Source organism: Nelumbo nucifera, chromosome 3 (genome assembly GCF_055504915.1).
Source record: "Nelumbo nucifera cultivar China Antique chromosome 3, China Antique-T2T, whole genome shotgun sequence".
Lineage (NCBI taxonomy): Eukaryota > Viridiplantae > Streptophyta > Magnoliopsida > Proteales > Nelumbonaceae > Nelumbo > Nelumbo nucifera.
This window is the reverse complement of record NC_142651.1, coordinates 75,103,012-75,175,100: the sequence shown is the minus strand read 5'-3', so window position 1 is coordinate 75,175,100 and position 72,089 is coordinate 75,103,012. Positions and strand designations below refer to the sequence as shown.

Below are 72,089 nucleotides of genomic sequence, written 5' to 3'. Positions count from 1 at the left end.
TCTCCGCTTCCAGGGTGAGACCTAAGGTACATATAGTATGGGTTTTCTTGAAACTCTAAACCGGACCAGAATTCCAGTATTGCCTTGGACCATGGAGATAGATGGGCAAAACTAGAATGTTACACCTGACCCCTAGACTCGATTATGATACTTCACTAGGTATCGGATGAGGCTATGTTTGATATGCCAATCAGTGAGATCCTTAGAGGGGGTCAAAACCTAGGTATGTTGGGACAGTCCGAGAATTCATCTGAGTGGGTGATCATAGTGACAGGATCAACCCCTTTGTCGGACAAAGTGAATGGTCGGGGATGCACTCTCTCTGATGGAAACCAAAACTGTTACCAGTCGATTTCAACCATATCAGCAGATAGGTAGATAGGATAAGGGATTGTCCCTATCCACTCAGAGAGTCCATATCCAAATAAAGATTTGGATCAAGAATCTCCTAATTAGATTAGGAGAGCTGATCTTTATCTGCAGATAAGATAAGGGATTATCCTTATCTCTTAAAGAGAGTCCAGATCCAAATACAAGATTTGAATTAGGAAACTCCTAATGGGATTAGGAGATGCTCTCTTTAAGGCTATAAATAGAGGAGAAGGGCAAACCCCATATCATCCTAAAGTTTTATTGATACAAGAGAGAAGATGGCATACAGTTGGACTGACGCCATCTTTTGCTCTTGCCTTCTCCTGCTATTGCCGCCATTACCAGTTCGATCTCCACCTGTAGGAGCGATCAAAAAGGGTTCTTGATATCACCTTTTGGCAGAAAAGGTGATCTGAAGTCATGCTCACTCACCCTCCATCAAATTCTTGGTGAAGAATCGGGTTCTTTCTAAAGAGCCATCCTACTGATTCTGCTCCACCCTATGCTATGTCATCTTCAGCCAGAGTAGTCTTTGGTAATCTCCTTGGGCGTGAACACCTTCGTTGGGGGTTACTACTACTCCGTATCAGGTATATCCCTCTCCTACCTTTTGGTTTCAGATCTGGTTTGGTTTAGGTTCAAGATTGATCCTTGAAAATGTAGTTTTCTAAAATAGGGAATGTGATTCCCACATAGGAGAGAGAGATTTTTTAAATTTTGCCCAACCTACCTGCAGGGTTCAGCCATCCATATGATGGATCTCTCCTCCCTTCATAAAGAGCTTAGAGCAATAAATGCCAAGATGGATTACCTCATAGTGATGCCACTTATTTATACTTGAGCTTGCTTGGAGTTAGTTAGCAGCGGACGACCAGGATGCGATCCGGCCCGTGCCACATGGCACGATCCTAAGCCTTCCATGTGCACCTACATCATTTGCCCCCCACTCTCGAGGCCTTGGTGGAGGTCTGAGTGGGGACCTCGGCTTCGGCCAAAGAGAGTGCAACATCATTACTAGGAGGCACTAAGTAGTGTGTTCTGACGAGGACCTCGGCTTTGGCTTTGCCGAAGATAGCCTTAACTCAAAAGTGTAAAGGCATTGGCCTCGGTATCGGCTTCTAAGGGCTTCCCTTTGTCATCCATTGGTAGCTGCTTTGGAGTCACCTTTACCTTTTGGGAGTGTGATGGAGGGTCGAGGGCTCCATACCATGCCTTGCCTAGGTACAAAGTGATTGTGCCCCCCAACCATGTGCTTTTCATTCATCGCGGTGGACCCGTGCATAGGATAGGTGTCAACATCAGCTGGTCATTGTCGTGGATGGGACAAGTGTTGGATCGATTTTCCGTAATCGTGTGTGAGATGGGTGTAGGCACCGGCTGGTGTTAACCGTACACGGGACGCGTCTTGGTGTCGATTTGTGGTGACCATACACGAGACGAGCGTCAGGTCGTGACTGTACGGGCAACAGATCCCGACATTGACCAGTTGTGACTATATGCAAGACGGGAGTTGGGTTGTGATCATACTCAAGATGGGCATCGGGTTGGCCAAGTTGAGTTGCTTCTGGTCCAGAGACAACGAGTGAACTAGGTGAGCCACTTGGCGTCGTTTCGTCTTCCCAAGTTGAATGACACATGTCGGACATCAATTCAGACTGTCATGGCGGTTCGGACATTGGATAAGAGATGATCTAAGCCGTCCGTTTTTCTTTCAATAGGGTGTTGGTTAAGGTAGTTGCTACCATTTGCCTTCTTTAGCTTGAACCTTCAGCGACCTCGGCCATCATCTTAGTCCACCCTTTCACCTTCAGAGACCTCATCCGCTAGGTAAAGACCTAAACCTTAGCCATGTCTTACTCTAAGTCCGGTCCTGAGTGCTTTGATTTCCCTGAGGAATTGGGCTCCTTCTCGCCTCGTCCTACCATGTCAGCCAGTAGTAGTGAGAGCTACGGTAGTGAGTCCGAGGACTCCTCTCTGAGGCCCAAAATTTATGTACTGAGGGAGAGAACTGCTCCTAGAGGCGCTGAGTGTAGCCAGCGGGGCAATGAGTCTCCCCATGAGAGTGTCGGGTTGACAAGGCCGAGGGATGGTGAAGGTGCTTTAGGGTCACCCGAGGTGGTGGAGGGTGATGAGGTTCCAGAGCCGAGCCCTAGACTGGTGGTTGAGTACATGGCCTGGGGCATAGAAATAAAGCGTTGTCCTTTGCTCCAATTTGGATGGCATACTTAGCATAGAGCAAGTGAAGGCTCTTGCTAAGAAGTACCACATTCCGAAGGGGTATAGGCTTAGAGTTCCTGACACCAGCAATCGGCCATGGCAGTCAGACGAGGGCGAGGTGTGCATGCACGAGCACTATCTCTAGTTTGGCCTTAGGTTTCCCCTTCCTCCTCTTGTCCCCGAGTTGCTGAGGTGTCACAACTAGGGGTAGATTTGAGCCAAGCTGATTTGAACTAGAAATACAAGCTCGAGTTTGGCTTGATTGAAAAACTATATATTCGAGCTCGATTCAGCTTGAGCTCGATAATGAGCCAAGCTTATTCGAACTCGAGCTTTAATGAATATGTAGAAGGCGTACGGTTCAGGTTCTATTTAAGAAAAAAAAAAGTAATGCCATTACAAAGCTTATACAAACCATACAAAAATTTTATATTGTGGTTCTTGGGCACCAAACAGGTTAAATACCATAAAAACTGAAATATATGCCTAATGAAACCATGAATGATGTTATGATTATTAATTAGAAACAAACAAAAATGTTAGAGTACTCAATATTTATAATAAATAAATAGACTTTTAAGAAGACCATTTGCAGAAACCCCATGATTATTTTTGAAAGCTCAATCTTCTAGCAGTAACTTCACAAAAAAAAAAAAAAAAAAAAAAAAAAATCTAACAAGAAAAGGATTTCAGTCAAGGGACAACCGCAACCCCAACAATTCAAAGCGAGGAGCTTCATGGCTACTACGAGAGTTTTGTTCAGAGACTATATCCTCAACCCTTAATGAAATGGCATTATATATGTTTATAAGAGGATTTCTGTGTGCTGGAAATCATTTAAGTTTTACTAGATGGATCTTTGGTATTTCTCATTATGGCCAAACAAAACCAAACTTCATAGCATTGATATACCCTAAGAAACAATAAGCATTATAATGCATGTTTATGAGTAATGCTCACTTTCCTTTTAGAACTTAAAAGTTGTGTTTGGATTTGAGGATTACAATTCAGATGTAGAGACTCATTTTCCCTTGATGGTATCTAAGTCAAACTTGAATATCAAGTTATGCAAAGCAATCCAAGGCAGCAGCAAAGAGAATAAAGGAAATTAATACCAACAAAAAGAAATCAACGACCAAACGTGCTTTATTAGTAATTTTCAAATAATATTGCTACATCAGAAACTTGGCATCAAATGCTATAGATATTGAGGCAACCAAGGAAGAATGCACAAAACTACAAGAGCAATAACTAACAGAAATGAGGAGAATCAAACATTCAAACATTCCAGACTTATAATGAGCACAAGAGGACTAATGTTTTGGAGCCTTGCTCAATAAATACTTCTTTAGAACATCCATAACTGACCCAAAATCTTCTTTTACATGCACTGTGTGAACTTCAGCCCATGAGCAGTGCTAAACACTGCAATCCAATCAATAAGGCCAATAACCCCACTTTTCCTAAGTTTAATCGATGTTGTCAAAGCAACACCAGTATGCCTTCTTTCCAATTTAGAGAAGGGGAAAAGAAAAGAATAGGTTTAACAAAATTAATCAACTAAAAGAAAAACTGTGTATGATCACATGGGTATAACCAAAGCCCTCCAATCTTCCACAAGTCCCTCATCTCTCACCATGGAAGTAACAAAGATGATATCAAAAATCAAGCAAAGGAACACCGAAAAATCAAAACACAAGTTCTGTAAAGAAAATCATTGGTATTGAGTAAAGTATAATAAGCTTTGTTCAGATGTAAGATGCTAGTGCCATTGAGAGTTAAACAAAACCATCAAATAACATCTCACAAGAACCAAAAAACCATAATAGTTAAACATTGAAAAAAGAAAAATATCCATTCTAAGTTTCTAACCATAACTATAAAGCAACTAGAAAAATCTAGAAGTTAAATATCCTTAACAATTGAATCCATAGCCAACGATTAACATGGTCACATCTCCTGATCCTAGAGCATCCAAACAATTTACCCAAAGTTGAAGGCATCATTAAGAAATGGGTAGAACTATCTCAATAGGTTTCTTGTCCACCTACAAACATGAAAAAGAACCCAAATTTAATAATTAATGAACAATAAATCAAAGCAAAAAAAATAAATAGTGTGCCAATAAGCAATAATAAGTATAAATTAAGTGTAAAATACCTTTTATTTTTTCTTCACCCCATGAAGGACACAAATCCAACCCCCTCCACAAATCAAAGCTTGAATAGTCTATAAAGCGAAAGATGCATGATAAGAATCAATTACCTTACCACCAACACTGAATGTAGCTTCTGAAGCTACTGTGGATATTGGAAAAGCAAGAATCTCAGCTGCCATCTTTGACAATACCCGATATTTCAAATTATTTTTCTTCCACCATTCCAAAGCATTAAACTCATAATGTGACATTTCTTCTTCACAAATATAAACACCCTCCTCAAGGTACATATCCAACTCTGATTTTGGTGAGGGTATGATCTCTACTCTCTTTACATAACTCATCAATTTTGACCATCCTGAATTTGTTGATGAGTGAGAGTTGGAACTAGAACTTGCAGAAGATCCATTGCTACCATTCCCTTTAGTGGAGGATTGGTCACTACTAGAAGAATTATAAGCAGGTATGCATTTCTTCTAGCTTCAGCTTCTGAATATATTTTTGGAAAATGCATCTCAACCAGCCTCAATTTACACCTTGGATCCAAGATGGAAGCCGCTGCCATTAATAGATTACATTCACCCCAATACTTATCAAACTTCTCTTTCATCTTCCCAACCATCCTTCGAATGAAATCATTTTCATCCATTGACTTTAATTTCAAAATTTCTTTTACCCTATAGATGTCACTGAGGTACAAATTAGAATTAGGATAGTCACTACCAGAAATAGTGTTGGTAACTACACTAAACACTTCAAGTACCTCACATACTTTCTCCACTTTTTCCCATTCGTTAGGAATTGGCAAGTAGTCATAATTGGGCTCCCTTTCTTGAAATCTTGACAACACATCTCTGAATTTCAAAGCACATGACAACATCTAAAAGTTGAATTCTAATGGGTAAGACAATCAATAACTAGGGTTGTTCACAAATAAATCCAAACCAACCAACCTGGCCCGACCCAACCCAAGTTGGCCGGTTTTTCTTCACTGTCGATCGGTTTTGGGTTGCAAAAATGAACAAACCGATAATTCGGTTTAGTTGGTTTTGGTTTTCACATATGAAAATCGAAACCAAACCAACTTATGTGAAAATATATATATTCTGAAAAAATATCTGTTAAATATAGATATTTTAGTTTTAAATAATAAATATATATCTAAAAATATATATTCTAAAATATATTAGATATATATTTCCAGAAATTAAAAATATATATTTTGATATATTTGTATATATATTTTGGTTTTAAATATATATTTCTAGAAAATATATTTTAAAATATTATATATAATATTATCACTTTGACTTCATGTGCATTGTGCAAGCTTGGAGTTGGTTGAAACCCAAATCGACCCAAACTGACTCAAACCAACCAGATCAATTTTACTTAATAGAGGGTTGGTTTCGGTTTGGTCTATAGGTAACCCGACCAGGTCGAGTCAATTGAAAAAACACTACTAAACTGACCCAATCCGACCCATGAACAGCCCTATCAATAACCAACTTCTTTGTACCTATTTGTAACTATTGTACAATTTCAAAAAAAGTTTTTTTCCTACCCTCAAACTGGTTAATGTATTTGACACTCTCACACACATTTTCTATGATGTGATCAATTTCACTAAGACCATCTTGAACCAACAAATTCAAAATATGTGCACAACATCGCACATGAAACAATTTTCCATCACAAAGCAATTTCCTATTCCTAAAAAAGATCTCTCAAAAACCTCAAACATGAATCATTATATGATGCATTATCCACAAAAATTGTAAGCACCTTGTTCTCGAGGCCCACTCCTTTAAACACTTGATTGCATTTGCAATATCGACACCTCAACGAGGTGGAGGAACATGAACAAAGTTGAGAACACACTTCTATAACCTCCAATTGGCATCTATGAAGTGACCAATTATCACCATATACTCAATCCTTTTAGTTTTGTGACTTCCAAAGGTCTGTGGTTATGGTAATCTTCGAAATACCCTTTAAAAGACTTTTCAACTTCTTTTAATCCTCATACATAGCTACATAGTCATTCTTTAGTGTCTTCTGAGAAATCTTCTCAAAAGATGGATTACACATCTTCATCATGAAAATAAAATCTTCCTCTTCCACTATAGTAAATGGATGCTCATGCATAAGAACCCAATAAGCAATTGCTTCTCTCATTTTGGAATGGTCATACTTTTTGGAAATAGTAGGATCTAAGAGAGGATGACCCACAATTTCTATATCAACATTGGAATCTATCGGTTGAAAATTCAAGGTCATTTGCTGCTTACGTTGTTTCTCAACTTTTAGAGCCACTTTTCTTGGTATGCATCTTTTCAAATGCCAACCCATATAACTTGTAGCTCTAGTAGATTGTATAGATATTTACTCTTGCAATGGACATACTGCGCCTTCTTTGTTCCATCAGCAATTTTTACCTCTTAGAACTTCAACCATACACCTGAAGTTTTCTATCTTTTTGACTTCGATATTGGACCATCTTCCTCAACTTCAATAGGACTCTGAGATCCAATCTGAGTACCATCTATGTTAGAAGGAGCATTGCAATGGAACTATTTGTATTATTTGCTATCTGACTTGTCTCATTTGATGAGGAATTATCAGTAGTGCCAATCATGGTGATAGGGGATGGACTAGACACAGAATGAGAGAGCGAGGGTCCTATAGAGGTTGAGGGAATATTTGTTGATGAAAGATTGTGATTATGAATGGGGGATGATGGCATTCCTACATTTCAAATTGGTTAGTTACCACTAGATCATTCTAATCCTTAACATAAATCAATCAACATGCTTGGATAAGGAGTAGATTAGGACATATAAGTCATACCTAATTACATAAATCAATCAACAGTTATAAGTTATACTTAATTACATAAATAATTAATAAACTAAAAAAAGCAAGAATAAAAATAATAGGACATATCCTTCCTAGTGAAATCTTATAATGTGTACAAGCCAATAGTTTATTTGCCATCAACTCAGTGCATCATTGAAAAGCCATGAGAAGTTTAATGATAAGTGCAAAGTGTTAACCAAAATGAGCAAAAATAATTTACAAAAATATCTAGTTTATGCCACCTAAAAACAAAAAAAAAAGAAACAAAATATTTCATCAACACAAAATTTTTTTAATGAATTCATTAACACATGTCAATGTATGTTCATTAATAGATACGTTGACATATTGTAACTGAAGCAATCATTGATGTATTTAACTACAAACTTGAGCTACTTCTCCATTTCATTAGCTATGTGAATGTGTGTGTGATCACATGCATGGGCATGCATGTGTCCTGTGTGTATGTCAAACAAAACTTTAGAATCGAAGGTAAGCACATTGAAGACACAAACAGAAGTATTCATGATCATTAAATATGGAATTCACCGTGGACCCAATATTTACCTCTCACCCCTCAAAATGAAAACCCTTAAACTTATCTTCTCTTCAGCTAATGAAGAGTTAGATCAAGGATTTCAGTGCACAGAAAATTCTGATCCTGCAAATGTGACACAAAAAAATATTTTATTCCTAACCGAACCACAAATGACCAAACTTGTCCAAGCCAAGGACAATAATCCCATAAAATAATATATTCACAAAGCAAATACAGTCCTAATCCATTTTCAAAAAAAAAATACAGTCCTCAGTACTCTTAACCGAATCATATATTCCAAACGTAAGGTTAGTGTGTAAGGAGTAGATTAGGACTTGCTTGTTGTCAAATTTGAGAAGAAATAAAAAATTAAAAATTATCCCTAATTTTATAAATTGTAATAATGCTTCAAAGTTCAAGCCAATTTATCCTTTATTGCCTAAGAGAATTCCCCACAAGTGACATAGAATCAAATCAGCAAAACAGTTTAATATATATTTTTTTGGGTCCTCCCAATTAATTTTGGTTCTCCAAATCTAAACAAACACCTCATTTGTCTCCACATATCCAATGAAACTAAACACAAAATAATTAGGTGTCACATTTTTTTATCTAACCCACTAACCCTCCAGACTCCTCAACTTTCTTCCTATCATTTTCCTAGATGCTCCACGCTAACCCAGATAGGAATAGGATCTAATCTAGTTTTTTAGTTTTTTTTACTCTAGTAATAGCATGTAGTGAATTTTTTTTTACTCTAGTAATAGAATCAAAACAATTAAGCCTTTCTCTTTCTACAGTTTTTTTCCTCACAGTTCTTGGTATGCTATAGTAAGAACTAAATTGATCTAGATTTGAATTCACAGAACTGGAAACCATTAGCTACAACCCCACAATTAGTCATGGACATGCCAGCCCCTTGTTAATGTTGGAAGCATCATATGAATATGATATGCCATTTTATTGAGTTCTATGGATTCACAAATACTGCAAGTTAGCATGGACGGTGGTCTTTGTGGTTTTGGGATTGATTTTTACCTTTGAATGTTGGACGGCTGGTTACAGAGTAGTTGATGGGAGTCAATCAGTCCTTCCAACTTTGAACTCTCAAAACTGTAGAAAGGAAAAAGAAAAACCCAAAATCAGGAAGAAGAAGAAGAAGAAGAAGAATCTAAGAGACTGAGACTGTGAGAGGTGAGAGACTGAGAGCTAACAATACCGTCGGGCATTGCCACATCAATCATCGGGCGTCAACTGTGAGAGACTGAGAAGTTGAGAGCTGAAACTTGAGAATACCGCCAGTCTGTCGCTGCAGGCATCGACTCGACTGAGTCTAAGAATGAATGAGCTTGAGGCAAGGTCGTAGGCTCGCACATAGCTCGCAGTCTCGCAGAGGGAGAGGGAGGGTTGAAACTAATAGAGTTTCTTGGCTTCTTCGATTGATTTTTCCCTCTTTCTCTTTGGTTTGCTAATTACTTTCTTAGGTTAGAATAGGATGTGAAATGGAGCCACCATACATCTGTATCCCCACCAATAACATTCTTTCCAGAAGCATAATATGTATAATAAGAGTATTATACACACACACACACAGATATATATATATATATATACACTCTCAATACACATAGGCTCAACTAGGCTCGTGAGCTTAACAAGCTAAGCCATGGAGTATTCGAGTTTGGCTCAAAAAAGATACAAGCCATGTATAGAGCTTGAATTCGGCTCGAAGCTCGACTTGGTCCGAGCTAAGCCGAGCTCAAATAGCTTGTGAAAAGCTCAATTCGTTTCCACCCCTAGTTACAACATTTCATTAAGTCAACTGACCCCTAATGCCTTAATGACCATTATCGTCGTAGTGGTGATGGCTTGGCTCCGAGCTGTCCACTTAACCAAGAAGGTGTTCTGGTGCACGATAACCCTGCATTTTGATGCCTTAAGGGCATCAATTCAGGGGTATTTCCAACCTTAGAGTAGTCAAAGTGTACCATTTTCCCAGTTAAAATCAATTATGTGACCTCTGAGGGTCTCTGTGCAAATTATGTAGAAAACTGGGAAGTTTTCTAGGCTGAAGTGTAGTTTTTGGGAAACTGGTGTGAAGACTAGCTGAGAGAGGGGGTGTTTTTGTAAAGAACTGAGAACAGGAGGGCGCCTCCTATCTTCTAAACCCAGTTGGCGCCCATCCTAATGTATTACCATGCTCCCCTCTCCTTAGCAAACCCTAGGGAGCTTTTTCAACCTAATATTTTCACTCTTAGGAAACCCTAGCCGCCCCTAGGTGTTTAATCTCCACCCTCCACCTCTTTTAATCTCAACCACTCATTTTAGGGCTCTCCTTTATAGCTTTTAAACCCTAGGGCGCCACCTATTCTGCTAATCCTCACCATTCAGCCCCTCACCTCCAAATCTCAACCACTCCCTCCATCTTTTATCCCAACCATTCAATCTAGGGAACTACCTATTCTTTTAATCTTAACCCTTCAACCCTAGATGTTCTAATCTACATCCTCCATTTTTGGGCGCCCAAATCTCAGTCATACATAATATTGGGTGCCCTCTCCTTCCATTTTCAGCTTTAGGGTCGCCCTAGAACCATCCTAACCCTTCATTCTAAACCCTAGGGAACCCATATTTTTGCTAAAACCCAACTGGCACCCCCTCTTTCTCTCTAATTCTAATTATATCCACCATTCTCTATAAAAAGGACCCCAGGGTCCCTGGAGAAGGGGTTGGTCAATTCACCCAGTTAACAAGGCTAAGCTTTCTTGAGGAGTTCAAGGGTTGTAGAAGGGGAGGACGCCCAGATCTTGTCAAGAGGGGTTCCTACAAGCTGTTCAACCAATCTACAACTACCGCCACTAGATCTGATCAACCATTCTTTTCTTTTCTTTATTTTCTTTTCTGTTATTTTTATTTCTACAATCTTTTAGGTTTAATCCTTGTTCGTTTCTCTGTTTTGTAGATTTGAATTCGTTCAGTTCAAGGCTAAGGTGTCTCGAGGGGTTCAAGGGTTGTAGAAAGGATGGATGCTCAGTTCTTGTTAGGAGGGGTTTCTGCAAGTTGTCTAGCTGATCTACAACTACCGCCACTGGATCTGAATTCTGGATCAACTTTGTTTATTTCTTTTATTTATTTTGTTGATTTTTGCACTTTGTTAAATTCTGAATTTTAGTTATTGTTTTGTTTAATTCCGAATCATTTAATTTCAACAATAATAGATTTTATTTTCTTATTTTTTGTAATTCTTGATAATATTCTCTTGTCCGGATCTAAGTACATATTAATTTTTCCCTCGCTTCCCTATGGATATGACCCGTTCTCATCCCTTTACTGCGTTAGTAGGTGTTTGAGAATTGGAAAAATTTTATAAATAATTAAACTAGTGTTCCAGAGTGTTTAACGATGTGCTTCCGGACACACCAGTGCATATTCGTCCTAAGGCAACATCCCTTGGAGGTGGATATATATTACTTACAGGCCCGTCATGGAAGGGTGGTTGACAACCCATCGTCTGTGCATAATTGGAAGAAGTACTTCTTCATGTCCTATCCAGAGGGTTGGTCATTCAGGTCAGATTGGGGGAAGCCGGACCTCATGGCCGAGAGGATAGCGCCTTGGCACAAGGACAAGGAGGCCGAGGTGATAACCCGTATTCAAGTGTCCAAGACCATCAGAGTTGAGCCCTTGGTGTTAGTGGAAGCTTTGGTGTGGGTTGGCCTCAGCCCTGCCCGCCTCAATAGGAGAGCTCCTACTATCGGCTTAATGCATTGGCTTTCATTCTTCACCCCACGTACTAATACATTTGTTGTGCTTTTGCAGAGATGCAAGGGAACACGAACAAGATGCTGCTATAGGTAGCAAAATCGTTGAAGAAGACTTCAAGCGATGGCCCGTCAAAGAAGCCGCCGCTGAAGGGAGGAGCACTAACCGAAAAGATCGGTTGAGGGATATGTGAAACAGTGAGAGAGATCTGAGAGAGCAGTCTAGATTCTAGATAAAAGATCTAAAAGAGAGAAAGAGATCTAAGATTGAGAGAAATCTCATATCTACTTTCATCGTCGTCGTTGTTGCTGTTGTAGTTTGCCATTGCCGTCGTTGTCGCCGTCACTGTTGCCACTGTAAGTCACCGTCGTCGTCGCCCCTGTAGCCTGAAAGTGACCTCCTCCTCCTCCTCCTCTTCCTTCTTCTTCTTCTTCTTCTTCTTCTTCTTCTTCTTCTTCTTCTTCTTCTCTCTCTCTCTCTCTCTCTCCTCTCTCTTCTAAACTCTCTCATCAATAGAGAGCTTCTCACATCTCTCTCATTCTCAAATAGTAAAACATTTTTTCTCTTGTATTTATATGCATCTTACCCTAGTACTTCAATCTAATGGTTAAGATGGCATATCACCAGTTACAATATTTAAACCGTTCAACCTGGATGGTCGAACCGGTGGCCAAAATGGTTTTGTTTCTGTGTCGGTTTTTAAAACATTGATTTATAGAAACTACCATTTTGAATGTTATGGTGCATTGGGTGCTCCAAAATAATAGGGAGCAGCCTTATTCTTCCTCCAAAAATGTTGGGGACTTCCTCATTCATGGAATGAGACACATGCCCCTGTGGTTGAGACTTTTTCTCAACAAATAACTACTCTTAGTGAACAAGTTCAAAAGAGATAAACCAAAAGAAAAAAATCTGTTTTATAATAATAATAATAATAATAATAATAATAATAATAATAATAATAATAATAGTTAATAAAAGAGAATGGTGATAGTATACACATGCTAGTCCACGTAGAGCAAATACTCCATTGACTATGTGGTTATTCCCATTGGCCTATGGATAGTCTTACACATTGAGCGTCAAGAAATGAGAATCTTAGACCAACATTTATTTAACATTGAAGAAAAATAGAAATAGTAACAAAGCTAATTCTAATAACAATTTTCTTATCATCATTTTATTGGCAATTCAACAAAACTAAGTAAATCAGGGATTAATCCCTTGTGTTTTGGATAGAACACAACCATTTTGATCAATGAGTCACAAGTTGATGGCCCAACCATCTAATTCATCAACCATTTTACTAATTAAAAAAAGTAAAAAAGAAAAGGGAAAAGTCCAGATTAGTAACTTGTACTTTAAGGGTAGTCTTAGTCTCATACCCGAACTTCAAAGCATGCCATTGCAATACTTGAACCTTCAAAAATTGTCAGTTTAGTCCCCATTGTTAGCAGTTCATCAATTATTTATATCATGTGATGACATGTGCAACTTAAATCTTTTAAAAGTATCAAAACTATCCTTCAAAAGAAAACATTGTTTATCGTCTTATAACTTGAGATTGAACCAAAATAGACATTTTTCGTCTTCTTCCTTTTTATACCAAGGATGAGGGTCCTCTTGAGACCCATTGTTAAAGGTGCAGAAGGGAAAGCATTAGATGGTGGCCTTGTTGCAAAGGGCGGAGGTTGTGTAAACGGAGGGCCTGAAGGCCATCTAGAAGGAACATTTGGTGCCACACTAACTTACGGAAGGGTAGTTGGAGGAGGCCTAACTCTTGGGAATCCAGCTAGAGGTGGACCACGACGAGAAACCGGAGTAGCTAATAGTGTAGATATAGGAAATGGTGGTCATAAAGGGGGTAGACCAGGTACTAGGGGTGGTCATGGGCCAGGTCAGGCTTTGTCTTTATAACAACGAGCTTAGGCTAGGCCAGGGCCCGACCCTGCCCACATTATGGGCCTAAAAATATAAGCCCGGGCCTAGCTCTACATGGGTCCGGGTAGGACCGGGCCAAGATTTCGGGCCTAATTATTGTATTTCAGTTCCAAAATTAAACAATTGTACTTTTTTTCACTTATTGTCATGGAGACCATAGTCACGTGTAAGAAACTTTAAACTTAATATCAAGATAAAATCTTCTAACATAAAAGAAATTAAATAATTATACCTTGTAATTTATAAGTTTCAATTTATCATTAGTATGCTAAAAATGATAATTTTAACAAACCAATTCTTCTATCAACAAAAAATCAACCTAGAACCTATAATATCTATCAAAAAATAACTATCCATTGTCATGTAATATCCACAAAACAATTTTAAACATCTCTATAAAGGGATCCATCTTCCATTCAACTCCTACAAATAAAAAGTGAAATAAAAAAAGGTATTAGCAAACTAAGAAAAAATATTTCAAATTAATGTAAATAAATAAGTAATAAAATATTGAAAATGATTTCAATTTTACCCAAAACTTGCACTCACTCTAAACTTCAGATTTATCTTCATCAATGGAGTCTTCATCACTAACAGATTCATCTTTTGATGAGAGAGAGATTGGGCACAGCGGTGGTTTTGTGCAATTGGTGAGAGAGAGAAAGAGCCGAGAAAATTAGGATTTAGTAATTTCCATATTTCATTAAATACTTGATTAGAATTTGGTAAGATCTAAGACCATAGGATTAAAATCTTTAATCTCCTACAAATCTCTATTAATCTCTATTTAATATATAAAATTTCAATTATCAAATATTTTTAAATAACATATATACATAAAGATATATATAAATAGATATATATATATTATTTATAAATTTCTGGGCCGGGCCTAAAAAATTAGGCCCAAGGCCAACCTTCAATTTTGCGGGCCTGATGCGGACCTGGGCCTTAACAAGAAACTAGGCCTAAGTCTGGATTTTCCAAATCGGGCTTGGCCAGGCTGGACCGGGCTGAAATGATCACCCCTGGCAGGTACCAAGTGAATTGGGTACTGGAGGTGAGGCATCGGGAAATACACTCGTAGGGGGAGTTAATTAGGTAGGAGCAGGATAAGGTAGCAACTCAAATGAGGCAAGGCGAGGACCAAGCACATTAGGCATTGTAGGTGGATGATTAATTTATTGATTTTATATGTTATCGACTAAAGAATCAAGAGTTCTCTGCACATTGGGATTGAAATTAGGGGGGTGGGTTGCTTGGTTTAGATACCCGAGAGAAGAGGTGCCATGGAGAATCACAATGGACTCAATTAGATCGAATTAGCTTCTTATCGAGGGGATCCAAAATGTCGAAGCAAAGACATGGAGGAACGACCAACGAAAATTTTCAAATGTCGCTTAGTCTACTAGTGGCGGCAATGGTGAACTATGGCGATAACACAGGTGCGAAGAACTTGTACATCATCTCTGTGAATGGTATCTGATGAAGGAAGATTGGGCACACCTCGCAAATCATGGCACGTGGCGAAAAAGGCAAGTAGCTCGGCACTCAAGACAGCATACCGAGGGTACAAACACCAAAGGAAAGGGACCAGCAGGCCCGAACTCCCTACTTAGAGCTCGAACTCCCTAGCAAGAGGCCCGAGCTCCCTACTTAGTGCCCGAACTCCCTACTTGGAGTTCGAACTCCCTAGCAAGAGGCCCGAGCTCCCTGCTTAGTGCCCGAGCTCCCTACTTAGTGATCAGACTCCCTATGAGGGGCCCGAACTCTCCCTTTTGACCTCGCCACACAAAGCAGAGACCCGAACTGGCCCGTCTTATGATAGTTCGGGGCCTCCCCTTATCCGAACTCGAGACTTTGCCTTACGCACCACTCCAGGCACTTCGCTTCCAAAGCATCGAACTGGACGAACCACGCCGTACCTGACACCGAAGGAGTCCGTATCCAGGGGCGGCGCACCTGACTAACTTGGGATATGACGCTTGACGGCCGCATTTCCAACGGCCACCTGCCACCGTCACCTGTCACCACTGCCTCCAGTTACAGAGACGGCTCCGACAAAAGGAGCAGTGACGGTTCTGCCCCAGCAGAGGCGATGACGCCCGGACTGGTAGAAGCACGGAAATACTCATTCCCGACCTGACAGGAGTCTAGGAGTGAGTGCGCGAGGTGGTTATAAAAGGCGCTCCACCCCCAAAGAGGAGGTATGCAAACTTTGCACTATCTGGTTTATCTTGCCTTTGAAGGATTCTAACTTAAGCTTCGGAGCCTCTACATCGGGTTCTCCCCGGAGCTTCTTCATCTCCCCAGTTTCAGGTCCCCCGCTACTCGATTCAGAGGCAAGGTCGTTGACAGCTAAGACCGGCCGGATTGCGCATCATCAATATCAAGAGTTGCCTCAACCAATAGCCATTAGCTTGCGCTTGTACAAATATCAAGTCTTTGATATTTAATAAAATGGGATACCAAACTCTGAGATTGAATTTCTGTATAATGAGAAATCCTCTGATTTTTTCTTTAAAGATTCAATCTGAGGGCTTGGAAAGCTTGTTCTCCGATGAATCTAGAAGTGTGCATGATCCAAGAGTTGATGAAGCTTCCTCCTGAACCAATGCTTGTAGATTTTAGAGGTCTTCTATAGGGAATCCCAAAGGATTTCTTGAGTTGGTGAAGAACTCTGCTTCTAATGATGAAATTTCGAGGTCTTCTTAGATGGAGGTCTCTGGAGGATTCTTCTTGTTCTTCCAAAGATCTTTCTGTGAGTTAAAAACGGTGAAGAACTTTGAAGATATTCTGTAGATTGAGGTCTCTAGAGCTTTCTTCTTGTTCTCCCAGAGATCTCTTGTGAGTTGGAAAAAATGTCCATCCCAGTGGAAGCTTATCTCTTCGAGCTTCAACCAATCACCTTCAACTTGTGGGGCCCATGGGATCAGGAGACAGGTTATTTGCCGTGTTAAGGCTAGAATAACCATCCTGAATAAAATTGGCCTTTATCTTTTTATATATCTAAATTTCTTTCTAGATAATTTGGGAGTTCAAGGACTCTTTTAGTGGGTCCCACTTGAGTCCATTGAATCTGGACTTTGTTTTATAGAGTTGGGCATGGCCAAGGTCCATTTAATTTAGACTTGAGTTTCTTATAAGCTTGGGCTTTAAGAAATTCACACATGACACAAAAATTTTGTGTGCCTACACCTGTCAGAGGAAGCCATGGTGCCAAAAGGATGGTGTCTACATGTATTTGGAAGATAATGCTAGGGTGATTGTTTATACAAGGGAGAAATGAAAGGGTCTGCTATCACTGGACCAATTGGAATGTAGTTTTGTATGAGTTGATTTGTGAAACGAGGAATGTAGTTTTGTGGTTTTCTTAGTAGAGACACTGGTGCTGTCAAATTATTTTTGAAATTGTATACTGTTAGTGGGCATTAACACTCGACATTTAACTTTGGTCGGGAAAGTTGTGTTCTTTGAAGTTATGTTTCATCAAATCCTTATCTTTTCTCTGGAATTACCAAAAAACAAAATCTAATTAAATTTATTAGTTTCCAAAGAAAGTTCAGTTGCAATTTGAAAATTTCCAAAATTGCTTGGTGTCTAATTCAGGATGACGATTCCATATGGAGTAAGATGCTAAAATCTTGATAGTTTCCTCACTCTTCAACCCTCCAAGCTTCTGAAGGTCACAAGACCTCCTGGGGTTATGTTATATAGGCAAACTACTCAACATTAATAATATATATGGACGGATCCGTCGGAGCCTTCCATCTCAGGAAACGAGATTCTCACCCCAAGGTCTGAGGAAGACCCCATTGAGAAAGTTGCAGACTTGATCATTCAATTATACCAAAGAAGATGGTACACCAATAGGCTATGAGAACTCTTCACTAACCCAGAAGCCAAAGACATTCGAGATATCCCTCTTAGCTAGCAACTCCCTTTGTCAAGACAAAGTAATCTGGAGCCTAGCTTCATTGGAGTGGAACTTACACTGTTAAATATGATTATTATCTTGCTAGGAGGGAGGCCAATACCAGCAGAAACTTTCTGCACTCCTTGCAAAAGAGATATAGCTTAATTACTTCATTGTCACTTTGCTAGAGTGGTCTGGCTCGGATCCCTGTTTTCCCTGAGAATTGGGGACCTCCAAGTGTCTAATCTCAAAGAGTGGATTTACTCATGGCTTTTGGACAAGATTTGATCACCGTCGAGCTCAGCCCCCTATTATCCATTCTCTGTTGGGGCATTTGGAAGGCAAGGAATTGAATTACTTGGGGTTCCAAAATTGTTGGTTAATTCCTTGTTTTGGTTCATTCATTATTATACGTTTCCATGTAGATGTTTAAGTAGAAGGAGAAAAACTTGGCTGTCTATTTGTAGCTTAATTCTAAGACTGTACCTGTTCATGAAAAAAGTTTAATGTTCATGAGGATTAATGAAGTTTCCTTTTGCCTTTGTCATTAGCAGTACTTCCATTTAGCAGGTTTTCTTGCAAGAATCTTTCTAGGCAGATCTAACTAGTGACTACCCGGTTAGTTAAGCCCAAAACCAAGCCTATCTGATATGTATTTTGAATCTGGTTGAGCCACACAGCTGATCGACCTGGTTTGTTATTTAACTGATCGAACTAGATACAAATTTGAAGTTCAATCTTTTTGTGTGTGTTTATTCATAAGGTGATATATATATACCAGATTGATAGGATGAGCCTACTAGTCTAGCTTTACTGATTAGTGCACTGACTTGGTCAACATCCTTTTGGGTTTGAAAAACATGTAGTTTGATGAAGTTTAATGTTAAGTAGACTAATGTTCATGAAGTTTAATGTGCTCTGAAAATTGGAATAGACCAGACAGTTTGAATTGTTTGGACTCTCAATTATTTTTTTTTTTTTCCTGAACAGGTGAAACCTGGTACTAGTTATGAAGCGAAAAAAAAGGGCAGAATCGTTGAATCATTGTTAATGCATATGACTGTAAACTATCTAACTTTTGGTCTAGTGTTTGGACTTATATCTCCTTGTGCCATGATTTCCAGAGTTTGGCATGCTAGACAACAGGAACACCTGAACTGTGTCATCTCTTATGCTTTATCAATAGAAGATTAAGTTGAAGTAGAAGTAGCATAAACAATAGAACAAGAAGATTTTTAACATTGTTTATAATTCTGAAGGCTTAAGGAAATGATCTTTTTTTGAGGGGTCTCACTCCCCCTCTCACAATTTGGTTTATCCCAAGAGAGTCTTAATCTAAAAATCATAATAGACATGGTAAAAGTTGGATTTTTTTTTTTCATTATTATGTGTGTGAATCTGAGGCAAAGATAAGTCTAAAATTGCAATAGATTATCAATTTGTCACTTCTACTCTAAATGGGTTAAAAATTGCATTAGATTATATGTTTGTCACTTACATAGTCAATGGGATACGGACCTCATAAGTCTCTCCCTTAAGAGAGCACAAATGCATATCAAAACCTAATCGATCAAAAGATTGTAGTGTCGTGCAATGGATCGAACCAAGATCTATATGTAATCCTATTAGATCCGTTTCCAAAAAACATATAACCCAATTCATTTATATTCACAATGGTAACCATTGATCTTCCATCATGCCATGCAACAAATATCAAAATATAGAGACATTAAGGTCCAAATGTACACAAAAATAATAATTCAATATTTAAAGTCCCATAAATTATCAAGTTCTCATTGCCCACAACTTCTTTCAATATCAATGACCCCTCCATGGTATCAAATAAAAACTTTATATAACATTGTACAACATAATTCCTACTCCTAAGCTGATTCCAAGGAAATTTGGACTTTTTCAAAGTGTTAAAGAGTAACTGATTTTTTTACCCTTTTTTTATACCATTGAACTGCACCAAGACTTAGGATAGGTCATATCTGATATTATTCTAGAAGGTTTGGTAGGGTAAATGTAAATCCAACTGCATCACAAGTTGGCCAGCTTCCTACAAGCTAAGGCCATTGGTCATTATCAGAGATCTGTTACATGTCAAAGTGTGCTCAAGAGAGGCAATTAGTTTATAGCCCATGTTCAGAGAAATGATTGGAGTAGGAAGCTATATAGCAGTAATATGTTTTCTGTATTTTTCAGTAGTATTTCAATCACCAAAATAAGTCACATTCCGAAAGTGACGAGAGCTTTAAGTAGTCATTAAGTTTTAAGAGTTAGCTAATCCAGCCTAACAATAATTATTTGGGGTTGTTTTGGTAGTTAAGTGTAGTAGTGGACTTATTCCTAACAATAATTATTGTTAAAAGTTAGTGTTTTAATTTATGAAGTTGCAATATCCAAGCTATCTTCCAAGTATACTTCCAAGAAGTGGGCCAGATCTGTTAAATGTTGGGGTTTCATGTATATTCAGCCAATGTCAACATGAAAAGTGGGCAAATCTGTTAAAAGTCTGGGTTTTATGTATATTCAACTCATGTTTTTAGAAGAAATTCATCAGTCCTAATTAGCAACTGATGAAAATGAAAGTAGGAAATACATCAGTCCTAATGTATATTTCAATCACCCTCTTAGTTTTGCATCAGTTTATTTGTAATTATGATTTGTATTCTTATTTTATGCAAAATTCATACTTTTTTGTTTCATTTGCACTCATTAGTAATGCAAAATTTTCATCTCGAAAACTGATACAAAACTTGCACCATCTTCCACCCAACTCAATTCCCTCTCATATAAAGTAGGGACCACATCATCTTGCTTCCTACCTCCTAAATAAATAACCCTTCCCCATCTCCGTTCTCTTACATCTAATGTGGGGATAACAGCATTTTTCTTCCAATTTTACTTCTTACAAACAAATAAGATACAGTCAGATGTGAAGATAAACAAGTAAACCCAGAATTTACACTCAGCCTATTTGCACTCCCATATGAAATTTGCATTATAACCAAAAGTGTTAAATGAGAAGAATGTAAATTGTTGTTTACTCTTGCTTTAGATTTTACTTTAATTTGCTTCGGTTTTCATCTTTTTCTTCAATAGAAATACAAACAAACAAAATAAGGCAAGAGGCCAAGACAAAAATAAAACAGAATTTGCACTAAAATCATTTGGGCAATTGCACACCCTTACTTTTGCACCAATGCAAATGAAATTGCACTGCAAACAAGCCAGGCCTAAAGAAAAGAAAAGGAAAAATTTTTAAATGTCTGCAATAGTAGCTGTGGATCCAACCATGTAGGTAAAGCTATTATTCTTCACCAACATAATTCCCACCACCCACCTCCCATGTGCTTCAACCAGTTCACTGTAAGACAACCAACATTACCCTACCAAAGGAAAAGGTGGAACAAGGGATCCTAATGTTATATTAAACCAAAACCAACCAAGAAATTGACAAAATTAAATCACCCAGATTAAAGCTCTGTTTGACGAACATGATTCAACATTTACCAAACTTGTTCTGTAAAAGTAGGGGAGAAAACCTGAATTGGCAACTTAATTAGCTGAATCGTGGATGTATTATAGATAAGATCATCATGTCTGTTTGATACTCATGTCCTTTAACCCTCTAGCCTCTGCTTAGTAACAACAATATTTGGGTTGAGATTTGTTCTACCAAACATTTATTAAATGCATTTAGTTGTGTTTGAACTACTGCGAAGCTCGATGGTTGAGCAACCCTTCCACCTATATACTGGAATTGAGTCAAGACAAGCCAATTCTGCACGAATACCCATCTGCAAGGCTGGAAACCAACCATGCATGGTCATTTCTCATGCCTTCTAAAAGAAACAAAAGATTTTTTGTTCTCACCAGAACACTCAATGAAGATTCTCAGAAGACAAAAGAAGCCCCTGTTTATGTTTATGATGATAAAAAGTTACTAGTGTAGTGATAATTAGGGGCATGTCCCCTTCATCAAAACTGTAATGTGCCCAAATCCCTGAAAATGACCCTCTTCTTTTCTTGGAAAGATCACAAATTCCCAATTCCCAAGTTCTAACCCCTTGATTGCCCAAAAAGAGAGGCGGTGAAGATTGAAACTTTTTTTTGGGTAAAAGAGAAGAGTTCTATTTGGTGAAAACAAAACAACCAAATACAATAACTATGAGAGGTTAACCAGTATCGGATCTTGCAAGGGAATGCAGCCAATCAGAGTAGTCAAAAATAAAGAGACCCCGATCCTGGAAACCTCTCTGGGCAACAGAATGCGCTAGGCCATTACCACTCCTGTTTACAAAAGAAAAAGAAACAGATAAAGATGTAGCAGAAGCTACAATATCTTTCACAAGGGACACTACCACTTCAGTGGGTACTCCAGCACAGCTTTTACTGATAGCTTTGAGGAGCTCCTGACAGTCCCATTCAACCACACAGCTGGAGAAACCTGACAACTTCACCAAGTCCAAACCCTGCCTCAGTGCAATGGCTTCAGCCTTCCACAAAAACTGGCCCAAAACAAGCAGCCAAATAAAAACCTCTGTGATCTCTGAGCACAGCTCCATAACTACCCAGATTATTTTGCTTGAAGCCTCCACCGACAATCATTTTAAATTGACCAGCTCTTGGAGGAAGCCAAAAAAGTAGGCAGGGTTCGGGGGACCTGAGATGCAGTTTTACCTTCAGAGGAGCTCCTGGAAGTCTCTGTCATGTGCAGCAACTGCCTGTGAACATTCAGCAACACCATAAAATTTTAAGCCTGATAATATTGATTATATAACAGAAATATAATATATATTTTATAATAATAAAATTAATAGCAAAAAAGTATTATATATATTAATGTATAAAATATTATATAATATATAATTAATATATTATAAAATACCTATCAAAGTCGGGCTTCAGACTTTATATAGGGCCAGTTTGAGCTTGGGTTTAATAAATCTCTGTTTATAAAACGGCAAAACCCAACCCGGCCATCAATAGGTCTAGTGGGATGTGGTTGAGTAGTATTTTGCTTTAAAGTCCTTTGTTAATTGGAATCACTGAAATAAAATATTTTATCAATGAACAATGGTATCCTCCGGTTTGGAGTTGAGATTTGGTTTGAATGGGTATTTTAGGGTTTCAATGATCTAATATAAATAGCAAGACTTGTGACGAAGGAGGGGATCGAACCTTCTTCATTCTATCGTCCTTGGAGATCCCTTTGTTCTTTAAGAATATCTCACTAAACCCTTGTCACCTTTCTTCTTGCATCAGTTACCACTACTTTTCACCCTCATAACCTAGACCATCCCTACCATAGTGCCTACACGTAGCATTTGCTAAATAAGTTCAAGCAAAATGGAAACAATTACATGCTTTTGCATCGGCCATTAAATCTGTATATATAACCTAAAAGCAAAAATTTGTACAACCTAAATAAAATCTTATAATCTTTTCATTTTTATGCTTTTAACTATTACCATTACAAATTTAATTAATTATAATAATGCCATTAAATAAAAAAAAACAATCATAACTTGTCATTTCTCATTTTCTTCTTTCATATTTGATACTAAACATGTAATTATTTATAATGGTGCCACTGCTAACTATTTACAATGATGCCACTAAATTTCTACCTTTTTCATATTTGTTAAAAATTGTATTTACCTCTCATTTTATTTACAATCAAGCCATGTTGGGCCATGCCATGCGGATCATGCTTCCCTCCCCTAAGATACTTTAGGGGTCAGCCCAGCATAGCCCTCAGCCCGAGCCCACGCAGGCATGTGTCATGCCATGGGCTAAGTCTTAGGCCAAGTCGGGCCACGAACTAGGCTAATCCATGTTTTTTTAAAATTTTGAATAGAAATAATGAAAAGGTTAGCATAAATTAAAAAATATATGTTAAAAAAGATCTTAAATTTTTATTTTATATGAATTTTGATGTCTACAATTATTTACATATGTAATAATAGAATGAAATAATATAATAAAATTGAAAATAAAATTATATATATTAATATATTATATAATATACGGCTTGAACCCGTGTGGGCCCGTGCTGTGCCACGGGCCAAGCTGGTCCGCGGGCCAAGTCTTAGGCCAGGCCGGGCCACGAACCGGTTTAAGCCATGTTTTTTTAAATTTTTGAAAGAAAAAATAATGAAAAACTTAACATAAATTAAAAAATAGACAAAAAAATTAAAGATCTTAAAATTTTATTTTAACTCAAGCCCGTACTGGCCCATGTCGTGCCACAGGTTGGGCTGGTCCGCAGGCCAAGTCTTAGGCTAAGCCGGGCCACAAACTGGGCTAAGCCTATTCATGGGCTCGGTAGTCCAGTAGTTCAGCCCGACCCATTAACAACGCTAAATTAATTATTAATTAATTTAAGATAGCCTTTGCCAATCTTATGTTGATAATACATAAAGTTTTATTTATTTATTTACTTATTTTACTATATTGTTTAATTAGCTAATAATTTAATAATCTAACATATTATTATTGCTAGCAAAGTAAGACATAGAATCGTATATAGATTTATGTATATCTTTACTCTCTCACTTGATTGTCTATTTACCTCATTTCTTTTATAAATTTATTTATTTATTAAATTAAATTAATTATTATTTAATTATTTACAATTATTCCACTATATAAAACAAAAATACAATGACAAAAGTCATCTCTCCCTCTTTCACTCTATTGCTCGATAGCTATGATTATTTATTTATTTATATATATTTTTTTATTTTATTAAATTAAATATATTATTATCCATAAAATTTTATTTATTTTAAATAATCTTTTTCCAATAAACTTTTAAATAAAAAAATCTACCTTTTCGCAATTTTTTTGCTATATAATAATTTACCTTTAACAAGCCACTTACCGCAGCCCCTCTACTAGTTATATGAGATCAGCTTCAGTTGGGGCAAGCCCGTACTCACACCGTCCCATCAACCTCTTACAACCTTGCATCGGGAATATCCAAACTAAAGGGGACCCGTGCGGTGCATAGGGTTTGTTAAGTTAAAGATAAATAATAGCAACATGTAAGAGTATACAATTGTTTTATATAATAATTAATAATCATTTATATTTTATATATTACTTTTAACATTTTTTTTACAATACATAAATAACAATAATTAATTTTTTAGATAGGGTTGTTTATCAAACTTAGGGATGGCAATTTTCCCCATTTCCCCGATCCTCAAGGGGATCCGCCCCAAATGGGGAAGGGATGGAGATGATTTTCCCCCCGTAGGGACGGAGATGGGAAATTTTTCATCCCCGTTGGCGGGGATGGAACGAGGACAAGGAGAGCACTCCCTACCCCATGGGGACCCTAATTCCCATCCCATGGGATTCCCGCTAATATATGTATATATATGCATACAAACAAAAATAACTTTTATTTTAACAATTATTTTTATTTAATTTGATGAATATAAAACATAAAAGATGTTCTTGACAAAATTCTGTGCATTTTCATTTTTGGTGTTCTATCTTTTTTTAAATATTTATTATTCAATTATGACATCATGGGATTCTTTGAAAAGTTGGATCATTGACCCACCATCTAGAAAAGAGAATACTTTTGCTTTTGGATTTGTTTTAAATTAGGGAAAAATATAGTTAGAGGTGCCTGTACATTTAAAATTAGGCTGCAAGTTGGTCCACAAACCAATAAAACTCTGACAACTATCTTTACATTTCAAATTATAAAAACCCTTGCCATGTCATCAGGGGCTTATGTGGTTGTTGCCAACATAGGACTTATTCCATATTGGACACAACAAAAAGCTTATACCGAAATTGCCCTTTAATGTTGGGTGATTAGGAAAAATTAAAAAAGGTTTTTACTCTCTCTCTCTCATTCTCACAATCATTGTTATTTGCTCAACGACTATGTGATTTAAAAATAAATAAAAATGGATTTTGGTTTCTGTATTTATGTTCTCTATATCAATTTCTCTCATTCTCTCTTTACCTATCGTTCTCCCTCAATCTTTCTCATTCTCTTTCTCAATCGATCTCTCCTTCTTCCTTAATTTCTATCGTTCTCCCTCAGTTTCTCTCTCGCTCCCTCTCTCATTCTTTTTTTATTTTCTTACACACATGATATTAATCAGATTATATAAAAAAATATGAGACTAACTTGGTATGATTCAAAAATCATTACAACAATTTGATAAATATTTACAAGAAACTCTTGGCTATGAAATTTACACCAATTGGAGAATGATAGAGATTGAGGGAGAATGAGATATTGAGCATAAGGGAGAGGGAGAGGGAGAGTAAGGGAGAAGAAAATGAGAGATTGAGGGAGAACAATAGAGAAAGAGAGAGGTTTTGATTTGGCTATAGACCGAAGCTGAAAGAGTGGGAGAAATAGAGGGAGTGGGAGATTAAGAGATGACTATGAAAGTAAGAGAGAATGAGGGAGATCAAGAGATGGATGGAGTGAGAGAGCAACTGGAAACCTATTTTCAGTCTAAGCTTTTTGTTGTGTCCAACATGGACTAAGAGTCACATCTTGGCAACAACAACATAAGCCTTCGATGACATCGTTGGGGTTTTTTATAATTTGAAATGTAGAGCCGGTTGTCAGAGTTTTGTTGGTTTCTAGACCAACCTGCAACCTAATTTTAAATGTACAATTGACTTTGACTCTAATTTTCTCTTTAAATTATATATTTCATTTACATTATATAAAATATTTTTTACTTATCGCACTTAATTTGTTTGTTTGTGGTATCATTTCACTCAATACACTAACCCACCATCTAAAAAAATTAGTTTTGTGATTCTTTGTATTTTCTATCATTGATAAATTAAATTTCCATCTCCATCATTGATATCCTATACATTCAATTTTCTATCATTGACATTAAATTTTGTATTACATTTCCATCATTGATAAAATTATTTCTTATGTATAAAACTTATTTTTGTTCAATATAATGAATGCATAATATTAGAGATGTACCCAATGTTTTATTTTTTATAAATATATAACATTAGATATGTGACCAAAATTTTCTTTTTCTTTTTTTTATTTTTGTGTTTCTTTGTATTTTCTATTATTAAAAAAATTATTAATTGATCATGAAATCATTACATTTCTAGTTAGATTTTAAATTTAGCATTCCATTTTCATCATTAATAAAAATACTTCTTACATTTCATAGCTATTTATTTTATTTGTTTGTTATTTAATTATGGTATTATTTATTAATCCGTTTGACCCCAAATGGTGGAATTGCTTGCCCACCACCGGGAGGGAAGAAAATGGTTTTGTTTTCAAATTACTTTTCAAAATATTTATTTTTATACTATTACAAATATTATTGTGAATTTAATTACAAGAATTTAATGATGAGAAAAATATATTCTAAATATAGTATTTAATGAGAAAGAATATGAAAATATGTTTATTTCCAATTGGTTTTAAATTTTACATTCCATTTTCATCATTAATAAAATATTTCTTATTTATCATACTTCTTATTGTTTAATATGTAAGTTAAAAATGTTCCCATTTTTTTTAATTTTTATTTTTTCATTTGATATATTTTTTAATTTTATTATTTAATCATGGCAACATGGATTAACTCGGCGTGGTCACCCCGATGCTTAAGTTAGTAACCGGTTGTATGCGAGTTGAAAGCTTAGGTGTATGAGATCTAGTAAGCAAATAATCGCGCGTACCTTGGTCATAAGGGCTGGTGCCCTTATATAGACGAACTGCCATGGGTCTCACGAAACACCTCCGAGATCCTCAACCCACGCCGTTGGGAGTCCGTTCCGCCCCGGGAAGTGGATAACATGCTAGCCGATAAGGCTCGTCAGATCCATCCGATCTGGGCGAGATGAGGATAAGGCCTACAGTCGTGTGGCATGATCCCAAAGAGCTCGGAGACAACTGGCATGCTTCTAGAAGTCTGCTACGTTTCACCTCGGTTAGTCGAGCCATCCCAAGCTACTCAAACCTCAATCCTCACCGAGGTGCCCAAGACACCCGAGGTGGCCTATCTCACCAAGGTGACAGGGAATGCTATCATGGCAGAAGATGCTGAGTCACAGTCCAATCGGTAGGTCGCGTCCACATGTCCTCTGTTTAGCTGGTCAAGCCAAATCACCCCTCATCAATTTCCCCCCACTCCCTGTGCTAGGGGTCCTAACCCAATGCGGGGAGGTAATGATGAGCTCAGGTGGGTTTGGCCCAGTTTCTTTCCCGGTCGAATTCCAATTCGGTAGTTAGATCGTATTGACCTAGTCAGCTCGACCATAAAACCAAGTCACATATCAGGGAAGCGCAGACGTCACACGGATTACAAACCTTGCGAACATCAAAACACGCACTCAACCAATTTTGGCCTCGGGAGCCATGCAACCGGTTTTGATGGGAACCGTTGGATCGAACAAATCTCAACCGTTTGAGATCGACTATCTTGGCTATAAATAGGGGCCTTGGGGTCCCATCCGCCTTGACCTGTTTCGACTTTTTGCGATTTGGAGCTCGCACACTAATCCAGGTCGGTGGCTTTTGTCTTTTCCCCGAGGTCGTTCCCCTTAGGTAAGTCGTCTTCCTCTACCTTCGTTCATTCGCTCGCTTCTTTCCTTTCAGTTTGATATGTCTAGCACTAGTTTGGGTAGCTTGCTCGACACGAGTGGTGAATCTACCGAGGCCAAGGTGGGCACCTTGACCCAAAATGTAGAGTCAGATCCTACCAAGATAACCTCATTGACACATAGCTCTGAGTCCAGCCTAGCCGAGGCGGACACCTCGGTACAAAAGCGTAAGACTTCTGAAAAGAAAACCTCAACCTCTCACTGCTCTCGGGGGCCGGATCACTTCGGCCCTTCTGTCATGACAGCGGAGAGGCTCTGAGTACTAGCTGCCCATTACAAATTCCCCGATGACCATGGTTATAGCATCCCCTTGGAAGGGTTTCCTTGGGACCATGATCACGATGAGATCGTGATCTTCGAGGAGCAGCTAGTGGTCGGGCTGCACTTCCCGCTCCACCCTTTCATCATTGAGGTTGTCAAGTTCTTCGATATTACCATAGACCAACTCCATTCCAACTCGGTTTGCACCATTGTTAGGACCATTTCCCTCTTCCACGACTACAGTATTGGACATCTTTAGTTCAATCTGTTCTATCAAGTAAAACACCGTCAACCTTCTTGGAGTAGATAAACGTAGTTATTACATCTCCCCCTAACCTAGGTACAAAATCTTGCATAATTACCCCAACAAAGTACCGGCCTGGAAGAGACATTACTTCATTGTTATTGTTGCTAGGGGGTGGCCGTTCCCGACACACTGGAGGGTGGCCATTAGTGACCCCAAGAATAAGCTAGATAGGAAGATGAAGAAAGAAATTCACTCCTAGGTGCAGCTCGGTCTAAAGTTGGAAGATTTTCTGACCAAGGAAAACTTGTCAAGGTCGGGCTAAGTCCTCCGGGTAGGTCGCCACTTTGATGTGCACACACTTAGTTAGTTAGTTGTCTTTTCCTTTTATCACTTCGGCTGATCTGGTATTTCACTTTTCACAGGCATCATGGATGATGTTCCGATCTCGACATTGTTTTCCGACATGAAGAAGAAGAAGAAGAGAAAGACGTCCCACATCGATACTCCAATGGTAGAGCCTACCGCCATGCCCGTTGTACCTGCTGCTTCAGCTAAGGGAGAAGAAGTCCCAGTTATCAACCTGGTTAAGGAAGACCAGGGAACCGGGTCACCGCTTTGCGAGCCCAAGGTGGTCCAGGCATCCGAGCTCCAGCCCAGTCAACCTGAGGTCGATGCCTCCAGCACGATCCCCAAGGAGGGCCAGAGTATCTTCGACCCCCAGGTAGCCACTCTCAAAAGCAAGGAGGCTATCTTTTCCACTGAAGTCTCCAAGTATGTCAGGATGCCACGTTTTCAGCTTGCCGCCAAAGCTTGGGGTCATCTTATGGTGGTATGCTTCCGACCTCATTTCTCTATTGTTTGTGCTTTCTACTTTTCTTAGCAGGTGTGCTCTTCTTCTAGACGAACTTGATGATCCACTCGCTCGTGGAGCAGTTCGACCAGCAAATGGCATTGTTGCAAGTTTCTGAGGCGAAGGCAAAGACACTAGAGGCCAAGGCGCAGGCCATTGAATCTAAGGTGACGAAGTACCAGACTAAACTGCTGAGGGCCATGGATTGTGTGAGGAAATGGGAAGCCGAGGTGAAGCGAAGGGACAAGCGCATTCACGAGCTGGTGAAGGAGGTCGAGGAGCATAAGGCTACCCTTGTCGATCGTGAGGCCATCTTTACTCAGGAGATCAAGAAGGTCGGGGCTCTTGTTGTCAAGACCTACAAAGCTTCTCTAGAGTTCAACAAATTCGTACAAGATACATCTACCACGGCCTTCCGTAAGGGCTTCAAACTATGTCGTTGGTTGGCCAGGTGTGCATTTCCCCAGCTCGACCTCGAACCGATTACCACTACTGGGGTCACTACAAAGATGGTGATTTGATCGGAAAAGGAAGACCCTAACTCCGAGGAAGAGGATAATGATAGTGTCAACAAGGGAGCTGTGTAGAAGTCAGGCAGCCTGGCTGCGGTAGTCAACGAGGTCATGGAGACCGATGAGGTTACTGCTGCAGACGATGTTATGGAGGTTGAGTCGGCCATGGACCCCGAGCACATCAAAGGTGGGGGCGAGGAGCCCCATGAAGACTAACTTTCTGCATCTTTTCTTTGGACCTCCCTGTATATATACAATGTATGTCGAGCCTCCGACATACAATTGAAAGTTATTCAGTAGCTATTTAAAATATATTATTAATTTATTTAATAATTATTGAAAGTATATTTATCATAGAAAACAATAAATAATTACTGAAATAAAATAAATATTAATTTCAGTATATATAAATATATAATAAATATAGATTAATTTTTTAAATTATTATTAATAAACATTAAATTTTTTGAAAGTTATTTTCTAGAATTATTAATTGGTATAAATGAAATTAGTTATTGACAATATTATTTATTTATTGAAATAATATCATTATTTAAATTTTAAAATAATAATTACTTGTTTAATTTAATAATCCATAAAATTATATTACTATTAACACATAATTTTGTTATTTTAACTATTTAAAATCTAGTTATGTTAAATATTTCATTATTTAAAATACTTAGTTATTTAACTAAATATATAAAATCTTAGTCTATCATAATTGAAAGTTGTTCAGTAAATATTTAAAATATATTAGTAATTGATTTAAAATATTAATTTTAATATTTTGTTATTTAAGATATTTAGTTATTGAAATATTTAAATAATATTTCTTTTTTAATGTTAGATTTTTATTATTTGAATAACATTTAGATTGAATAATCCAAAAAGGCATAATTTATATTGTTTGTACATAATTTCGTGATGAATTTTGATTAATAATATGAATATTATTAAATCAATTATAATTACTTTTTGTCTTTTTAATAAATATTTTAAAGTTATCATACAATTTTGTTAGAATATTTAAATAATTCTTAAATTTTTTAATTCAAACTTTCTTTAGATAGATGTAAATAAAAAGTGGGGGAGAAGATAAATAAGAATTAGAGATAATTTTTATGAGAGAAACTCTCTACTAAATTAGAGATAATTTAGGAAAAAGTTGGGGATAGTGGGGGAGGTTGTTTGGGAAAGTAGAGTTTCTAATTGATAGTTTCAAAAATGACATGGATTAAAAAAATTAAAAATTAAAATAGGAGAAAATTTCTAAACTTCCTTATTTTAATATATACTAGAGGGGACTTGTGCGATGGACAGAATTTATTAAGCGAAAGCTAAATAATAGAAAGGGTCATTTACTAAAATACCCCTTATAGTTTCATGGATTTACTAAAATCTACCCTATAATTAGCATTTTACTAAAGCACCACTTATAATTTGCAATGGATTTAATCAATTTTCCATTAGATGACAATGGAAAATGACAGTATTGATCCTAATGCTCATTTAAATAAATTTAATCAAAAGAAAATAAAAATAAAAATATCATTTTTACCTTAATAAGATATGGGCAACTACTCTATTGGCTATATTTGGTCAATTTTGTTTTCTGTACAAAAAAAGTGTTAAGGGTATTTTTGGAATAAAAAATCATGGACCTAATGGCAAAACAAACACTCCTTAGTAAAAGGTTGCTTAAGTGTAAATAAGTTGTAAAATATATGGGATGTTTTAGTAAAATGGAAACTATAAGGTAGGTTTAAGTAAATATGTAAAACTATAAGGTGTGTTCTGGTAAATGACCATAATAGAAACACATAAGAATATACAATTGTTTTATATTTTCAACTTTTTAAATAATTAATAATTATTCATATTTTTTATACTACTTTTAATAATTTTTTTATAATACAAAAATAACAATAATTAATTTCAGATAGGTTTATTCATGAAACTAATGAAATTGACTAACCCGATCAACTCACCCGGGTTGGTTAGTTTTCTAGTATTTTAGGTTGGCTTTGGTTAAAAAAATTCCCAATTTGATCAAGTTGGTTCAGTTTCACTTTGGCCATTTATAAACCGACCAAAATCGAATGACCTAACCATGGATCTATATTAATATTTTATATTTTGAATATAATTCTTAATATAGAAAAGTAGAAATTTTCCTAAATTTCTTAGTCTAAAATGTTTTATATCATAAATCTAATTTTTAAATTTATTTTTTAATAATTATACTACATTTTTAAAATTTAATTTAATTTTTAAGTTTAAATATTTTAAACCAATTAACCAAACCAAAAAATTTACCCAAACTGATACAACTTGAGTAGATTGGTTTTTACAAAAGGTTAGTCAATTTTAGCTAACCAACTCCCAAACCTAACCAGGTCATTTGGTTGGCCAAATAGCCTACGACCAAACCAAACCAACTCATGAACACTCATAATTTCAACTAAATTAATAGTCCCATCTCTGATAAATAACAATAGTTTAATCTCCAATAATTGTTGAAAATTTATAACAAAAATGCACAATTATTGGAAATATATTGATAATGAAAAAATACAATAAGTACTAAAAATATATTAACTTAGTCACTAAATAATATAATCTCAAATAATAGTTTAATCTCTAATAAATATTAATCAATAAGCTATAACAAAAATACAATAATCAATAAATACAATAAATTAAGTTTAAAAATTTCAATAATAGTAGTTTAATCTCCAATAATTATTGAAGTTTTTCTATTAAATAACAAAACAAAATAAATTTATACATAATCATTGAAAATACATTTATCACAAAAAATAATAAATAATTACTGAAATACAATAAATATTAATTTTAGTATATGTAATTATATAATAAATACATATTAAGAGTTTAAAATTATTATTAATAAATATTATATTTTTTGAAAGTTATTTTCTCTAATTATTACTTGATATAAGTGAAATTAGTTATTTACAATATTATGTAAAAATATTAAATTATTATTAATTTCAATATTATGTTATAATTATTTTTCTACTTTTCAATTTTTTTAAAAATTTATTACATAATTTCTTTATTTTAACTATTTAAAACCAATTGAGCAAATTGAAAATCAACCTAAACCAATACAACCTGATTTAGTTGGTTTTCACTAATGATCAGTAGATTTCGGGTAACCAATTCCCAACCTGACCATGTCGATTTGGTTGGCCAAATATCCTGCAACCTAACTAAACCAGGCCATGATCAACACCCCTAATTTCATTTAAATTAATATTTTAATCTCTAATAAATAAAAGTAGTAAAATCTACAATAATTATTAAAACTTTATAGAAAAAATACACAATTATTGGAAATATATTGATAATGAAAATAAAATAAATAACTAATAAAAATAAAATTATTACAATAATTACAAAAATACTAAAAATTATATTAATTTAGCCAATAAATATTGTAATCTCAAATTATAGTTTAATCTCTAACAAATATAAATGAATAAAGTACAACAAAAATACAACAAATACAATACGTATAGTAAATTAAATTTAAAAAGTTAAATAGTAGTAGTTTAATTTCCAATAATATTTAAAAAGTTTATGTTAAATAAAAAAACAAATATAGATTTATACATAAATATTGAAAATATATTTATAATAAAAAACAATAAATAGTTGCTGAAAATACAATAATTATTAATTTTATTATATTAAATATATAATAAATATAGATTAAGATTTTAAAATCATTATTAATAGATATTATTTTTTTGAAATTTATTTTCAATAGCTATTAATTGATGTAAGTGAAATTGGGTAAAACATTATTTACTTATTTAAATTCTATAATTTTAATTATTTATTGAATTTAACAATCTATAAAATTATAATTTATTCTATTATTACATAATTTCATTATGAATTTTGTAAAAATATTAAATTATTATTAATTTGAATATTATGTTATGATTTTCTTTATTTTAAGATTTTTCTATTTTATTGCATAATTTCGTTATTTTAACTATTTAAAATATAGTTATGTTAAATATCTCATTACTAAAAATACTTAGTTATTTAAATATTTGAATAATATATAAAATATTTAAAATATTCATTATTTTAATATAAGATATTTAGTTATTGAAATATTGAAATAATTAAATATTTCTCTATGTAATTATTTAGCTATTTTTAGTATTTAATTATTTAAGATATTTAGTTATTGAAATATTGAAATAATATTTTATGTTTTAGTGTTAAATTTATATTATTTGAATAATCTTTTTTATTATAAGATTTTTCTATTTTATTGCATAATTTCGTTATTTTAACTATTTAAAATATAGTTATGTTAAATATCCCGTTATTTAAAATATTTAGTTATTTAAATATTTAAATAATATATACAATATTTAAAATACTCATAATTTGAATTTAATAATTTTAGTTATTGAAATATTTAAATAATTAAATATTTTATATGTAATTATTTAGCTACTTTTAGTATTTTATTATTTAAGATATTTTGTTATTGAAATATTGAATTAATATTTTATTTTTTTTAGTGTTATATTTCTATTATTTTAATAATCTGAAAAATCATAATTTCTATTGTTAGTACATAATTTCATGATGAATTTTGTTAAAATATAAAACTATTAATAATATGAATCTTATTGAATCTATTACAATTATTTTTTGTGTTTTTAAAAATTGTTTTAAAGTTTATACTATTATTACATAATTTCATTATTAATTTTGTAAAAATATTAAATTATTATTAACTAAATATTATGTTATTTTAACTATTTAAAATATAGTTATATTAAATATTTCGTTATTTAAAATATTTATTTATTTAAATATTAAATAATATTTAAAATACTCACTTTTTGAATTTAAGATATTTAGTTATTGAAATATTTAAATAATTAAATATTTTTCTATGCAATTATTTATCTATTTTTAGTATTTTATTATTTAAGATATTTAGTTATTGAAATATTGGGATAATATTTTATTTTTTAATGTTAAATTTCTATTATTTCAATAACATTTAATTTGAATAATCTAGAAAATCATAATTTACATTGTTAGTTCATAATTTCGTGATGAATTTTGTAAAAATATAAAACTATTAATAATATGAATATTATTAAATTTATTATCATTATTTTTTGTGTTTTAATAATTTTTTAAGTTATTATATAATTATTTAAAATATTTAAATAATTTTTCATTTTTTAATTTAAACTTTATTTAGATAGATATAGATAAAAAGTGGCAAAGAGGATAAATAGGAATTAGAGATACTTTGGAGAGAAATTCTCTAGTAAACTAGAGATAAGTTAGGAGATAAATAGGAATTGGAGATGATTTAGGAGAAAGTGGGGGAAGTAGTTTAGGATAAATTTTAGGAGAAGAGATTCTTGAGGAAGGAGAGCATCACATTGGTTGTCTTGAAAATGACATGGAATGAAAAAATAAAATATTCAAAAAACAGGACAAAATTTCTTGACTGCTTTGTTTTAATATATATACTAGCGGGGACTTGAGCGATGCACAGGATTTATTAAACAAAAGATAAATAATAGAAAGGTTTATTTACTAAAATACCCTTATAGTTTCATTGATTTACTAAAATCTTTCCTATAGTTAGCATTTTACTAAAACACCACTTATAATTTGCAATGGATTTAATCAATCTTCCATTAGATGATGGTGGAAAATGACAATGTTGACACTAATGTTCATTTCTATAAATTTAATCAAAACAAAACAGAAATAAAAATACCATTCTTGCCTTCAATAACACACGGGCAAAACCACTCTATTAGCTATATTTGGCCAAGTAAAATGAAAACTATAAGGTAGGTTTAAGTAAATATATAAAACTATAAGGTGTGTTCTAGTAAATGACTCTAATAGAAACACGTAAGAATATACAATTTTTTTTTATATTTTCAACCTTTTAAATAATTAATAATAATTCATATTTTATATACTAATTTTAATAATTTTTGTATAATACAAAAATAACAATAATTAATTTCAGTTAGGTTTATTCATCAAACTTATGAAACCGACCAACCCGATCAACTCGACCAGAGTTGGTCACTTTTCTAGCATTTTAGGTCGGCTTTGGTTCAAAAATTTCCCAATTCGACCAAGTTGGATTAGTTTCACTTTGGCTATTTGTAAACCGGCCAAAATCAAACAACCTAACTATGGATATGTATTAATATGTTATATTTTAAATATAATTTTTAATTTGAAAAAGTGAGAAATTTCCCATATTTTTTATTCTAAAATGTTTTATTTCATAAATCTAATTTTTAAATTTATTTTTTAATAACTACATTGTAATTTTTAAAATTAATTTTATTTTTCAGTTTAAATCTTTTGAACTAACTGACCTCTTGTGAAAACTAACCCAAACCGATACAACTTGAGTGGATCGGTTTTCACAAAAGGTAAGTTGGTTTCAACAAACCAACTCCCCAACCTGACCAGGTCAATCTGGTTGGCTAAATAGCCTACGTCAGGACCGAACCAACTCATGAACATTCATAATTTTAGTTAAATTAATAGTCTTATCTCCGATAAATAACAATAGTTTAATCTCCAATAATTATTGAAAATTTATAGTGAAAATATATTGGTAATGAAAAAAATACAATAATTACAATAATTACAAAAATACAATAAATACTAAAAATATATTAACTTAGTCAATAAATAGTATAATCTCAAATAATAGTTTAATCTCTAAAAAGTATTAATTAATCAATAAGTTATAACAAAAATACAATAAGTACAATAAAGTAAAATTTAAAAATTCAAAAATAGTAGTTTAATCTCCAATAATTATTGAAAGTTTTATGTTAAATAACAAAACAAAATAAGTTTATACATAATCATTGAAAATACATCTATAACAAAAAACAAAAAATAATTACTGAAATACAATAAATATTAATTTTAGTATACGTAATTATATAATAAATATAGATTAAGATTTTAAAATTATTATTAATAAATATTATTTTTTTTGAAATTTATTTTCTCAAATTATTACTTGATATAAGTGAACTTAGTAATTTACAATAATACGTTATAATTATTTTTTTACTTTTCATATTTTTTTTAAATTTATTACATAATTTCTTTATTATAACTATTTAAAAATCTATTTATGTTAACTATTTTGTTATTTAAATACTTAAATAATATGTAAAATATTTAAATTTTAAATATTAATTATTTATTGAATTTAATAATCCATAAAATCATAATTTATACTATTATTACATAATTTCATTATTAAATTATTATGAATTTGAATATTATGTTAAAATTATTTTTCTACTTTGAAGAATTTTTTTAAATTTATTACATAATTCGGTTATTTTAACTATTTAAAATCTAGTTATGATAAATATTTAAATAATCTATAAAACATTTATTTTTTTTTGTTATTTCAATTTTATTTATTTAAAGATATTACATATTATTAAATATTTGAAAAACATTTAAATTGATAAACCAAAATAATATAACTTAAATTGTTAGTACATAATTTTGTGATATATTTTGTAAAAATATAAAATGATTTTTTATGTTTTTAATAAATATTTTAAAGTTATAATATAATTTTGTTAGAATATTTAAATAATTCTTAACTTTTTTTAGATAGATATAGATAAAAAGTAGGAGAGAGGATAAATAGGAATTAGGAGATATACTCTTTATTAAATTAGAGATCATTTTAGAGATAAATAGGAATTAGAGATAATTTAGAAGATAAATAGGAATTAGAGATAATTTTGGAGAAAGTGGGGGAGGTAGTTTAGGAGAAATTTTAGGAGAAGAATTTATTTAGGTTCTTGAAAAGTGCATCTCATTGGTTGTTTCAAAAATGACATGGAATAAAAAAAATTCAAAAAAAGGAGAAATATTCTTGACCACTTTGTTTTAATATATACTAGTGGGGACTCGTGCGATGCACAAGATTTATTAAGCGAAAGTTAAATAATAGAAATGGTCATTTACTAAAATACCCCTTATAGTTTCATGGATTTACTAAAATCTACCCTATGGTTAAAATTTTAAATTTATTTTTTAATAATTGCATTGTAATTTTTAAATTTTAATTTAATTTTTAAGTTTAAATTTTTTGAACTGACTAACCAAACCAAAAAATCGACCCAAAACCGTACAACTTGAGTTGGTTAGTTTTTACAAAAGGTCAGTCAGTTTCAACTGACCAACTCACCAACCTGACCAGGTCAATTTGGTTGGCCAAATAGCCTACGACCGAACCGAACCAAATAATGAACACATAATTTCAGCTAAATTAATAGTCTCATCTCTAATAAATAACAATAGTTTAATCTCCAATAATTATTGAAAATTTATAGCGAAAATACACAATTATTGAAAATATAATGATAATGAAAAAAATACAATTAGTACTAAAAATATATTAACTTATTCAATAAATAATATAATCTCAAATAATAGTTTAATCTCTAATAAATTTTAATAAATAAGTTATAACAAAAATACAATAAGTACAATATATTAAATTTAAAAATTTCAATAATAGTAGTTTAATCTCCAATAATTATTGAAAGTTTTCTATTAAATAACAAAACAAAATAAATCTATACATAATCATTGAAAATAGATTTATCACAAAAAACAATAAATAATTTTTGAAATACCATAAATATTGATTTTAGTATATATAATTATATAATAAATACAGATTAAAAGTTTAAAATTATTATTAAAAAATACTATTTTTTTTGAAAGTTATTTTCTCGAATTATTACTTGATATAAGTAAATAGTTATTTACAATATTATGTAAAAACATTAAATTATTATTAATTTCAATATTATGTTATAATTATTTTTCTACTTTTCATATATTTTTTTTAAATTTATTACATAATTTCTTTATTTTAACTATTTAAAATCTAGTTATGTTAAATATTTTGCTATGTAAAATTTTTAGTTATTTAAATACTTAAATAATATGTAAAATATTTAAAATTTAAAATATTAATTATTTATTGAATTTAATTATCCATAAAATCATAATTTATACTATTATTACATAATTTTGTTATTAACTTTGTAATATATTAAATTATTTTTAAATTCAATATTATGTTATTTTTTACTTTGAAGATTTTTTTAATTTATTACATAAATTTGTTATTTAACTATTTAAAATCTAGTTATGATGAATATTTTGTTACTTAAATATTTAAATAATCTATAAAATATTTAGATTTTTTTGTTATTTGCATTTTATTTATTTAAAGCTTTTATATATTATTAAATATTTGAAAAACATTTAAATTGATAATCCGGAAAAACATAATTTAAATTGTTAGTACATAATTTTGTGATATACTTTGTAAAAACATAAAATTATTTTTTGTGTTTTTAATAAATATTTTAAAGTTATTATATAATTTTGTTAGAATATTTAAATAATTCTTACATTTTTTCGAACTTTCTTTAGATAGATATAGATAAAAAGTAGGGGAGAGGATAAATAGGAATTAGAGATAATTTAGGAGACAAACTCTCTATTAAATTTGGGATAATTTTGGAGATAAATAGGAATTAGAGATAATTTAGAAGATAAATAGGAATTAGAGATAATTTTGGAGAAAGTGGGAGAGATAGTTTAGGAGAAATTTTTGGAGAAGTGATTATTTAGATTATTGAGAAAGTGCATCTCATTGGTTGTTTTAAAAATGGCGTTGAATAAAAAAATAAAAAATTCAAAAAAATGAGAAAATTTCTTGACGACATTATTTTAATATAAATATCTTTTGTTTTACACACTATAATAAGTATAGGGCTACTACACCTAAATATAATTTTGTTTAAAATTTACTATTTATTTGGAATATGTAATTTGAATTTGTCGGTTAACGTTTAATTTATAGTTAACAACTTATTTCATACCAAAAAAAAAAATGGAACCTACAACTTTGATAGCATTTTATTCAAACTCCTTGTTTGGTGGATAGAGCAATGAATCCACCGAATCCTTTTTTTACTAACTAGCAAGTAGATGATTTTCCAGGTTAAAGATCCAGCATCTGAGGAAAGCAAGGTTGGCAGGCGTGGGCCAAATTACACGCAACGTTGGATCAACTCGTTGTCTTCTCGAGCCTTTGCCTTCCTAGTTGACGGTTCGCACTAGATAATCATAGCCATCTATAACTAGATTATGTGACCCTCTCGGCCACCAGCAGCCACCCATAAGCGATTGCCGCTGGTCATCAAATTCATCTAAATTAAAAAAAAATATATCAGCTGGTGGTTGCCGCTATTAAATATTGAAGTATTGAACACCTCATTTTCTTCTCAGATTAAACTATGTTCTAAGGTGATTGTATGCAGTAACAATAAACAGGACCAGCCCATTTCACATTCCTATGACCCTCCTAGCCACCGACGGCCACCCATAAGTGATCACCGGTGGTCGGAGATCTCATCTAAAGTAAAAAAAAAAAAAAAACTACATGTGGTCGCCTATATTAACTAAAGAACACCTTATTTTCTTCTCATGCAAAAATGTCTTCTCAGGCTAACATAGTTCATGAGACAAAAACAAACTTCAACGTCATAAAATATTGTCAAACACAAAACTGAAACATGTATGCAATAGCAAAAACACATCACTGAAACATGTTTGCAATAATGATATAACCAGAAATAAAGTAATTGGTTGAAGTTCCAAGCGTCCAAAGATATCCTTCAATGCTCTTAGAAATTTCACAAGTGATTCATCCCTGCAAATTGTTTGAGATTGACTGAGAATGAACACAATTTGGATGGGGGGTGCATTGGTGAAAGAAATATTTTCAAATTCGCATGATATGTAATATTTGTTTTTTTTTTCTGAAAATAAGGAACATGCGCATACTAAACTGCACTAAGGGCCTTATTTGTTTCCTCTTAACTCTTATTTTTTAAGAGGAATCTTTTAATTTTAAGAGAAAAATGGTTGTTTGTTTCCTCTTATCTCTTATTTTTTAAAGTAAAATCATACGACTTTGTTTTTCAATGATACCCCCAAAAAGACAAATAAGAGCTTTCATATATGGGGTTAAAATGAATATTTGATAATTTTCAAAATTCAGAATTCATAATTTAGAACAATATTCTCTACATTTAGAGTTCAAAGAAAATAAAAGTTCACTAATACCAATATACCTCTTAATTTAATTATTGCACTTTCAAATGTAGAGCAAGTGTTTGAAGGGGAAATTACAATATTGGAACTTGGCCTATTAACCCAATAACCTCTCCTCTTCCTGTAATTTAGGTATGTGGCCTTCCAACTGACTACATTCTAGAATTACCTAACTAACTACATTCAAATGAGGGGTTTTGGTTTGCTGAAATATAGGTGTGTGACCTACTAACTGAATAAACTCTCTCCTAGTTGTAGTATTGTATGGCCACATGTCTGAATGGGAGAAGTGAATAAATTCTCTCCTAGCTTCAGTATTGTGTGGCCATGTGTCTGTAGACATAATTCGGGTGAATATGACAATTGATGCTTTAGGGTACGGGTCAGGTTATAATATTCGATCCAGTCCATTCAACTAATCTGACATGGCTCAAGTTAAATGGACCGAGTTTGATGTGGATTTGATCGTAGACCAACCCATATCTGGTCCATTTTGAAAAATTAATTAACACTATTAATGGTAAATAAATATTGTTATCTACTAAAAATAAATACTATTAAAATTATTTTTTAATATAATTAAATTAATTATGAATACCATCAAGATTATGAATAATGTTAAATATTATTAAATTAATACCCTAATAAAGATTATGAATACTAATGGTGATAACTAATGGTAAATAAATATTGTTATATACTGAAAATAAATACTGTTAATACTGTTATATTCTCAAAATTATTTTTTAATAAATATTGTTAATAAATACTAATAATTCTTATTTAATACTGTTACTATTAATATTGCTAACGTTTAAAGAATTTATTTGTAAGTAAACCACTCAAACTAATTTAAAAATAACCATAGATAAATACAGTTAAAATTAATACTGAAAATACTGTAATAATACTGAAAATAAATATAAATTAGTTCTGTAATAATTTCTATTAAAATTATTTCTAATAGTATTAAATTCGTAACTAAATTATATAAATACCACAATAAATAATGTTAATAAATATAATTTTGATAAATTTTATCAATAAATATTACTATAAATTACTGTTAATTATTGGAAATTTTTTGAAACAATGGAAATAAAAATTACAAACATGTGTCCTTATATACTGTTAATAGATACCGATAATAAATACTATTTATAAGGTAAAATTTTGAAATATATATTGCTATATTAAATACTATTAATTAATATTACTAACATTTAAATAATGTATTACACGTGGGATGCACGAAGTGTTGGATTTGACTTTTGCTATTGAATCATTTTTTAATTAATCATATTTAATTATTTAATAGTTTTTCCTTTTAGCAAATTTTTTATTTTTAAATATTGTATTAATTGTTCAATTATTTTCTTATTGAATTAGTCAATTTTAATTACTTGGATCAAATTTTTATTTGAATAAATTAAATTATTCAATTTTTTTCTTGTTAATTTAATTCTTAATTAGTAAATTACTTAATCATTTTATTATTTAACTATCCATTCTATAGTGAATAATCAATTATATTTGTTTAATCATATTATAGTACTTTTCTCAATTTATTAATTATTTAATAATATTTTGTTTAAGTAAATGTTTTGAATTATTTAATCATTTTTGTTCGTAATTGAATAATTTTGTATTTCTCTTATCAATTTGTTACTTATGTAAATAAATTAATTAATTAGTTAAGTTAATTGAATTAAGGTAATTATTGATTCATATAGAAAGAAACGTGTGCTTACTTTTTTGTTTTCCTAAAAGAAACGTGTGCCTACCCACGAATGAATTGAATTACTATTTCTTGAAAAATGTGGGTAGTTGAATTTAAAATCTATTTCCTACAAAAATGGGAAAGTGGGTAGTTGAATTGAAATTCTATTTCTTGTAAAAATGGGATGCCATGTGTTTGAATGGGAGGAGACTATCGCCCGAAGACCTTCCTTTAATATATATAACCCACTTTATTTGGTATTTACTATTTATCTAATAAATCTATTTTGAGTTATTTGTTTTTAATAGTTAAATTAGGTTGCTTCCTAAAAGTTAAATCAAGTTTTTAATTAATAAAGTATTTTCATTTTGAAAAAAAAAAATCATTTAAAAACAATTGTGGATTTATGGTAATCTTTTAATGGGTCTCACCATTTGTATTTAATAGACTATCAGATAAACATGTGTTAAACTAATAAATAACTGTCTATTGAAAATGTTTAGGAGTGAAGCTACCCACTTTTTGAATCCTATTTCTTGAATTAATAGGATGCCATGTGTCTAAATAGTGGTAGTGGGTCCACTATATATATATATGACCCGTGTGATGCACGAGATTTATTAAGCGAAAGCTAAATAATAGAAATTGTCATTTATTAAAATACCCCTTATATTTTCATGGATTTACTAAAATCTACCATACAATTAGCATTTTAATAAAACACCGCTTATAATTAGCAATTGATTTAATCAATCTTCCATTAGATGACAGTGGAAAATGACAGTATTGACCCTAATGTTCATTTAAGTAAATTTAATCAAAAGAAAATAAAAATAAAAATACCATTTTTGCCCTTAATAAGACATGGGCAACCACTCTAGTGGGTATACTTGGTCAAATTAGTTTTTTGTACAAAAAAAGTGTTAAGGGTATTTTTGGAATAAAAAATCATGGGCCTAATGGCAAAACAAATACTCCTTAGTAAAAGGTTGATTAAGTAAATAAGTTGTAAAATATGTGGGATGTTTTAGTAAAATGAAAACTATAAGGTAGGTTTAAGTAAATATGTAAGACTATGAGGTATGTTCTAGTAAATGACCCTAATAGAAACACAAAAGAGTATACAATTGTTTTATATTTTCGACTTTAATTTATACTACCTTTAATAAATTTTTTATAATACAAAAATAATAATTAATTTCAATTATGTTTATTCATCAAACTGATAAAACCAACCAACCCGATCAACTCGACCCGAGTTGGTCAGTTTTCTAGTATTTAAGGCCAGTTTTGGTTAAAAAATTTCTAAATTGGACCAACTTGGATCAGTTTCACTTTGGCCATTTGTAAATTGACCAAAATTGAATGACCTAACAATGGATATATATTAATATTTTATATTTTAAATATAATTTTGAATATGGAAAAGTGGAAAATTTCTCATATTTCTTAGTCTAAAATGTTTTATATTATAATCTAATTTTTTAATAATTGCACTGCAATTTTTAAAATTAAATTAAAATTTTAAGTTTAAATCTTTTGAACCGAATGACCAAACCAAAAAATTGACCCAAACATATACAACTTGAGTAGGTTGGTTTTCACAAAAGGTCAGTCGGTTTTAGTTGACCAACTCCCCAACCTGACCAAGTCAATTTGATTGGCCAAATACCCTACGACCAAACCGAACCAACTCATGAACACCGATAATTTCAGTTAAATTAATAGTCTCATCTCTGATAAATAACAATAGTTTAATCTCCCATAATTATTGAAAATTTATAGAAAAATACACAATTATTGAAAATACATTGATAATGAAAAAATACAATAAGTACTAAAAATATATTAACTTATTCAATAAATAGTATAATCTCAAATAATAGTTTAATCTATAATAAATATTAATCAATAAGTTATAACAAAAATACAATAAGTACAATAAATTAAATTTAAAAATTTCAATAATAGTAGTTTAATCTTCAATAATTATTGAAAGTTTTCTATTAAATAAAAAAAAAACAAAATACATTTATACATAATTATTGAAAATACATTTATCACAAAAAAAAATAAATAATTACTAAAATACAATAAATATTAATTTTAGTATATATAATTATATAATAAATACAGATTAAGAGTTTAAAATTATTATTAATAAATATTATTTTTTTGAAAGTTATTTTCTCGAATTATTACTTGATATAAGTGAAATTAGTTATTTATAATATTATGTAAAAATATTAAATTATTATTAATTTCAATGTTATAATTATATTTCTACTTTTCATTTTTATAAATTTATTACATAATTTCTTTATTTTAACTATTTAAAACCTAGTTATGTTAAATATTTTGTTATTTAAAATATTTAGTTATTTAAGTACTTAAATAATATGTAAAATATGTAAAATATTTAAAATTTAAAATATTAATTATTTATTGAATTTAATTATCCATAAAATTATAATTTATACTATTATTACATAATTTCAGTATTAATTTTTTAATATAGTAAATTATTATTAATTTCAATATTATGTTTTGATTTTTTCTACTTTGAAGAATTTTTTTTAATTTATTACATAATTTCATTATTTCAACTATTTAAAATTTATTTATGATAAATATTTAGTTATTTAAATATTTAATTAATCTATAAATATTTATTTTTTTTGTTATTTGAATTTTATTTATTTAAAGCTATTACATATTATTAAATATAAAAACATTTAAATTGATAATATTTAAATAATTCTTAATTTTTTTAATCAAGCTTTCTTTAGATAGATATAGATAAAAAGTAGGGGAGGGGATAAATTGGAATTTGAGGTAGTTTAGGAGAGAAACTGTCTTCTAAACTAGAGATAATTTTAGAGATAAATAGAAATTAAAGATAGTTTAAAAGATAAATAGGAATTAAAGATAATTTTGGAGAAATTTTAGGAAAAAAGATTATTTAGGTTATTGGGAAAATACATAATTATTTTCAAAAATGAAATGAAATAAAAAATACAAAAAATTCAAAAGAGTAAAAAATTTTTAAACTTCCTTATTTTAATATATATATATTGACTCACTTGTCAAATAAAAAAGCTACTTTGCTGATTATATGGATAACGTGGCTCTATCATCCGTCGTTGAAGGGAGCCCTTCCTCCCTTTTAGGAGTGAAACTGCGGAAGCGAATCCCCGATAAGGGCATTTACGGCAACGCGGAAGTATGAACCCAGAAAGACTCCAAAGTCCAAACCCTAATATTCTCCAAACGAAACCCTAAATTTGCTTCTTTAAATACCTCACTAATCTCTTCCTCTTCCTCTCCATCCCTCCTCCGTTCTTCTCTGTCAAAGCTTCTCTCTCTCTCTTCTTTACATTTCCTCTGATCTTCGTCTCTCTATAGTCCTACATTTTCAGTCTCAAAGCAACTGAAGATGATGATAGGTTTTGTCGCCCCAGTCTTACAAGCATCTCTTGATGCGACATGGTGATCGACAAATTCTATATCTGATTCCTTTTACCAAACCCAAAAGAACAACTTTCTGTTTTCCTTCTTTTTTCTCCCCAAAAACTCTTTTTATCTTCTGTAATAGATGGATCCGATCAATTTTTGCTGTTTTTGATTCCTTTTTCCTCTTCAGTTTTTATTTATTTCTTGTGAATCTGAAATTTGCAGAGAGACATGAAGAATTTTATCCATCTATTCTGTATACAGAATGATGAATTCTAAACATGCACTACCATCTGATCTCTCTTGCTTTCCATTTAGATCTCTTTTCTTCTCTTTTTTCGCTTTCGTTCGTTCTTTTTGACTTCAAAACCCTAATGTTTGCAATCAATGATGAAGGCTTTTAATCTCTACTGAGGTTCTCAGTGATTATTATCTCAAAAAATCACCATCTTTCGGCTGAGATTGCATGTATGAATTATAATTCCAATATTAGTTTGATTCGTAGCTGCAATGCCTGAGGTATCTGATGCCTTGTCTGCAACTTCCAATAGCTGGGCGTCTCGTTTGGAAGGCAGAGATCGAAAACAGATCTTGCGACACAGGTTGCTCACGTTCCAAACAAGCTTCCTGTTACTTTATCCCTGTTTACATCATCTGATTTTTGTAGTATTATTATCATATAATTTTCTTATTTTAGTATGTTGTTGCTTCTTACTGGTGAACTCGCTCCTAGATAAGTAATGGAGGATGATCATGTTTCAGAAGCATATATTGATAGAAGGAATCTCGCCAGTATAAAACAGCACGGTGGGTTCTATCTGGCCTCACTGTGTTACCTGTCTCCTGGTACATATTTTCAGATAGAATTCTTCTCTCCTCTGTTTTCAACCTATAAATGACGAAGCCAATTTGCAGAGCAAGGGCGCCCAAAAATTAGATGACGCTACTTGCATTGAAGGTTGGCAATATCATTCAGCGATTCTCCGTGCCTATCAAATCCACTCCATTTTGAATATGGCCTCGAACAATTCGCTACATACAATTTTATTAGTTTTTTCCAATATAATTGAAATTTAATAGTAAACTTTTGAATAAACGAATGAATAGTTTAAATGTTCTTCAATGAAAATTTTAATTGAATAAGCAGTAATTGTTGAAAATAGGATCTCCTTTCGAGAAGAAAATCGAAAGGGAAGAACAGGTTCGGTTTCATCGATACCTTTATAAATTTTTACTACTTAGCGCTCTGAAGTCTGAAAGTACTAAATTGGTATCTGAGGCTGATACTTAATTTAGGAAAATGTCCTCTGGCCCAACGTAGAATTTGACTACTTGATTGAAATTTGAGACTGATTCTTTTAAGATAAAAGAGGCTCAACGCTCAAATTTGAATTCGGTTATTTAACCGGAAGTCGAGGTTGATGCACCAGTTTGGTTAAGAAGTCGTTTCTGATTTAGAAGTTGAATGCCTGACATTCAACGTTGGAGTGGTGAGGAGTTCTAAATAGGCTGGCATCATTCCCTCTGTTGGCTTTACTTTGCGAGGAGTCATTAATATTTTGTGAAGAATCACCAAAATTTCTTTGTTGATTTTAAGGGGTATTTGGAGTTTTAATCCACACTAAACCCAGTTATATAGCCCAAGTGGATTCGAATAGTGAAACTCCTAGATTTGTTGATGTGGTTAGGTTAACGTCAAGACAATTGCATTTTTATCTCTGGCTTCTCTGTGCCATGCTTGGTTCAATGGTGCCATCATTCCACAGGTTGTAGTCCTTTAGCAAAGTACATGTAAACCCAAGGGTTCGTTAAAGTTTTATCAATGTTCGGGTATTGCTAAAATTAGTATTTTCCATTTTATACTCCCTAATCATGAATTTCAGCTGCAAAGGTCCAAGTTCATGTTTGCAGATTTAGAGTGAGAAAGGATCATATGCATTTGCAGATTTAGAGTGAGAAAGGATCACCACCCGGAGTGAGTAGACTAAATTAATCATAAAAGAATAAAAATATAATAATAAGTAAATCATAAAGAAATTGAGCTAAGGGGGAGAATGAGTTATAAAAACCTTCCCTTTAATTTCATTTTAATAAAAACCTTCCCTAAATTTTTAAAAAATTTAATAAAAAACTCCATTCTGTCACTAATTAAACAGAACGTATAAAAATTAATCGTCAGGCATCCTACCTACGAGATACACTTAGAAGAAACAAGAGCCAATAAATATCAGCAACCATAGTCCATTAAACAAGGAAAAACTGATGCGATATATGCCAATGGTAAACTGATGGAATCGAGCCTCGTCCAATCTTTATCTTGAAAAAAGAAATTGTAATCAATAAGCCAAACCTTGAAGTAGATGGCGATTCCCATAAACAGACTAGTGGTGCATAGGAGCTTCCATTCAGGAAGTGAATTTGAAAATGGCATGTAAACCGTAGCTAATACTCAATCCCTGAATTGAGAAAGATATTTGGCCTAGTTAATACTCAAATCGTGTGTTTAAATTAAAAGATCACCTTTGTTACTTTCAGAAAGACGGACAAATGGTAAAGGGCATTTTTTCAATTTATTATCTAAAATGCGGTGTTGTTCGAACTCATTCACATCTGCCATAACCATAGCTGCAGCGATTCATTGACACGATCCTGTTTGCTTTATATTGAAACACCTAGCGATTTTTTTTCTTAACCATTTGTGTGTTTGTTTTAAATTTTAGCAATTCTTGGTATTCCGAGCAATGGCGACGCTGCAAGAGTTTAGTGGTGTTATTTTCTTTTGCTCTGAAAAAGAACAGAAGCCAATTGTGGAAGTGTTGTCGCTCAAATGAGGGCAATTTGGGATTTTAAAAAATTTTAAATGTTCTGCAGAATAGTTAACGATAATTTCATAAGTTTATTACGTTTCTGGTATGGGTAAATGACGGAGGGAGGTTTTTCTTTAGTGTTTTAAAATTTTAGTGGAGGTTTTTAATAAAATGAAATTAAAGGAAAGATTTTTATGATAATTAAAAAATTTATCTTATATTATGAGGTTTGTGACAAAGACCCTCTATACTTTATTTTGCTATAAAGACTCCTGTATTATGACCGTGAGATAAAAATCACCTTTCATTAGTTTTTCGTTAAAATTCGTCATTCTAATGTCAATTTGAATAATACACTGTTCATCTTTACCGACCTTCATGATATACAAGAACACCAACGGCGCTTAAGGGGTTGATGAGGATAAGCGTCGCTATTGTTCGTGTTCGTGTATCGTGAAGGACGGAGACAAAAACCCCCTACCAGCACCTTCAATGATGATCATGCCTTGCGTGAAAGGGGGTTTGATGAGGATGATCCGCTCGTGGCTCTGTCCTTCACTTTCCCGATCAGGGTCATCGGGTTCTCTCCTCGGTGAGTTCGTGTAACCCAGTATAAGAGGAAGAAAGAGAGAGATCTCTATTTCTACTACTGATTAGTTGATCCAGAAACGATGCCTCGGCAATTTCTGGTTCGGAGGCCATGGATGATAGAGGAAAAAAATCAGAAATCAGATGAAGAAAGAGGCAACGAGAGAGATGACGATGACGATGATTAGATACTTATTAAGGAATACAGAGAGGGGGTGAAAGACGGAAAGGTAAAAATACAAAGACGATGAGAAAGAGAAACGTCCACAGGAAATAGGAAGGTTGTGGAAAGTTCTGGACAATATGCTTTCAAACCCGCTAATAAATAATGTTCATTGTTTATCAATCTTGGAGATGATCTGGCTACCGGCAACGTTGGGCTAGATGGACCTACAAGGGATGAATCAGAGAACCCATGGTTGTCTACTTGGTAGGGTGGCTCCGATGCATAAGTTAGCACTTGGTTGGGAGCTGAAAATGATATTAGATTGTGAGAGAGTTAGAGAGCAGAGATTATTTCACCTTCGCCCCTGTGGGGTGAGGCCTTTATATACTGGAGTCCTTGTGGGTTTGGTGGAGTTGTTCCTGGATCCCTGCTGTGACAATATCCGTTTCCGTGTTAGTTGGGGATAACGCCACTAACTGGTAAGGTTGCCTATTTTCGCCTGAATCGGGGAGTAGGTGAGATAATATTAGCCGTTACAAGGTACGATCTCGTAAGACACGGAGTATGGTAACGAGATCCTCGGGGTTGCCATGCGGTGGTCGGTCTGACTAGGAGGCAAACTGCCTGTAAGGTGGCAGGCTGCCTGGTGGCGAGCTAACTAGTGGCGAGCTGCCTGTGAGGTGCCGGGCTGCATGGTGGCGAGTTGCCTGTGAAGTGCCGGGTTGCTTGGTGGCAAGTTGACTAGTGAAGTGTCGGGCTGCTTGGTGACGTGTTGCCTGTGAGGTGCCAGGCTGTATGGTGGCGAGTTGCCTATGAAGTGCCGGGCTGCTTGGTGGCAAGCTGCCTAGTGGCGAGCTGACTAGTGAAGTGCCAGACTGCTTGGTGGCGAGCTGCCTATGAAGTGTCGGGCTGCTTGGAGGCGAGCTGCCTGGGAAATGCCAGGCTGCTTAGTGGCGAGCTGCTTGTGAAGTGCCGGGCTGCTTGGTGGGGAGCTGCCTAGGAAGTGTCGGGATGCACCTGGTTGTCATGAGGTGCCATGTGTCCTAATGTCATTGGAGGGCCAAATCCGCCCTCATCATTTGCCCCCCACTCCCGAGTTGAAAGTAACTTGGCGAAGGGAGTAGATTTCTCCTTTTGACCCGAAATTCGATGAGCTCATAAGTGTTGATTCAATTCCTTAGGCTCTGGGAGCGACTCGCGATCCACTCTTGGATTTTGCCCATGCCGAAGAGGCGACTGGGTCTTATGTGGTGCCGAGGTCTCTGCCAATTCGGTACTTTAGCCCTTAGGCTTTGAGAGTGACTTATAGTCCACTCTCGTTGATTTTGTCCATGCCGAAGAGGCGATTGTATCTTATGTGATATTTTAACCCTTAGGCTCTGAAAGGGACTCGTAGTCCACTCTCCTTGACTTTGCCCATGCCGAAGAGGCTACTGGGTCTTATGTGGTGCCGAGGTCTCTACCAGTTTGGTACTTTACCTCTTAGGTTCTCGGAGCGACTTATAGTCCACTCTCGTTGATCTTGCCCATGCCGAAGAGGCGACTATGTCTTGTATGATATTTTAGCCCTTAGGCTCTAGGAGCGACTCGTAGTCCACTCTCCTTGACTTTGCCCATGCCAAAGAGGCGACTGGGTCTTATGTGATGATGAAGTCTTTTATCAGTTCATCAATTCGCGCCTGGGCCAGGCCGCCAGGTCGGCGCCCGCGCTAGGCTGCGCCAAGTCGGCGCATGTGCCAGGCTGCCAGGCCGCCAGGCCACGCGCAGGTTGCTTGGCCGCGCTAGGCCGCCGGGTGGGCGCCTTAGATCTATGATTGCACTGCATCAGCCTCGGGATGTCGATCACCGACTCCTACAAGAAGCTAATAGGAGCTCGACCAACGGGGGCAACACTACTAACTTTAGGTCGCCAGCTCGCACGGGAGCTTTGGAAGGCTCGACCACCAAGGGCGCCAATGTAGTCCGTTGGCCGTCAATTCCCGCGGAAGCCACGAAGAGCTCATCTTTGTAGAGGGGACCTCGCGAAGAGGACTAACGAGGTTTTATCTGGATTGAAAGTAAAGTTGGTAGAACTGCTTAGTCTGTTAGCACTTCATGCATAGTCTTTGAGTTCATAAAAAATGGAAACTATAAAGCGAGAGCTTTAGTTTCTAAAAAATGGGGACTCAGCTTTCTAGGAGAAGATGACTTAGCTTTTTGTAGCGTTTCCCACCAACATCACCCAACTCTTGATTGTCCCGGGCGTGAGATTTCTATACCACGTGCGTGCTACCCCTTTAAAGGTCGTAGAGAAGGCAACGCACATGGAAGGAGGAAGTGGGGCGTTCACTAGCACAGTTGCCTGAGGCATAGTTAGTGCTGGGATCCCACCCAAGGAGAGCGGTATGGTGAACAGACCGATGCACATAGTCGGGATCTGGGGTTGCCCCCCGGAGACAATCATTTCACTGTTTTGCCTGGCGTTGTAGGAGGATGCCATCGATTCTGAGCTTGAGATTTTTGAATGGAGACAAGGGCTTTTAGTAGCGTTTCCCACAGACGGCGCCAAATGATGTGGCACAATCCGGTTGCTCTCCACAGGAGATGATCTGGCTACCGGCAACGACGGGCTAGATGGACCTGCAAGGGATGAATCAAAGAACCCAGGGTTTTCTACCAAGCAGGGTTGCTCCGATGCTTAAGTTAGCACTTGATTGGGAGTTGAAAATGATATTAGATTGTGAGAGAGCTAGAGAGCAAAGATTACGCCTCCCTTCACCCCTGAGGGGTGAGGCCTTTATATACTAGAGTCCTCGCGGGTTTGGTGGAGTAGTTCCTGGATCCCCGCTGTGACAGGATCCGTTTCCATGTTAGTTGGGGATAACACCACCAACTGGTAAGGTTGCCCATTTCCGCCTGAATCGGAGAGTAGGTGAGATAATATTAGCCATTATAAGGTACGATCCCGTAAGACGCGGAGTATGGTGATGAGATCCTCGGGGTTGCCATGCGGTGGTCGGTCTGACTAGGAGGCAAGCTGCCCGTAAGGTGCCAGGTTGCCTGGTGGCGAGCTACCTGTGAGGTGCAGGGCTGCATGGTGGCAAGCTGCCTGTGAAGTGTCGGGCTGCTTGGGGGCGAGCAGCCTAGTGTCGAGCTGACTAGTGAAGTGCCAGGCTGCTTGGTGGCGAGTTAACTAGTGAAGTGCCGGGCTGTTTGGTGGCGAGCTGCTTGTGAAGTGCCGGGCTGCTTGGTGGCAAGCTGCCTGGGAAGTGCCGGACTGCTTGGTGTCGAGCTGCCTGGGAAGTGCCGGGCTGCTTGGTGGCGAGCTGCCTTGGAAGTGCCGGGCTACTTGGTGGCGAGCTGCCGGGCTGCACCTAGTTGTCATGAGGTGCCATGTGTCATAATGTCATTGGAGAGCCAAATCTGCCCTCATCAAATGCCTTTTCGTAGATTTCAGAGAGAAGATTCTTTCATTTCATTTTTTATATTAATTTAATTTATGGCCTTTTTCAATATTTTCCTGAGGGAGGAGGAGGATGAGAGATGGATGGTGGAGGAGATGGAAGTCGCGTCCTCTATTTTATATGTCCCGACAGTCGACAAAAGAATGGATTGGGATTGGGATTCGGTTAGCTCTTCCCTTACTTCCTGCTCTTAGCGGCGAAAATCCCAATCCCTACTTTTAAAAGGGATTACCGCCATTGCTGTTAGCGTATCGTGAGGTTATGGAAGATGACAGTATTTTTTCCCAATTGTCTCTGATGAGGGCGGATTTGGCCCTCCAATGACATTGTGACACATGGCACCTTAGAACAACTAGGTGACGCCCGAAACCACTCAGGCAACAACTTGCCAAGTTGATGGTGTCCAACCTAGTGGCCTGGCACAGGCGCCAACCTGGCAACCTGGCCCTAGCGCGACCTGGTGGCCTGGCACAGGTGCCAACCTGGCGACCTGCGAGATGTACTCATCGACAAATTCGGCATGCATATCCTAACACTCCCACGATCCTTGGAAGTTGGCCCACGTGCCCAACGATCCGGAGGGTGGTCAACGTGCCTGGCGGTTATCCCCGGGAATCTCGAACCACTTAGACGACCTCGTAGAAATCTCGGATATGGTGCGTGAAGCCCACGCCAAACAATGCCTATATAAAGGCACCAACCCCAATGGCATGTGAGCCAGCAAGCAAGTAAACAAATTCTAGCTCTCATACTTTGTGATTTTTAGCTCGTAGTCTACTATGAGAGTACTGACTTAAGCATTAGAGTGAACTCGCCGGGTCAGCCACCCTGGGTCCTCTAACATTTGGTTCCTTGCAGGTTTCTAAAGAGCAACGAAGCTCATCAATCCAACTCGTCACCAAGCAGCTCGACACCTCATATTCAGCTCGGCACCTAGTCAGCTCGACACCTCACAGGCAGCTCGACACCTGGTCAGCCCGGCACCTCACAGGCAGCTCAACACCTGGTCAGCTTGATACCTCACAGGTAGCTCGCCACCTGGTTAGCTCGGCACCTCATAGGCATCTTGGCACTATAGTCAGCTCGCCACCTAGCCTGCCCAGCTCGACTCAGCTTGGCAACCAAAGTTCTCCACTTCGGCTTGAGTCATCGGCCACTTGGAAGCAGACCGAATGACGAGGTACTTAGCACAAAAAATGTTGACACATCACCAAAAAATCAATTCACCAAATTGGCGTCGCCTGTGGGAAATGCTATAAAAAACTAAGTTCTCATCCTCCGAAAGGCTAAGTCCTCTTCTTCTAGAAAGCTAAGTTCTCACCTTTTAGAAACTAAAAGCTCTCACTTTCTAGTTTCCATTTTTTATGAACTCAAAGACTATGCAGGAAGTTGATGCCCAACAGACTAAGCAGCTCTACCAACTTTATTTCAAATCGGATAAAGCCTCATCAGTCCTCTTTGCGAGGTATCCTCTACAAACTGCATGGATGCCCCTGCCGGTCGAGCTTTCCAAGGCTCCCGTGCGAGCTGGTGACCTAAAGTCAGTAGTGCTGCCCTCGTAGGTTGAGCTCCTAGTAGCTTCTTGTAGGAGTGGGTAACCGACGCCACTAATGAGGCTAATGCAGCACAGCCTAGCCCAAGCATGACCTGGCATTGGCACGGCTTGGCACAGGCGCCAACTTGGCGGCCTGGCCTAGCGCGACCTGGCGGCCTGGCCTAGCACGACCTGGCGGCATGGCCCAGGCGTGGCCTAGAGGCCTCGCCCAACGCGACCTGGCGGCCTGGCCCATGTGCGGTTTGGCAGCCTAGCACATGCGCCGACCTGGCGACTTGCAAGATGTGCTCACCGACAAATTCGGCATGCATATCCTAATACTCCCACGATCCTTGGAAGTTGGCTCACGTGTCGAACGATCTGGAGGGTGGTCAACGTGCATGGCGGTTACCTCCGGGAATCTCGAACCACTTAGATGACCTCACAGAAATCTCGGATATGGTGCGTGAATCCCACACCAAACAATGCCTATATAAAGGCACCAACCCCAATGGCAAGTGAGCAAGCAAGCAAGTAAGCAAATTCTAACTCTCATACTTTGTGATTTTTAGCTCGCAGTCTACTATGAGAGTACTGATTGGTTCCTTGCAGGTCTTTAAAGAGCAACGAAGCTCATCAATCCAGCTCGTCACCAGGCAGCTTGACACCTCATAGTCAGCTCGCCACCAGGCAACACGACACCTCACAGGCAACTCAGTACCTAGTCAGCTCGGCACCTCACAGGCAGCTCGGCACCTAGGCAGCCCGACACCTCACAGGTAGCTTGCCACCTAGTCAGCTCAACACCTCATAGGCAACTCAACACTATAGTCAGCTCGCCACCTAGCCTACCTAGCTCGACTCAGCTCGGTAGCCAAAGTTCTCCACTTCGTCCTGAGTCATCGGTCACTTGGAAGCAGACCAAATGACAAGGTACTTAGCACCAAAATTGTTGATACATCACCAAAAAATCGATTCATCAGTCTCGAATAGATATTATAAGTTTTCCCAATTGTCCCGAATAGATATTATAAGGGTAGTATGGGGATTAAAAAATATTCTAAAGGTGGATTTTAACAGAAAATTTACAGAAGGGGATCTTTGTCTCACGGTCATAGTACAAAGGGTCTTTGTCGTAAAATAAAGTACAGGGGGTCTTTGTTATAGACCCCATAGTACCTGGGGGGGTCTTTGTAATTTATCCAAATTAAAAATACATAAATAAATAAATAAAACTAAAAAAAGGGGTAATTTCATATAACAAATAAACAAAAAGGTTCTAAGGAAATAAAAAAAGAGAAATATAAAAATTAAACCAGATAAAATTAACAAAAAATATAAAAAGTATATAAAAAATATAAAAAAATAAATAATAAAAATAGGGTAGATTATCCTTTCATCCTTTGTATTGTTTTGTGTTTGGTATTAGTTTCCTTAAATGTTCTTATGTGTTTATCCTTGTTTAATAATCCCATGTGGGTTCCACCTATTGGACTCAAGAAAGGGGTACCTAATCCCTTCCCTCTCCCATCCAAGTCTTACTCGGACTAGTGTAGTCAATGCATTGGGCTTTGGAGTCACTATTAAAACAAAGCATTTTGAAAGTCAAAGACTAGGAAGGTGACAATCTCGGATGGCGATCAGGAAGGTGACGAGGAAGCGATGCCTAAGATTCAATTTCCACCTGAATTGAGGAGAGAAAACTTCTGGTAATGATTGCTACGAAAGAGGGGAGAGGATATGCTGGAGCTAGCAGAGGTTATCGGGCTGAAAACTACCACCCCTTTGGTTCTCTATAACCTTAAAAAATGGTTCAATGGGGACCAAAGGGAGAGGAATGCAATGGGGGCAAAGAAAACAATGTAAGAGAGTGAGAGAGAGGGTGATATGAGAGAAAGAGCAAGAGGAAAATCTGAATTGCCGCTTCCAAGAGTTGCAATGGTGGTGGTAGAGAAGAAATGGAAATGGGGGAGAACTGGGGAAAGGAAGAAGAGAAAAAAAAGAGGAGAGAAAAGAGAGGAGATAGATCTGGTAGTGGAAGGAAGAAAAATGAATCGCCGCCACAGCAGCGTCAATGAGAGAATGAGAGAGAGAAGAAGAACAAGAAGAAGTGGAAAGGAAAGGGAGTGAGAGAAGGAGAAGAGATAGGACTGAGAGTGGGTGCCGTCGCCGCTTCTCCGTTTTCGTTCAAAGAAGAAGAAGAAGAAGTGGAAAGGAAAGAGAGTGAGGGAAGGGAAAGAAATCGGACTGTGGGTGCCGCCGCCGCTTCTTTGTTTTTGTTTGAAGGGAGAAGACGGTGAAATGTTTGATTTCTGATTACCTGGAATGAGAAAATTAGGTTTGTACTTATAATAAGGATAGTGGTAGTTTGGTAATTTTGGGGTTTCTAAGGGGTATTTTGGTAACTTTGAGAAAATGGGCCAAACCGTGTCTAGAAGGGTTAAACTGGATCTTCTGGTTCAATGGTGGGGATTTTTGGGCTGATAAAAGGAGGGTTGATATGTGTTTGACTACGGAGTGGGATCATGCATGTGTGGGCTAGTAAAATTGACCGAAATGAAATCTTTTTAGATGAAAGGGCAAATGAGGGTATTCTTGGCTGAAATTTCATAGGGTGGGGTTTTCGGATATTCCGGGTTGATTGGTGGGGTCAGATTAGCCCAATTGGGCATATCTAGAAAGGGCCCAATTCGGTTAATCTAGGGACTCAAAAGAGAATCTTTATGTGATCGAGGAGCAAACAAGGTCTGTTTTGGATAAAATTTCACAGGGTAGGAGTTTTGGGTTGTCTGAAGTGATTGGTAAGGTTATATTGAGCCAACTAGTCCTGGATCAGGTGGGCTTGTAATCCGATCAATTTGAACCTTGAAATGGATTTTTGGTAAGATTGAAGGGAAAACGAAGGTATTTTGGGTTGAGATTTCACAGGTGGGCATTTGGGGCTGTCTGGGATCTGATGATGAGGTTTGATCAGTCTAAGAGGGTCAAGATCCTAGGAATTTGGGTCAATGAGATGTTTCAGAATGAAATCCTGGTTTGGTAGAAGGGCGAGTGGATAAATCTAGGGATGAAATTTTATAAGCAGGTAATACAGTATGTCTAGAGTCTAAAGGTGTGGTCTGATCGGTTCGGATGTGTCAAGATCAAGGTAATCTTGGTTTTGAATGTTTAGGCTAACGAGAAAGGTCAAAATGGAACCTTCGTTTGATGAGGGGGTAAACAAGGGAATCAGGAGATGAATTTTGATGGATAGGTATTTTGGGAGGTCTTGTGTCTAATGGTGGAGCCAGATCTTGTGGTCGAAGTGTAAGTGGGTGTTGATCGAGGCCATCGGATAGGTATCAGGCAGATTTAACAGTGGATCTTAAAGGGATGAGAGATCCATTATATAGATGGCCGAACCTTGCAAGAAGGTTGGGTGAAATTTCAAAAATTTCTCTCTCCTATCTGGGAATCGCATTCCCTATTTTAGAAAACTGCATTTTCAGGTATCATTCTTGAAACAAAACTGAACCAGATCTAAAACTAAAAGGGAGGTGATGGATATTCTTGATACGAAGTACTAGTAAGTCCAATGAAGGTGTTTACGCCCAAGGAGAAGACCAAAACTCGTCTCCACTAAAGATGACATAGTGTGTGGTGAAGAAGAATCAGTAGGATGGCTCTTCAGCAATAACCATAATTCTTCAGCAAGAATCGAATAAGGGTTGGTGAGAACGGCTTTAGATTGTTTCTTCAACTAAGAAACAATATCAAAAACCTTTGTTGATCAGTCCCACAAGTGGAGATGGAACTGGGTAGGGGTGGCAAGAACATGGGAGAACTTTGCAGATTACTGTGTTTTAAAACCGAGGAATTCATCCCTTATTTATAGCCTTCTTAGGATCAGCCTCCTAATCCAATTAGGAAGGAGTTTCTTGATCCAAATATTACATTTGGATATGGACTCTTAAGTGGATAAGACTTATCCTTCAACTAATCCTAATTAGTTTAAAACTGAATTCGCCCCCTTTTAATTAACTAACTTAAGCCTAGTTAGAATTTAGCCTTAGGCCCTTTAAGCTTATGTGCTCACTTATTCTTTAACCTGCTGCCCAGTTGGCTTTCTTTGTATGGCGTGGGACCCTAACATTGATCTACACATCAGCCACATGGGTTCAACCCAGCCTTTGTTACAAGGCCAAGCTGAATTAAATGTATGAGACAATGAACCTTTGAGTCCATCACCATGGGCTCTCGATGGGCCCAACATTTACACTAAATGGTTCTTGGATCCAGCCACCTTATGAAATCCCAAGAACTGTGGGCAGATGCAAGATTAGCCCATCAGGTATTACCCTCAATGGTCTTACACTTAACATCTCAGCCCATAATGATCAAAATACTACCCGACAGGAGAGGATCTCTCCATCGGCTGCAACGTACAGTGCTACACTCTCTACTCACATGGATCCCGGGAATTAAAACTTTTTGCAAACATTTTGAAACCATAACATATATATGTATATCTATCTCTATATAAATATATTTTTTTCAAAAACAAATTTCAACGTTTGAAATCAACTGCCGACAGTTTAGGTTTCCATAAGAGAGAGTGCATTCCCTGATCATTCACTTTGTCCGACAAAAGGGCTGATCCTGTCATTATGATCACCCACTCAGGTGAATTCTCGGACTATCCCAACATACCTAGATTTTGACCCCCTTTAAGGATCTTACTGATTGGCATATCAAAGATAGCCCAATCCGACACCTAGTGCAGTACCATAATCGAGTCAAGGGTAAGGTGTAACATTGTAGTTTTGCCCATCTGTCTCCAAGGTCCAAGGTGTAACATTCCAATTTTTCCCATCTATCTCCAAGGTCTAAGGTGTAACATTCTAGTTTTTTCCATCTAACAACTCCCACTTGCACTTAGGTTCAATCGGGTACAAGCCAGAGTCTCATACTTTCCACGTGTTTCTCAAACACTTTCTGTGTCAGTGGCTTAGTCAATGGGTCTACTACATTTTCTGATGATGCAACCTTCTGAATCAAGACGTCCCTCTTCCAACTATCTCCCGTAGTACATGGTACTTCCTCTCGATGTGCTTTGACTTCGAGTGGGCTCGTGGATCCTTAGCCTAAGCAATGGCTCTAGTGTTGTTACACAACAGTGGTATGGGTGATGTGCTGGATGGAACTAGTCCTAATTCCTGAATGAACTTCTTCATCCATACGACTTCCTTGGTAGCTTTACTTGCGGCAATGTAATCGACATCGGTTGTGGAATCTGTTGTGGACCCCTATTTGCTATTTTTCCAGCTAATAGCACACAATCCTATCGTGAAGATATATCCAGATGTAGACTTTCTATCATCTAGGTCTGACTAGAAATCGACATCGGTATACCCCTGAATCTGTAGCGAATTACCATCAAATACTAGACAAAACTCTTTTGTCCTTTGCAGGTATTTTAGTATGTTTTTCACAGCGGTCCAATGCTTCTGTCCTAGGTGAGATTGGTATCTACTTACCACACTCACTGCCTAAGCAATATCAGGACGAGTGCACAACATGGCATACATGATGCTCCCTACGACTGAGGCATAGGGATCTCTTTCATGCCCTCAATCTCTTCGTGAGTCTTGGGAGACATACCCTTGGAGAGAGTGACTTCGTGCCTGAAAGAAACATTTCCTTTGTTGGAGTTCCCCATACTGTATCTTTTGACAATTTTGTCAATGCAAACAGACTGGGATAATCCTATTGTCCTCTTCGATTTATCTCTGTAGAAGGCTTCTCCAAGATCTTTCATGGAGAATTGTTATGAAAGCCATACTTTCACCGTAGTTAACATTCCTACATCATTCCCAATGAGTAGAATGTCATGTACATACAGAACCAAGAACGTAATCTTATCTCCACTGGTCTTCCAATAAACAGGGCTCATCCGGGTTCAGCTCAAAATCAAAGTATTTGATGGTAGAGTTAAACCGGATGTTCCAGCTTTTAGAAACTTGCTTAAGTCCATATATGGATTGGTTGAGTTTACATACCATGTGTTCCTAACCTGCAGTTATGAAACCTAGCGGTTGCTGCATATAGACATCTTCAGTAAGATCTTCATTCAGGAACACGGTTTTGACATCCATTTGTCAAATCTCATAGTCATGGTATGCTGCTACAGCTAGCAGGATCCTAATGGATTTAAGAATGGCCACAGGTGAAAAGGTTTCCTCATACTCGATTCCCTCTTTTTGAGTGTACCCTTTCGCCACAAGACGGGCCTTCTAGGTCTCGACCTTACCGTTGGGGCCCTTCTTCCTCTTATAGATCCATTTGCAACCAATTACTTTTACCCCAGGGGGCTGATCTATTAGAGTCCAGACTCCATTGGCCTCTATGGAGTCCATCTCAGCTCTCATGGCATCTACCCACTTCTAGGAATCTATGTCCAACATACCTTCCGTATACGTCACAGGAGCCTCCTTACTAGTCATGGCTCCCACCAAGTAACTTTCTTGGTCATATCCGCAACGAACTGAAGGTTTGGAAACCCAAGTAGATCTTCTAGGTTGGTTATTTTCTGCAGCAGGTGGGACATCTCCCACTATCCCAGGGCTCTCCTCATCAAGAACAACTTCCTAATGAAGATTATCCAGGATGTAATCTTCCTCTAGGAAGTAGGCATTTCTACTACAAAACACCTTTTGCTCTTTTGGATCGTAGAACAAGTAACCTAAAGAGCCTTTCGGGTAACCTACAAATAGGCAACGACTGGTCTTGAATTCTAATTTGTCTGCACTAGTTCTTTTAACATGTGCTGGATAACCCCAAATCTTCAAGTGTCTCACACTTGGTTTCTTACCGGTCCATAGATCATATGGAGTCTTAGGAATGAATTTGGTTGGAACTCGATTCAGCACATAAATTGTAGTCTCTAATGCAAAACCCCAAAAGGATTTGGGTAACTCTAAGTGGACGAGAAGTGAATGGACCATATCTAATAGAGTCTGATTTATCCTCTCTCACACACTGTTTAATTGTGGTGTAGCAGGAGGAGCCAGTTGTGATACAATCTCGTTTTCTTTTATGTAATCCCTGAATTCGTTAGAGAGATACTCGCCACCTCGATCTAATCAAAGGGTCTTAACCGAACTGTTTCTCAACCTCTTGTCTGAACTCTTTGAACTATTCAAAGGATTCAGAATTATGTCTCAATAGGTACACGTAACCATACCGTGAAAAATCATCGGTAAATGTTATAAAATAAACGTGTTGGTTACATGTCCTAACATTCATGGGACCATCTACATCAGTATGTATAAGGTCAAGTGTGCCTGTAGATCTTTTAGGCTTTCTCAAAATGGCCGCTTCTTCATCTTACCCTGAAGGCAAGGTTCACAAATTGGAAGATCTTCTAGAGTTAGAAAATCCAAAGGACCATCCTTTACCAACCTTGTGTTATGATTTATATTAATGTGATCAAGTTGATAATGCCACAGACACATGGGATTAACTGTATCACGAGTTCTCTTCTTGGGGATTATTTCCAACATAATTTCGGTAATGTTGGTTTCCAGAGAATGATGGAGAACATAGAGACCAATCTCAAGTTCTCCGTTTGCGAGGAATTTGTTATTCCATTTAATAGTAATCACATTACTAAATAAGATAGACTAACCATCCAAACACAATTTTGAGGCAAAAATAAAATTTCTTCTTAAATTAGGTACGAATAGACAATCTTTAAGTACAATTATTCCTTCTCTAAAAACTAGTTCTACAGTTCCTATGGTAGTAGCTGCAACTATTGTATAAGTCCCCAAGTAGAGTGTTATTTCTTCGTCACTCAGTCTTCTACTTATCTTGAACCCCTGCAGTGAGTTACACACATGAGTCGAAGCCTCGGAGTCAATTAGCCATCAAACACTCGACCCATATGTAAAACTGCAGGGCTGTGAACAGCCCATATTGAGCCACATATTCAATTAAAAAATTTCAGGGCTGTGAACAGCCCATATTGACCCAATCTGGGTCGAATGGGTCTAGGGTTTAATGTTTTAATTAAAAAATCAATTCAAGAAGATGATCAGAAATTAAAAACTGATAAATGACAATCAAGAATCAACAAACAATTACAAGAGGGTTGTTCATAAGGCTGCAACCCTGCAAAACAAAAGTTAGTTCATAGATTGCAGTTTCTAAAACTGCAAATCGCAGATTGTCGAACCCAAATCTGCAAAATTTCTCCTTCATGCTTCAAACAATTCTTCCAATGAAAAAAAGGAGAAAACCTAAATTCTCTATTAATTACATCAGAATCAAATCCTATTCATTCCGTCTAGAAAATAAAAAAATTATGTACAGAGCAAGAATGAATAGAATAAAACAGTAGGTGCGCAGATTCATTGCGCCAAAAAGAATTCGATCTCCATCCTACGAACAACCCAGATTTCAAGAAATATAAATAGAACAATTCTAAATATATTGCAAAAAACAAAAGATTTAATTTCAGATCAATCACCCAAAAACTGGTAACCTATTTCCTAGGGAAAATGCAATCTACGCAAATCGGGTAGAACAATTTCTTTCGATTTGCGCAGATCAGATCTGGTTTATTTTTGGTTCAAGAATTGAATCTGGTTCTGATACCACTTAATGGATGAGAGATCCATCATATGGATGGCCGAACCGTGCAAAAAGGTTGGGTGGAATTTCAAAAATTTCTCTCTCCCATCTAGGAATCGCATTCCCTATTTTAGAAAGTTGCATTTTCAAGGATCATTCTTGAAACAAAACCGGACCAGATCTGAAACTAAAAGGGAGGTGAGGTATATACCTGAAACGAAGTAACAGTAACTCCCAATGAAGGTGTTTACGCCCAAGGAGAAGACCAAAACCCGTATCTACTAAAGATGACACAGTGTGTGGTAAAGCAAGATCAGTAGGATGACTCTTCAACAAGAACCATAATTCTTCAGCAATAATCGAACAAGGGATGGTGAGCATGACTTCAGATTGTTTTTTCAACCAAGAAACAATATCAAGAACCTTTCTTGATCAATCCCACAAGTGAAGATCGAAATGGGTAGGGGTGGCAAGAACAGGGGAAAACTCTGCAAATTACTGTGTTAAAAATTGAGGAATTAGGATAGAGTTTTTGATCCAAATCTTATATTTGGATCTGGACTCTTAAATGGATAAGACTTATCTTATCCTTCAAGTAATCCTAATCAGTTTGGAATTGAATTTTCCCCTTTTAATTAGCTAATCCTACTCTTTAACCTGTTGCCCAGTTGGCTCTCTTTGTAGGGCGTGGAACCCTAACATTGATCTACACATCAGCCACATGGGTTTAGCCCAACCCTTGTTACAAGAATTGGCTGAATTCATTGTAGGAGATAGTGAACCCCTGAGTCCATCACCAAGGGCTCTCTATGGGCCCAACATTTACACTAAATGGTTCTTGGATCCATCCACCTTATGAAAACCCAAGAAGTATGGGCAGATGCAAGATTAGCCCATCAGGTATTACCCTCAATGATCTTACACATAACCTCTCAGCCCATAATGATCAAACACTGCCCGACAAGAGATGACCTCTCCCTCGGCTGCAAGGTACAGTGTTGCACTCTCTACTCACATGGATCCAAGGAGTTAAAACCTTTTGCAAACATTTTGAAACCATAATATATATATATATATTATATGTATATATGTATATCTCTATATAAATATATTTTGCAAAAGCAAATTTCAACGTTTGAAATCAACTGCCGACAATTTAGGTTTCCATCGAAGAGAGTGCATTCCTCAATCATTCACATTGTCCGACAAAGGGGCTGATCCTATCACTATGATCACCCATTCAGGTGAATTCTCGAATTGTCCCCACATACCCAGGTTTTGATCCCCTCTAAGAATCTCACTGATTGGCATATTGATAACTCTGCATTTTGATGCCTTATGGACATCATTTTAGGGGTATTTACGGCCTTAGAATAACCAAAGTGTGTCGTTTTCCCAGTTAAAATCAATGTTGTGACCTCTAAGGGTCTCTGTGCAAATTTTGTGGAAAACTGGGAAGTTTTTAATGGTTAAAATGTAGTTTTCGGGAAGCTGGTCTGAAGTCCAACTGAGAAAATGGGTGTTTTTGTGAAAAACTGAGAGTAGGAGGGCGCCTTCTATCTGCTCAACCCAGAATGGTGCCTTTCCTACTGTATTATCATGCTCCCCTTTCTTTAGCAAACCCTAGGGCGCCTTGTAACCCATTCTTTTCATTCTTAGAAAACCCTAGGGTGCCACCTAACTACTAATCCTCACCATTCAGCCCCTAACCACTAGATCCTAGCCCTTCATTCCATATTCTATCTCAGCCATCCACTCTAGGGTGCCACCACCTCTTTTAATCTCCTCCTTTCAACCCTAAGCACCTCAATCTCCTCCATTCATTTCTAGGTGCCCAGATCTCAGCCCTACATAATATTAAGCGCCCTCTTCTTTTCTTCTCAGCCCTAGGATCACCCAGAATCATCCTTACCCTCCATTTGAAGCCCTATGGCGACCATTACTTTGCTAAAACCCAGCTGTCGCCCCCCGCTTTCTCTCTATTCCCAGTTGCGTCCACCCTTCTCTATAAAAAGAACCCCAGGGGCCCTATAGAAGGGGTTGATCAATTCACCCAGTTACAAGGCTAAGGTTTCTTGAGAAGTTCAAGGGTTGTAGAAGGGGGGACGCCCAGTTCTTGTCAGGAGACATTCCTGTAAGCCGTTCAACCAATCTGTAACTACCACCACTGGATCTGATCAACCACTCTTTTATTTTCTTCATTTTATTTTCTGTTATTTTTATTTCTGCATTCTTTTAGATTTAATTCTTGTTCGTTTCTCTGTTTTGCAGATCAGGTTTCATCTTGTTCAAGGCTAAGGTGTCTCGAGGGGTTCGAGGGTTGTAGAATGGAAGGACGCACGGTTCTTGTCAGGAGGGGTTCCTGCAAGCTGTCCAGCCGATCTACAACTACCGCCACTGGATCCGAATTCTGGATCAATTTTGCTTATGTCTTTTATTTCTTTTGTTGATTTCCGCACTTTGTTAAATTTTGAATTTTAGTTATTGTTTTGTTTAATTCCAAATCATTTAATTTCAGCAATAATAGATTTTATTTTTTTTCCGCAATTCTTGATTATGTTCTCTTGTCCGGATCTAAGTACATATTAATTTTTCCCTATCTTCCTCGTGGATACAACTCATTCTCATCCCTTTACTACGTTAGTAGTTGTTTGAGAATAAAAAAAAATTACAAATTATTAAACTGGTGTTCCAAAGTCGTTAACAACACGCTCCGGACGACACCAAGTTTTTGATGCTGTTGCTGGGGACGCAACAGAGAAAAAATTTTATTTGCTTTATCCATATCTGTTTAATTATTATTTTTTATTTTTGTTTTATTACTTGATCCGTTATCTGATTTTAATTCTTGTTTCTCTTCGATTTTTCAGGATGTAATAGCGAAAGGTGGGGTACTGTTGCAAAACTACGGGAGAGAAGACAAAAGAAGAATTAATTGGATTGTATTTCAGGTGTAGTCGTCCCATTTTATTTTTGAAATTTTTATTTTTATTTTTGAACTCTTTTTTTGGTAGAATAGTGATTTTTGAATTTTTAATTAATTTCTTTTTCTACATCCGATTTATTTTATTTTAGTTTTATTTTTCTTCCGTTTTGTTTCTAGATCTATTGTTTTTTCTTTATTTTAATTTCTTGTTCGAATTACTATCTTATTAGGTTTGTGTTTTTCTTTTATTTAAAAAAAAATAATAAATATTTCATTTTTTTCGCATGATTTTCTTTTGTTTATTTTATTTTTGATTTAATTTTTAGAATAGCAATTTTCTTGTTAGAATTTATTTTGGTAGTAGTTAATTTCGTTTTTAGCATACTTATTTCTTTTATTTTCTATTTGTCATAATTAATTGTTACCTTATTTAATTTCCTTTTTATTCGTGCTTTAATTGAATAATTAATTGTTAAATAGGAAATTGTTTAAATTTTCGAATTTCATAAATAAATAAATAAATAAATAAAATAAAAAATATTAATATTTAAATTTTTTTGCATTTGCATTCCAACATTTAGGGTTTCATATTCTAGAGCATGCATCATATAGGTTTATTTAATTGCTGAAATTTTTTTGTTAGTTGTGAATGTGTTAGGTTTTCTTTCTTTTTATTATTTTAATTGCATCTTGTGCTTAGTTTATTTTATTCTTTTATGTTATATTGCTAAATTACATATTAGAAATACTTGTTCATGTATTATAATTAGTTGCACCCATTTTGTTTGATTATTTTTGTTTCGTTAATACATTTAAAGGGCATCCAACTTGAATAAGATAAGGTGGGGATTTCATCACCCTCCTCGGCCCAAAATTCACCACCCTTCACGTGCGGTTTACCCTAAACCCTAATTTAAAATTTGGATAGCAAGATTCTATAGGGAAGCCTCACATTTGGTTCAAAGTTGTGCTGAATTTTAGGAGAGCTTGTGATTACATTCCATAACCGGCGGTTGGTGTCTAAGAAAAGAGGTTAAACGGCTATGCATAAACGGGTTTTGTGGTTACTTAATTAGGTCATTGTGAGAGCAAGGGGAACCTCCCACATCCCCACCTCTTAACTGGCCAACCAAAGGAAGTGGGGTAGTTCCAAGTGAACCAATCCTAGGTCTGCCCTAGGTCGTGTAGTTGATTTGTTTGCATTTTTTTAAAAAAATTTTAAATTTTCAAATTTGAATTTAAATTTAAAAAATTTAACTTTCAAATTAAAAAAAGAGAAAATAATAAAATAAAAAACATAAAAAAAGAAAAAAATTCAAATTTGAGTTTAAATTTCAAAATTCAAATTTCAACAAAATGGGGGTTAAAACAAAATGAATTCAATGGTCGGAGTTTTTGGAATGAGAAACGCCTTCCAACCTGAGCCACAGATAGATTGGAACCATGTGTCTCGACAACTGGACAAGATTAATGGGATGGCCCACATAATTGACCAAGTCCTTGCATATCGTCAACAAAGTGGCCCATACCCAACCTTGTCATCATATTCATCATGTTCCATCTTGCGCAAGCCTGGCCCATCATGTTAGCCAGTGCCCTGTGGCAGGCCCATGTCAACCAGTTAGTCCAAACTAAGTACATGCGGCCAACAAATTTTTCCAACCCAATGCTAACCCACTCTTTAGCCCATATAACCCTGGGTGGGAAAATCAGCCCAATTTCACTTACAGGGCCCAAGCCGAAGAAACCCCCCTGCCAGATATGCACTCTCAATGGTTTAAAGCCCAGACCCACTGGGAGTACAAAGATTACCATGGAACTCAACCGGCTCAACCATGTCAAACACATATACAGTCCTAGCAGTATCATCATCCATCTAACTCCATGGCCCAACAATTTCAGAGGCCATAAGTACAGAGTTCATTCCAGGAGGTGTACCCTAGGATCCAACCGGTCCAACCGTATCAGGCTTACCCTCAACCTCCTCAAACCCATACAGCAGATGCTCAATTCTTGCACCTTCAGTAGCTGACCTAAATCAGCAGCAGTCCATCGATAGATTAGAAAGCCGAATAGGACAGCTAGCCGAAGCTAAGAAGAGGAGAGGAGTAGGGCAACTACCGAGTCAACCGATTGCGAGTCCTAGAAATCAGCCACGGGTTTTCCTCCACAACAAATTCAACCACATCCTAAGAACCCTCAACCTGAAAATACCTTAAGGAGGTGGGAAGATTTTAGTGGGCCCATGTGAGAAAAAGAAAGTAGAAGAAGAAGGAGCAAGAAAACTATAAGTTGGGGGGGAAGAAAAAGGAAAGGAAAATTTAGAAGAAGAGACTATAGTGAACCAACTTGTAGTTCCCTTTCCAACTACACTCACAGCCGGGCCGATGCAAAAAGAGACTCACAACAAGGAGAGCCGGGAAGACCATATTAACTTCCCTCTCCTCGATGCGATCCAACATGTCCCGACCTTTGCCAAATTCTTAAAAGATCTGTGTACTCAAATGATGGAGCCATGATCAGCCCCACAAAGAATGATGCTCTCGACAGATATTAGTGCAACTTTTGTAAACCAACTTCCCCAAATAATGAAAGACCCTGGTCCTCCTCTCATAAGATGTGTCATCGTTGGAATCACCCTCGTTCGAGCTCTATTGGATCTTGGGGCCAGTATAAATTTGTTTTCATCCATTTATGATGGGTTTAGGATTGGCGAGTTAAAACCTACCCTGATAATTCTGCAACTCACTGATTGGTCAGTCAAGACTCCTCGAAGTGTTATTGAGGACGTCATTGTCAGGGTAGAGGGTTGTCACTTCCTAGTGGATTTTAACATCCCAAACATGACCCCAACCGAGGAACTGAACTATATCTCAATAAACTTAAGATGTCCGCTTTTAGCAATGGCCAATACAAACACTAACTGTAATTTGGGGGAAATGGACATTTCATTTAGGGAGCAGGAGGTCCAATTAAATGTTTTTAGTGCTTCCAAGACCTAGGGAGAGATGGATTCACAGTAGTGGATGACTTTTTAGATGACCTGTCTACCCCTTGGTTAGCCCAGTCTGAGCCCTATTTGTATAAAGATGAAAGTGAGTTGAAGAGTATAGATGAGAATAGTGCATGAGTGTGTCCGGCTGAAGACGTTAAACTTTGGGTTGGTTGCGAGGCAACCCAACGTAGTTTTTAGTGTTTTTGCAGTTAGGATTAGAGTTTTTCTTTTCTTGAATCGAGACTAGTTGGTAAACCTTAAACCCCTCTGGAAAACCTATTAATTGTTCCTTGTAGCCCAAGTCCATTGTGCATTAGTCCAGTCATGCCATTGGGGACAATGACATTTAAGTTGGGAGTGAGGAAAGAGAGAGAAAAAAATTTTGAAACAAATAAATTGAGATGCTAAGCCTTTAAATTTGTAGAATTAAAATTTCACTGAAAAATTAAAAAATTTTTCTATTAAAAAAGATTCCCAACCAAAAAAAGTTGAGGAAACTGATAAAAGAATATTGAATTTTATAGAAATTGGTAGCAAGTGATAGGAGTTAAAAGTGGTCTTATTTGAATATTGTTGAAACCATTTAGAACTTGGAAAATACTCCCAAGTTTGCCCCTGCTAAGATAAGAAGAGAAAGATTGAGAAATCAGACAAAAATTCTTCAAACTGTTAGAGACAGTGGAATGCCTTGAGCAATGTTGCAAAAAAAAAAAAAGAATAAAAGGTCAATTGACACCCTGGACTTAGTAACCGGGTCTCTTCACTTAAGTCAAGTGTCGAGATTCGCGTCAAACGGAAAAGAGAATGCCAAAGACAATCACCTAACACTTAGTAACCAAATCTCTTCACCTAAGGCAAGTGTCGAGATTCACATCAAATGGAGGAAGGTAGCAATAAAAAAATAAGTGTGCATAGCAAGTTTAGGGGTAGAAATCCACTGTCAAAAATAATAAGAAGAATATACGTCTGATTTTAAAAATCAATCTCATCTTATCAAGACTGTCTGCAAATGGAAGGGTATATAAGAATTTTTTTAACTAAGTTTCTGCAATATTCAAAGTAGGACAATTTTACCCCTTAAGCCCAATACAATCTATACAAAGTTTGAGAATGCTGGAATCAGGATACTTGACTAATTTTGTTAGGGATGATCTTTAGATGGGAAGGATATCTATGCTCAGTGTAATTTTATGGATGCATTGCTAAGGGACTAGCAAAGGTTAAGTTGGGGGGTGTGATAACTCTGCATTTTGATGCCTTAAGGGCATCATTTTCAGCCTTAGAATAATGAAAGTGTGCCCTCTTCCCAGTTAAAATCAATGTTATGACATCTGAGGGTCACCGTGCAAATTTTGTGGAAAATTGGGATGTTTTCATGGTTGGAATGCAGTTTTTGGGACGCTGGTGTGAAGTCCAGCTGAGAGAAGGGGTGTTTCTGTGAAAAACTGAGAGCAAGAGGGAGCCTCCTATCTGCTAAACCCAGAATGGCGCCCCTCCTACTCTATTAGCATGCTCCCCCTCTCTTTAGCAAACCCTAGGGCGCCTTTTAACCCATTCTTTTCATTCTTAGAAAACCCTAGGGCGCCACCTCACTGCTAATCCTCACCATTCAGCCCCTAACCACTAGATCTCAGACCTTCATTCCATCTTCTATCTCAGCCATCCACTCTAGGGCGCCACCCACCTCTTTTAATCTCCTCCTTTCAACCCTAGGCGCCTCAATCTCCTCCATTCATTTCTGGGCGCCCAAATCTCAACCCTACATAATATTAGTCACTATCTTCTTTTCTTCTCAACCCTAGGATCACCAAAGAATCATCCAAAGCCTCCATTAGAAACCCTAGGGCACCCATAACTTTGCTAAAACCCAGCTACCACCCCCTCTTTCTCTCTATTCCCAGTTGTGTCCACCCTTCTCTATAAAAAGGACCCCAGGGGCCCTGTAGAAGGGGTTGGTCAATTCACCTAGTTACAAGGCAAAGATTTCTTGAGGTGTTCAAGGGTTGTAAAAGGGGGGATGCCCAGTTCTTGTCAGGAGGGGTTCTTGCAAGCTGTTCAACCAATCTGCAACTACCGCCACTAGATCTGATCAACCACTCTTTTATTTTCTATTATTTTTATTTCTACATTCTTTTAGATTTAATTCTTGTCCATTTCTTTGTTTTGCAGATCTGATTTCATCCGGTTCAAGGCTAAGGTGTCTCGATGGGTTCGAGGGTTATAGAAAGGAAGAGCGCTCAGTTCTTGTTAGGAGGGGTTCCTGCAAGCTGTTCGACCGATCTGCAGCTACCGCCACTGGATCCGAATTCTGGACCAATTTTGTTTATGTCTT

At 35.8% G+C, this 72,089-nt stretch overlaps 1 long non-coding RNA gene and 5 other non-coding genes across 6 annotated transcripts; all 6 read left to right on the top strand.

Moving 5' to 3' along the window:
* The first annotated feature begins 46,469 nt into the window (after positions 1 to 46,469).
* Positions 46,470 to 48,527, top strand: LOC148801363 (uncharacterized). Its single transcript, XR_016083433.1, has 2 exons — positions 46,470 to 47,287; positions 47,419 to 48,527. It is a non-coding gene; the product is annotated as an uncharacterized LOC148801363 (long non-coding RNA).
* On the top strand, positions 46,665 to 46,748 carry LOC148801368 (small nucleolar RNA U31b). The gene has a single exon (XR_016085099.1). It is a non-coding gene; the product is annotated as a small nucleolar RNA U31b (small nucleolar RNA).
* LOC148801367 (small nucleolar RNA Z195/SNORD33/SNORD32 family) lies at positions 46,910 to 46,988 on the top strand. The gene has a single exon (XR_016085094.1). It is a non-coding gene; the product is annotated as a small nucleolar RNA Z195/SNORD33/SNORD32 family (small nucleolar RNA).
* On the top strand, positions 47,065 to 47,152 carry LOC148801366 (small nucleolar RNA Z196/R39/R59 family). Its single transcript, XR_016085095.1, has one exon. It is a non-coding gene; the product is annotated as a small nucleolar RNA Z196/R39/R59 family (small nucleolar RNA).
* Positions 47,389 to 47,539, top strand: LOC148801365 (small nucleolar RNA snoR137). Its single transcript, XR_016085096.1, has one exon. It is a non-coding gene; the product is annotated as a small nucleolar RNA snoR137 (small nucleolar RNA).
* Positions 47,600 to 47,724, top strand: LOC148801364 (small nucleolar RNA snoR86). Its single transcript, XR_016084964.1, has one exon. It is a non-coding gene; the product is annotated as a small nucleolar RNA snoR86 (small nucleolar RNA).
* Positions 48,528 to 72,089: the final 23,562 nt, after the last annotated feature.